The following is a 72,089-nucleotide window of genomic DNA, read 5'->3' as shown; positions in this document are numbered from 1 at the left end:
ACTCAAGTTTGTGTATAGAACTTTTCATATCTTGATTTTTTTTATGTTTAAAAATATGGGGGCCAATAATTATATATATATATATATTTAAATTACGTTGAATTCACCTATTATTGATAATAGTTTTTATAAAACGTAAAATTATCACCACGAAAAAGATAAAAAACTATATTACAATGTGATAATGTGATATATAATATTGGTTATATTGGATAGTAAAATTAAGAATTAAATAATTTAAAAACCAAATACTTTCCAATTTTAAAATTAGATTTTAAATTCATACGGTTTCTATTATGATATAGAATGTGATTTTTTACTTTTATTTTTGTAAGATTTTGTTTATATATAAATTTTATTTTTATTTAATTTAATAGTTTTAGATAATATAATTTTGTAGATTTTGATGTGCGAAATCTAGCTTTAAATTTATAAACACGATTTACCGAAAATATTGACTACTACACACTCACAGGCAGTGTACCTGATCGCATGTAGTATAGTTAAAACTGGTAAGCCGAGATCGTTCGCAAGGACTTAAATAAGCAATTGTAAACATTAAATGATTCAAGTAAAATATGGGGGTTTTGTGGCCGAATTGCCACGTTGCAAGTAGTTAGTTTGAAAAGTCAGTAATCCCAAAGGATTAATCGAAAGAGAAGTTTGTTGTTGAAAACAATAATTTAAAAGTCACCCATCTTGATTTCGCTTGACAAAATGTTAGGAGTGCACTTTTGATGATGTTCAAATTCAATTTTGTGATTAAATGATCGAGACTTAAATTTATTGCCAACCCCGTACCCGTCAAGTTAACAACTTATTTGACTCTCTTGTATAAATTAGTTTCATTATTAAGACCGGTACCCCGAGACGCCTTTTTATAACTTCCCTAGTTGAACAATTGTTTTGGTCATTTCAGATAACAATTTTGCCTATCGATTGTACCCAACCGTCAACCCGCTAATTCTTATCAAATATTGATTACCCTCTACCGTACCCGTCATAGAACCAATTGCTTCTAACTAAGCAATCAAAATAACTTATACCCAAATCCTAGTCGTCACTAAGCAATGAGCACAAATTATCCGCAATCAATAATTGAATAACAAAGAATTAATAGATTAAGTTCACGACAAAACGTTAAATCAAATCACTTGAATTAATAAATATTGTGCAATCCCTACATAATGTCTCACTCCATCAAGATGGATGAAAAGGCGATTAGCCACTCATATTAGATATGAAATAACAAATCAAAACGAAAGAATTCATTGTTACCGAATACAAAGGATTGAAAAACGAATAACGAAATGATTCCGAATGAGTCTTTGATCCTCCACAATGATGAAAAATAAGATAAACCCTAGGAAAAGCTCTTAAAATCGTCTGAAAAGTGAAAGATAGATTTTTGGAATTTTTTGCAGCTATTTATATGATGCAGAAAACTGGACAGATTCGACGCCAGGTGCGCCGCACTTCACTAAGTGTGTCGCACTTTCCTTTTGACTTTTATTGACTTTGACTTCGTTGACTGGCCTCTTGTCGCCTATAGAGAATGTGCGTCGCACTTTGACTGAACTGCGAAGCACTTGTTTCCACGACAAACAAAATGGCGACGCACTCCATGAGGTGCGTCGCACTCTTAGGTTGACCAACATTGACTTTTGACCAGCCTTGACTTTCTTCAATTCTTTACCTACTAGCCACATGAAACATCCGTAAACACCCATTTTGCTCCAGAAACTCTGTTTTCTGCAAAATATCGCTTAGGTACCTGTTTTCCACCTGAAACACTAACAAATACCATAAACACACCAAATGTATACGAAAATGACTCGTAATCCTCACTAATCGACACTTTAAGCTATGGGAAATGGGGATAAAATACGACATATTAGATTTATATATTGTAAAAAAATATAAAGATGCCACATACGATAAAGATCTATGTGGCAATTTTTAAAAATAGCTTTAAATTATAGAAGGCTTTAAAATGCTAGAATAACTATTGTTTTAATATTTATAGATAGATATATATATGACAAAATTAGTATGCAAGGAATTATCACTCAAGCTTAAATGTCTAACAGCCACATACTTACTTTTTTCTAATACTGAGTAAAATATACTTACATTAACTAATAGATATATAAACTAAACTTCATATGCAGAAAGATAATATTGGTAACAAAAATGACTATTAAAAGTTTAGAAATTATTCTGTAGAAGTAAAATTTCAATATTAAAAAAAATAATAAATAGATAACATTACTTTATTATAAAAAGTGCCTGTGAAATTGCATGACAGCTATTCTGTCATTTGATATTCTAAAAGCTTTTGTCATTTCATTTTCACGTAGTCTAACTTTTCTTTCCGTAGCTTCCTTTCTCCCCATTCGATAAGGGGCTTCCTATTGGAACCCTTTTTCTGCTATTGACACCCCCGGATGGGGCGAAAATTTTGATTAGAAGGGGCAAAGTTCACCCCATCTGGCCTAATAATTTAAATCAATTTCTTTTTAGCTTTAAGTCGCCTCAAGCTGACACGTCAGAGTAGAAGGGACGAAATTGGATATCAGAAAGGGCGAAAAAACTTTTACCCATACCCTATCACCTTTATGTCACTTTTACCCATACCATTTTTTACCTATACCATTTTTTACCCATACCGTTTTTACTCATATTGTAAATCACCTTTATGTCACTTTTATCTGAAAATGTCGAGGGCAAAAGGGGCGAATTTCGCCTCATTTGTCATTCGCCCCTTCTGCTCTTGCTAACCTCCTACCTATATATGCATGTACGAATGATTCCATTTATAGTAAACTTCAAAACGGTATCCAAATATAAGGTACGTATGTAATGTTCTATATTTTATAGCTAGATTAGCCATTGCTATTTTGTTGATTTATATATATACATATATAATGTTGTATATTTTAGATGGATAATTCTTACGATAACAACTCAGATGAGGGCGGTAATTTTGACTACGACGCTACTCCCTTTTATACTGATGAGGTATAATTCAACATATCTTTTCTTTAAGTATTTAGTTATTTAATAAAAATATGAGATTTATGTTTTCTATTATAATAGTCGTTCAACTCAGTCGAAGAACTGACGGAATGGGCGTAAGCAACAGCAATGTCGCTAGGTTATGTCCTAGTAAAGGGTAGATCAAACACAAATGCAGCGGATGACGTTTCTAGAGTATTACTCATTTGCGATCGTGGTGGTACATACCGTTAGAGGAGTAAGGGCATCAGAAAGAGTTTTTCAAAAAAATATAATTGTCCCTTCAAATTGCAAGGTTATTATTCGGAATATGGTTGGAGGGTAAATGTGATAGATCATACACATAATCATGACATAGATGATGTGTATGGTCATGCGTTTTTCTCCAGCCGAAGAAGAATGGGTACAGAGGGAGTATTACTTAAACCTGAATGCGCAAGGTATTTTTGATGGATTGAGAAAGGAAATTCCAAACAACCTGTCTTTCATCAAAGATGTACACAACTTACTGGAAAAAAAAATAAGAAACGAAGAGGCCCAGAAGATTGGAAATACTCCAATGCAGGTTAGCTTTTCACTTTTACATATCCTTTGAGTTGAGCATGTAGACATTAGGATTTTTGAATTTTTTTTTTTTACATGTAGGTTTTTTTTGTCAGTGCTACAACAATTCCATTACACTTATGAGTATACAATGAACGTATATTCAAACCGGATGGAAAATCTGTTTTTTATGCACCCAAAATCATTTGAGATTTCCCTAACGTGTTGTTCATAGACTCCACATACAAAACTAACAAATATGGAATGCCATTTGTTGAGATTGTAGGCGTCACTTCAACGGGCAAGACATTTCTTATAGCTTGTGCATTTATAGTAAACGAACAGGAGGCCAACTATGTTTGGGAGTTATAGACTTTAAAACGGACACTTGGTGAAGGCTGGCCCGTGAGTCTTATAATTATTGATAGGGAGCTAGCACTGATGAATGCATGTCGGAATGTGGTGCCGAATGCTGCGTGACAACTCTGTAGAGTTCACATAAGGAGGAATATAATAAAACATTGTGAGCCGGTTTTTAAGAATAAGGGGGCTCTTTATTCTTTTCTTCATCGGTGGAAAGTATTTATTGAATCTCACACGATTGAGGATTACATCACTAGAGATGAAGCACTTCAAGAGTATTTGAAAAGTTATCCGGGTATATTTTTTGGTGTAATCATCAATTTTAAGTTTGGAAAAAGCTTATGTAATTTGTTTCATCATTACCATATTATTTTAATTTTCAGGTGTTTATCGTTATGTAAGCTTAAGTTGGTTGTCGCAATATAAGGAATTTTTGTGTCTTGTTGGGTGGATCTACACCTCATCTTTGGCCAATACAATACGAATAGAGTCGAGTCGGAGCATGCGCTGTTAGAGAGTCACTTGGATGGCCAGATAGCGCGCCCACATAGGCTTGTTGAGTGCATTACTCGTATAGTAGATAGTCAACATATAGCAATCAGAGAAACCTTTTCAAAAAGCAAGATTAAACGCAACACAGATCATGATTTACCATGTTTCAAGCGACTACATGGGTTCGTTTCCCATAATGCTTTGGAAATCATGCTACAAGAGATTAAACGTATCAAAGACGATGATATAGCAGGGGACCCATCTCGTTGTGGTTGTAAGTCGTTTACCAGTTGTGGGCTACCGTGTGCTTGTAGACTTGTATTCTATGTCTACCATGGTTAGTATATCCGATTAAAATAAACTCATTTGTATAATAATGCAAAGTTAAACGTACTCATGATAATTATTGCAGGTCAAAGTATTAATTTGGATCAGATAAATATGTTTTGGAGAAAACTTGATCTTACACCGTCGACACCTATGGAAGGAAATGATGTAGAAAAAGACGAGATCAACCATGTCGTCATCGAGGAAAAAACAAATTCTTTCAAGGAAGCTTGTAAGCTCCAACCCAAATCTGTAGTAAAGAGTTGGCTTAGAAAGTTAGGTGATATTTTTAACCCAAGTAAAACCCAAATCGAGGAACCCGTCGTTCAAAAGAAGACGCGTGGTAGGCCCGCCACACAGAAAAAGACCGGTAAAAAGCTGCCTAGTTTGAACAAGATGCCTTCGAACATGGGACCTTCCAAACTTGCAAAGTCGAGCTCCATGCATTCATATGGATTTGATCGTATGTCAGGCACATCAAACTTCCCGGAATCACACAGAGCACCGCCAAGACAAAGCTGCCACGTGCCATCTGTATCACGTTTCGCCCCTAACACTTACTCTGGCGCGTCATTCTTCCAAGAGACACAAAGTGCTAGACAGAGTTACTCCATGCCAGAAAATTCATATAGTTTCCCAGATCCTACTTACGACACGTCATACTTCCCAGATCCGCCTTTGAGCACGTCATACTTCCCGGATCCGCCTTTGAGCACGTCATACTTCCCGGAGTTGTTTGCACCAACGATGACACCACCCATGGAGGCAACACCCAAATCATTTTTAGAGGTGTCAATTTCCAAGATACCGGAAGTTTTTCAACCGTACGTTCGGAGAATCAGAAATGTGAAAGGTGACGGGAATTATGGGTTTCGAGCACTAGTTGTTGCTCTAGGATTTAATGATAATGATGAAGATGATAATGATGAAAAAACTATGGGTTTTGAATGGGTTAGACGGGAAATGTTAGCAAAGTATGACAGTAAAAAAACTTATTACGATAAAGTCTTTGGTAAAAACACAAATGTGCACAAAGCCGTACAGTTTTCTTATCCAGAAGGTGGTCATCCTAGAGACTACTGGATGTCGATGCCGGAGCATCCTATTTTGCTTGCCAATAGACTCGGTCTTCTCATAAACTGTTTAAGTGTGGGGGAAAGTTCTACCGTGTTCCCTTTTTTCCAGGGTCCAGGTTCAAACATGTATCGCGATGCACCTATTTCCATTACATTAATATGGGGGGGAATTCATTATGTCATGGTGGAACTGGAAGGAATGTACCCGATGGCAAGACCACACCCTTATTGGAAATCGTCAAAGGAAACTACAAAGGGATGGACAGAACACTTCAAAGTCCAATTGGATCTCTACATAGAATTGACTAAAAGCCCAATTAAACGTAGTCATGTAGTCATTGAGTAATCATATTTATGAGTTTTTACTTATTTTGTGTATTGTAATCTTTTTAATGAACTTTACTTATTTGCGTATTGTAAGTGTTGTAATCATTTTTATGAATTTGACTTCTTTTAGTATTATCTATTTATCCATGCAAATAACCATATTAATGAGAAAACTAAGAAAACTTATGTCCAGAGAAAGAACACCAATAATAATAATAATAATAATAATAATAATAATAATAATAATAATAATAATAATAATAATAATAATGAGTGCCTATGACATATAACAATGAGAAAACTAAGAAAACTTATGTCAAAGAGAAATAACAATGAGTGCCTCTGACATGGCTGCCTTAGCGCTTAAAGCCAGTGTCGCTCTTGATTCCAATAATAATGCGACATCTCATAATAATTATGTCAAGAGAAAGAACACCGATAATAATGATCCTCGTATTTCGCCTATGGTGTTGATGGAAGCAAGTCAGATTAATGTTGTTTTGGAAGAAGAAGATGACTACAAGTATAAGCAGCAGTAGCAACGTCGACAGATGAATGGAAATATTGGTGGTTTAAGAGTATCGGGATCAGGATTGTTTGTACACTACTCCGTGATTGGATTAAGGATGGGATGATGGAGGTTTTGTGGTTGTTCGTTGGCGATTCCCCAAAGGTAGGGTTCTAGCCTCTTTACGCCAATCGAACGGTATATGAATGTATATAATTAAGATGAATGATCTTTCTTGTGAGAAATGATCCAGAGTTTTTATGATATTTTGTGTTGATTCTCCATCGGGACCTTGCTTTATATAGGGATATATGCTTGGAGGTGTCGTCTAGGGTTTTTCCTCATTTCGTTGTATCTTTCCAACTTCCCTTTTTGTCCGTCCTTATTGATAGGAACAGATCTCGTATATATAGGAAGTTGATTTTGTGGTTTTATTCTTCTGGGTGCCTTCGCTACGGATGATCCTTCAGGTCATAGGATGGTTCTGCAGGGCAGGTACACCATCAAGCCCCCAGTCCAAAGGGAGGGGCTTGTGCTAAGAGGGCAATCCTTTGGACTTATCTTGCCATTCCTTATTCTTCCGAGGGTTTTTTTTGGAGTTTTTTATATTAGGTTTTGACGAGTATTTAAGTGGGTAGGTGTGCGCGTATCTCGAGGTGAAAAATTAACGGTTGGGGTTTCTTTTCTTGATTGTATAAAACTGTGTCCACCACTTGCTTTTGCCATTAAAAGATCTTTTTCAATTATTTTTTGGTATCCGCTTCTCTCTCTTTCATTTTCTTGGTATATTTCTATTCTGCTACTGCCGCCAAATACTATTCTTTCTTTGTCTTCTTTCCTTCTGGTGTTCATGTTTGTGTGCTTTCTGAATCTACTATTTGTTATTTATTTATTATGAGTATGATTATCATTTATCATTATTATTTTATTATTATTATTATTATTATTATTATTATTATTATTATTATTATTATTATTATTATTATTATTATTATTAGGGTTATAATGTCTTCAAAGAGGAAGGTTGCTGATGTCGGTCCTTCTGCTTCACCGTTTGACCTGATTGATGCTGTTGTAAAGAAGGGGAAGGGTGTTGCAGATGTGTCGCCTATTACTTTTTCTGGCACGGTTGTTTGTGACTTTATGGAGAAGGAACTTTTGTCGAAGAATCTTGTTGATCGGGAAAACTTGTTGATTAGCGGTTTGTGTCGAGAGTATGAATATTCTCAAGATATGTTGAAAGAATCTCAGTTTGTTGTTAGTAATTTGTTTGACAGGATATCAGATCTGAAGAAAAGGTTGTCGGAGCAAGATGTGGTGGTTAGGGCTTTGCGCAGTGGTTTGGCGAAGCGTCATGATGAGTTGTTACAGAGGGATCTTGAGAATCGTGATCTTTTAAAGAAGGTGGATGGTTTGGTGAACCAGGTTATTCCATATGTTTGGTGGTGAATACTTCTAAGGAGAAATGTGTGCTCTCTGCCACCCATTCTGAATATGACCCGGGATATGTGAAGGTGAAGGACTCGTTTGATCAGGCCATCAAAAATTTGGCCGCTTATCAGAGTAACTTTATTCACGATATTACTCATTTGTCTGACCCCGATGTTCATGATTTTCTGGTTGTGAAGCCTCGTTTGGACTAGACTTTATTATGGCTGTATTTTGGACACTTTGTTTCTTATCTATGTATCCTGTTGCATGCTTTTATATTTGTTTTTTATTTATTTTATGAGTAGTGGGGTGCGTTCCGTTGCGTTACTGTTTCAGGCGTCCCTGCCAGCGTGTTCCCTTGTGGACGCTAGGTAGTGTTGAGGTTGCGACCCTCCAGTGTCCTTCGTGGGACTTTAAGAGACAATGAGCCTCTCTTTTATTATTGTGCATGCATGTGTGTTGCTTTTAAAAATGTCATTTCTTGTTTTATTGGGTGACTTAAAACGTCATATTTATTTTTTACAAGAAATGTAGAAAAGCATTTAATAGTAAAATTTTCGCAGATTGGTACTGTTCCATGCTCTGTCGACTGGCTCTCCTTCTGGGGTTTCCAGCTTATATGCTCCGTTTCCGTAGGCTATGACTACCCGATAGAGACCTTCCCATGTGAGCCCTAGCTTTCCTTTGTATTCTTTCTCGCTTGCGCTATTCAGTCGCAACACGTAGTCCCCCACTTTGTATGTCGTTGGGTTGACTCTTTTATTGTAGTACTTTTCTATTTTCTTTTTGTAAGCTGCTTCTCTGATGGCTGCAACTTCTCTTTGTTCTTCGAGTAGTTCTAGGTCGACTCGTAGCTCTTCAGAGTTTCCCTCCGTGTTCATCATCCTGTAGGTCGATACCTGTAATTCTGTGGGTGCCACGACTTCTGTCCCAAAAGCCAAGCTAAAGGGAGTTTCGCCATTGCTCCGTTTCAGAGTCGTCCTGTTTGCCCAGAGGACCAAAGGTAGCTCGTCGACCCAACCCTTGTGGCTTCGTCCCAGTCTTTTCTCTGTTCCTTTGACTATCTCTTTATTGGTTACCTCTACCTGTCCGTTTCCTTGCGGGTGGTATACGGATGCGAAGGATTGTTTTATTTGGAGCTGTTTGCAAAATTCTTGGAAGGTGCCTTTGGCAAATTGCGGCCCGTTGTCTGATATTATTGTATGCGGTATTCCAAATCTGCATATTATGTGTTCCCATACAAATTTCTTCATTTGGTCACCATTGGTAGTAGCGAGTGGTTTTGCCTCTACTCATTTGGTGAAGTAGTCAACGGCTACAACCAGGAATTTCTTTTTTCCTGCGGCTTCGGGGAGGGGACCTACTAGATCAATCCCCCACTGCATGAAGGGCCACGTCGAGGTTACCGAGATCAGGTCAGTTTTGGGTTGCCTTGGCACATTGGATCGCAGCTGGCACGCCTCACAATTCTTTAGTAGTGTGGCTGCGTCCTGGTGCATCGTTGGCCAGAAATATCCTAGCCGCATGGCCTTCGTGGCGACGGATCTGGCGCCTAAATGTGCTCCGCAGATTCCCTCGTGTATCTCTCGGATGATTATTTCGGCTTGTTTTGGCCCAGCGCACCGCAGCCATGGCGTTACAAACCCTTTCTTGTACAGTTTCTTGTCCATAATCTTGTACTGTGGCGCCTTGATCCTGATCTTTCGCGCCTCATCCTTATCTGTGGGTAGTATTCCGCTTATCAAATATTCGTAAATTGGCGTCATCCAATTCTTTTCATCTTCTTCTATTAAGTCGGATATTTGATTTTCTTCAATCGATCTTTCTCTCAACACTTCTACCAACACCTTTTTTCCAAGATGGTCAAAGGTCAGGCAAGCTAGTTTGCTTAGTGCGTCCGATTTTTTGTTCTGGCTTCTCCTGATGTGTTCTATCTCGAAGTGGCTGAAGCATTCTCGTAACTCTTGTACCTTCCGCAGGTATTGCTGTGTCGCTTCCTATTTTGCTTCGTACTCCCCCATTACTTGTCGTGCAACCAGCTGAGAATCTACGTATACTTGTATGTTGCGGATTTTCATGTCTCTCGCCATTCGAAGTCCTGCTAATAATGCTTCATACTCAGCTTCGTTGTTTGTTACTATGAATTCGAACTTTAGCACGTAGGTGAACTCTTTTTCTTCCGGGCTGACTAACATGAGGCCTGCACCACAACCATCGGAACTTGCGGCCCTGTCGGTGTATAATTTCCACGTATCCTGTTCTACAGTCCCTATCACTTCTAAAGATGCCGAATGTGACACAGAGCCTTTGGATTCCTGTACTTCAGTAATAAAATCAGCTAGTATTTGTCCCTTAACCGCGTGTCTGGCCCAAAACTCTATCTCATGCTCTCCCAGCTCGATGGCCCATTTGGCCACCCTTCTTGACTTTTCTGGTTTTATCAATATCTGTTTTATTGGTTTATCCGATAGCACAACAATCGGGTGCGCCTGGAAATAGCGTCTCAGCCTTCATGCCACATGAACGAGGGCTAGAGCCAACTTCTCTAACTCTGGATAATTCGACTCCGCTGCTTGTAACACCCTGCTGACGAAGTAAATCGGTATCTGCTTCTGGTCCTTTTCGGCTACCAGCACGGCGCTGATGCATTCGGCAGAGGCTGCCAAATATACGAATAGTGTTTCCTTGGGTTTGGGCGTCGTGAGGGTTGGTAGACCTCCCACGTATTCCTTCATCTGCTCCAGGGCTATGTTTGCTTCCTCTGTCCATGTGAAATCTTTCTGTCGGACACACCCCTTCAAGGTTTTGAAGAAGGGCAGTTGCCTGTCGGCCCCTCGCAAGAGGAACCTGTTGAGAGCGACGATTTTTCCGTTCAAGCTTTGAACTTCTTTAATTGTCTTTGGCGGCTAAATTTGTTTTAATATATTTACCTTAGAGGGGTGGCGTGGATGCCTTTGTTACTGATATAGTATCCGAGGAACTTTCCTTCTTCTACCCCGAACGAGCACTTTTTTGGGTTGAGCTTCATATTTATCTTCCGTAGGTTCCCGAAGGTTTCACGAATATCGTCGAGGAGTCCTTCCTCGTCTCTGCTCTTAATGACCATATCGTCCACATATGCCTCTAGATTCCTCCCTATTTGTGTGACGAAGGCCTTATCAATCAACCTTTGATACGTGGCCCCTTCATTCTTCAATCCGAAGGGCATCTTTTTGTAGCAATACGTTCCTTTGCTCGTATAAAAGGCCGTTTTGTCCTCGTCTTCTTCGGCCATTTGTATCTGGTGATACGCCTTATAGGCGTCTAAGAAACATTTGAGCTTGTGATCCGCAAGTGATTCTACTTTCCAGTCTATCTCCGGCAAGGGGTAACAGTCTTTCGGGCACGCCTTGTTAATGTTTGTGAAGTCCACGCACATCCGCCATCCTCCGTCTCCTTTCTTTACCATTACCGGGTTTGCAATCCAGATGGGGTAAGGGGATTCACGAATTATTCCCGCCTTCAACAGTTCATCAACTTCTTTTCGGGCAGCCTCATCTATGTCGGCTGAGAGGCTGCGTTCCTTCTGATGGAATGGTTCCATATGCTTTCGTTCATTCAAACGGTGCTCCGTTACGAACGTTTTCCTTCCAGCGTCAGGGTCCTCGGGACCCCCGTCATGTCTCCGTATTCCCACGCGAAGATATCCATGTTTGACTGTAGTAGTTTTCGGAGCTTGTATTTACACACATCTGAGAGTTGTGCCCCTATGGATATCAACTGATCCGGGAACGACGGGTTGACGACCACTTTCGTTTCGTCGGGGGATTCCCTGGTCTTTGTAGCGATGGCCTTCCCTTCATCTTCCTGCCTTTTCACGTCATTGACTTGCTACGTCCGTTCGTAAGACGAACGGATCTCACCCATTCCGGTTTCATATCTGAATTTGACGAGCCTGTGGACCACTGATGGGACCATCTCGAACCGTTGCATCGTCGTCCTTCCCAATAATATGTTATATGGTGATAGGGATCGTATGATGACGAGATCCAACGTTTCGGTCCTTTCATGTGTCCCGTCTCCGATGCTAACGTCTAGATCGACCTCTCCCAGGGGCCAAGAATGCTCTCCTGAAAATCCCACCAGGGGACCGCGAGGATCGGTTTTTCGGGCTCTTATTGCGTCGGGCAATTTAAGGAAGCAGTGCTCATAAATGACATCACACTCGCTTCCGCTATCCAGGTAGACTCTTCGCACTTCAATGTTAAAAATCATTGCCTGAATGATCAAGGGATCATTCGAGGCTTTTCCTTCCAACGGCGGGAAGTAGTAGCCTTCTGGTATTTCTTTGGCCACCGTCGATTCTCCCGTTGTCATTTGGTTGACGGCTAGTGCCGACCTTCTTTCTTTCAGGGGTTTGTGTATATTTTTCTTAACCATTGAATACGGCAGAAATGTACAAATATGCTTGAGGGTTTATGAAATCCTAAACAACGTTTAGGTCCCACGGATGGCGCCAAATGTTTGTACACTACTCCGTGATTGGATTAAGGATGTGATGATGGAGGTTTTGTGGTTGTTCGTTGGCGATTCCCCAAAGGTAGGGTTCTAGCCTCTTTACGCCAATCGAACGGTATATGAATGTATATATTTAAGATGAATGATCTTTCTTGTGAGAAATGATCCAAAGTTTTTATGATATTGTGTGTTGATTCTCCATCGGGACCTTTTCTTGCTTTATATAGGGATTTATGCTTGGAGGATCAGTCTAGGGTTTTTCTTCATTTCGTGGTATCTTTCCAACTTCCCTTTTTGACCGTCCTTATTGATAGGAACAGATCTCGTATATATAGGAAGTTGATTTTGTGGTTTTATTCTTCTGGGTGCCTTCGCTACGGATGATCCTTTGGGTCATAGGATGGTTCTGCAGGGCAGGTACACCATCAAGGATCCATAAGGAAGATTATGCCTTCTTCTTCTTCTTCAAAGAAAAGTCGTCGTCGACTGACTGCTGTTACATCGTTTAGGCTTCGGTTGTCTACCATATACGAAAAGAAGGGTGTATTGATAATAATGATCACTTTCAAGTCATCAACTAGCTACTGATCCATCATCATCATCATGACATGAGTTTAATTTGGACCTGTCGTGATTTATATCACATGTATTCGATCGATCATGTACAGATTAATTTTGAGACTTTTTTTTTTGGAAGATTTTTATTGTTCATGGTATGCTTGATGCTATAATCTGGAAACTTAAATTCGTAGCTTGTACCGTACAAAGATAAATTTTTTTTTTAGATATTGCTACCACATATGAAAGAAACAAGTTAAATTAAGTTCTATCACCTTCAGAATATTATTTTGATACTATTTGGCATTTACCATATAAAAGATCACTACGTCCTTGTTTTTTTTTACTTAATGAACTTAATAGTATTCAGTTAAATTTCATGTTTTTTTTCTGACTATAAACAAAATTAACCGTCAATTACTTTTATTTTACTTAATACATACAGACATCCTTTATACATTCAGCCACTTAATACACTAATGGCCTAAAAAAATACACTAAAAAAAGAAACAGGGCCTATGAATTACTCCGTACTATTACTATACACTAATGCACGAGTAAGTTGAGTTTTTTTTTTCCTTTCTTTAAATATTTCACCAATTGATACATTTAATAGAAAAAAAAATGATACATATAATAATTCTAAATATAATTATGTTAAAAGAATGAACCTTAGAATTTCTTTCCAGATATATAAATCTCTACAAATTGACCTAACCCGGTCATATTTTCATTTATTTTTTAAGTAAATAAAATATCAGCACTAACAATAGATATATATATATATATATATATATAATAATTTACAAAGAAATAGAAGGCAAAAGGCAACAAGTTACGGTCGCCACTTTTTTTTTTAATAACAAAACTAAAACGTTTAAAACTAATATGTCGTGACATGTTTGTTAATTGATAAAGCACTCTACCACTCGGCAATGCGCACTTTTTCAACACCTAAGCGTTGCACCAAGCATATCTAATATTTCTAAATAATATATATGCCAGAGATATTATAGGCATGAGTCTCTATCACTCTATGTAATAGACTAACCTGACTAGTAAGTCTTGAGTGGTAGTATTATATTGATATTCTGGTTGCAAGAAGTTAATATCCACATCGGTGCTTAAGGGATGTAATCTCCCATATGCAAATGTACCAGTCTCTGCCTATGAATTGGGTTGTAAACAAACACAGAATGAACGCGAACGAGACTCTTTTCATGTTCGTTCGTTTAACTTAACAAACATTTCATGAACTGGAAACGAATACAATGTTGTGTTTAAAAACGGATAAACGAACATCACGGGAGGAGCTTTAGGTATTAGCGGTGTTGAATGGACCTCAAATTAAGCATTCTCTATGTTTCGAATTACGGAAATTTTTAGTGTCATATATTATTTAATAATAATCAATGTATTGTGATGTTTTTATTATTAGTACAAGTTTTTATTTAATTTTGCATTTATATGATAGTAGATATAATATGATATTATAGATTGGGGATATTTTTGGGAGAGTCCTTGGAGAAACAAAGAACTCGAAGGTATAAGTATTGGGTAAGAAGTGATATCTTATAGGCATGGCATTATTATTTTTACCGTGCATGATTGAAAAAGATTTAATTCAACCTAGTTAATTACTTAGTGTAAAATTCATATTTATCATTTACAACAAATACAAGCATAAACTGCACAATGTGCAACTGAAGCAAGAAATTGTTGTAAATTGGTCAAATATGGGTTGTGAATACATGAGTTCTCAATTTATAATGTATCTCCTTTTGCCTTGTATATTGTTTATCACTATTACTATTGCTTTTAATTGTTTTTGCCATATAACGATTCACCACGAAAAATTATGTCTTAATTTAAGTTGAATTTATGTAATTTATGTTTCTATATATATACTTAATTCTTTGTAAATTATTGTGCTATCACATTCTTATTTTTTATTTCATAAAATTAATGGGGCTCAAAATATTTCTTTATTTTTCAATAAATTATAAATTATTTGTCTGTCAGGGCTGCCCATCTAAGCTTAAATGACAAACAATCTCATACTCATTTTTCATTTAAATATATATATTTGTACTTCAAAAATTTTTGTGCATCAATTTAATTATAATTTAAGGGTTAATATCTTGTCATATTTGTTTTGCTTTAATAATTGTTTTATAATGACCAATCCGTATATATTATATATAGATATAGATATATTGTATATTTATTTATTTTTTTATTTATATGATCGTCTGGGTTACAGCCTAGTGGTAACATGCCCCTTAAAAAGCGACTTGGTTGGAACATCATCAGGTTTAAATCCCTGTAAAAACATATTAAACCAGTCAAAGTTTCTGAGGTCTCATTATTAAACAGTGTTGTAGGGTCGCTAATTTGAGATGAAAATTCCTCTACGAAACCAAAGTGTTTTTTGGGATTCACTTTTTTTTTTAAGATCGATTTGGCATGGTAAAGAATAGAGAAAATCGCGACAATAGCCAAATTTCATTGCGATTGTACCAAAATAGCCAAATTTTTTCAGATTATCACAAAATAGCCATATAAATTGCAATATTTTAAGAAAATCGCATAAAGAGGCATAAAATCGCATTGTGATTCTTCGAAGTCCCAACGAGAAGTGTATAATTGCAATGAGTCTATAAAATTGCGTGCGATTTTCTTAAATCGCAATGAGAACTTAAGGATTCTCAATACGAGTTTAAGATCGCCACGCGATTTTGCTAGTTATTGCGGTTTTTTTCCCACAATTTAAAAAATTTCTATGAGATGCAATGTATTGTTATATGCTAACTACTCCAGACAATGTTGCATATGAGAATCACGTGGTACGGTGGTAGAATGCAAGAAGTCAAAAAGTAAATGTATCACTATTTATATCCAAAAAAAATCAAGTTTATATATTGAAAGGCAAAGGTGCAAGTGCTTCATCATCAAGACTTTTATTTATCCATAAATATATAGTTAAGTTTCCCTCCAAATATAGTTTAAATTAATTTAATATTTAAGCAAACGAGCATTTATAAACCTACTTAAACTTCCATCTTCTTTCAACGTGGGACAAGTTCGCAGATCAAGGAAATATTAACTTTAGACAAAAAGAAGAACAACCACCTTTGTTCTTGCAAATCTCGTATCATGGATACCACTAGAGAACCACAGTCAAGTTGACAACGAACAACGTCCCATAAGAACAGCAAAGTTGACGACGAACAAAAAGAAGAACAATAAAGTGTAGTGTAAGGAAGAAAAGAAGTGTTGGCAAGAATCACAATCAAGTTTCGCAAAAAAAAAAAAAAAAAAAAAAAAAAAAAAAAATTGCAATGATATGAAAAATTGCATTGCAAACTTATAGAATCTTATTGCGATCTTCCAAAATCGCGTTGCGATCTTGCATTTCGCATTGTGATTTTGCCGGTTCCATTGTGATCTTGCGAGAGAAATATTGCGATTTTGAAGAATCTCGTTGTGATTTTAAGGTTCTTTATGCGATTTTCCAAAAATATTGCGATTTATATGGCTATTTTGTGATAATTCGAAAAAACTTGACTATTTTGGTACCATCGTAATGAAATTTGGCTATTGTCAGATAAAAAACAAAGGAAACTTCGGCATCACTTACTTGGTCTCCAAGCTTAACTTCTCTCTCTTCTTTCCATTAACGCGTCATCGCCTATTAAGCATCCACGGTCGTAGTAGTAGCAGTTCCTATCCAAATTCCACTTTGTATATCTATCCAAATTCCACTTTGTATATCTGATTTGATTTCACTTGTGTAACGATAATTACTCGTATTATTAATTAGTCAATTCATAAAAAAACGACTATTCAGCCTTCACACACCCTTCAAACTTTTGGGTCCCCCACGCACCTGTCATACTCGTTTTCTATATATACCCCCATTCTATATATACACCCCTTCAAAAAAACGACTATTCAGCCTTCACATATTTGGTGTTTGGGGATAGAGTGTGCTAGTCATGTAATTAATCCAGAAATGATTTGCTTAATTAATCATTCAAAACACATTTGACAATTTAAAAGTTTTTACCAAAGGGAATATAGTTCAATTACTTACTAAATATGATTAAATCTATGTGACAAAAGCAATTAAACTATAAGGACAAGCAATCAAAAGTTCAAAAGGTCTCACAATTCACCCGGCGTTTTCCTATTTACCTCTCCCCGCACACTTGAGTTGTACAATGCCCTCAATGTACAATGAACTAAAGACAATCTATGAGAAATAGGTAAAAGCAAAAATAAAAGAAAAGAAAAGATCATGAGAACTTCCCGGGTGTAATGTGCATGCTCCAAATGCACGGTTGATTCCAAAGATAATATAAACTAGTTGCATCTCAACCGCATTAATCCTTAAAGCTCTAAACAAACTCAACAAAAATATTAAATATACCAACATAAAAAGAGAAACTAAAAAAACTAAAAATAAGACTAAAGTTCTAAATACGAAAAATAAACAAACTAATCTAAAAATCAAAAATCTTTTTGGAATTTTTTTATTTTTCAATTTTTGTTTCATGGGGTAAGAATTGCTTGCCTTATTGCTCTATGGACTTCATGAAGATCAGATATAGGTTAAGCAGTCTAAAAAGTCCAGGGATGTTGATGCCTGACAGGATGAACAAATTACGGATGAATTATGGGCTAACCATATATCTTGCAATGGTTCAATAGCTGTGGATGTATGTCAATTAAGTATGAGATTAAATTTCTCAAGATATCTTTTAGTATTTAGTAGAGGTTGTCGGGTCAAGCTAGGATCTAAGAAAGGGTTCTTAGCCATCCACAGATGTGGTTACATTTATTAGTTCGGGTAATCACTTATTTCATATTGATAATAATCTGTGTATCAATTCTAATACAGGCTCTTGCCCAATGTGAGCATACATAAACATGGTTAAGAATAGTCAGAGCAGTCGTTGATGATATTGTTGGTGCTGCAAGCCTACAAGTGTAGTCACATGTTAAGGGTTTCTTTGATTCATTTTGATTTTTAAACAATAGATATATGTAAACTTAGGGAACGGTCTATATTGTATTCTTTATATTCAAAGGATTTAGTAGGACATCTGTCAACTGTATATGGCGAGATGCATACATATAAACAGTTTCATGCAATGGTGGTTGCCATGTTCACGTCTTTATGAATTGAATTTGAGTTAATAAAGAACTTTTCTCAACTTTTACAAAACACCCGTCGGAACATCAGTTATTAAAAAGGATGCATCCTTAGCGTGACTCAATATACAAATTACAAATAATGACTTTGAGATGTCCCTCTTTCATTCCTCTTCCCCCAAATCTTCCTATTCGATTTCTATTTTGATATTGAAAAAAGAATCGAAGGTTCTAATAATTTCTCACAATAACTATGTTCATGCTTACCGTGCTCAGAAAAAGAAACTTAATAATGTAAGTACTCTACATCGTTGTATTTATGGATATACTTTTCCTAGCAGACAATTCCAAGAAACTGTGTTGTTCAACATCAGCTGCAGAACTACAATAAGATCAACCTCTGCTATCGTAGTATCGTTATTTACTGTTTGACGCTGGCCTTTCTTTAAGTAATACAAAACATCCATAACAGCGGCAACAACACCCAACGCTCCATATTATACTAATTAAACCAACATTAATAATAGAGATACCATACTAATAAAACCAACATCGACAATAAAGATACCACCATTATTCACATGCTATATGCATATTTATTACAATTATAATTATCTATAACCAACATATAAGTTTTAACTTCCATAACCATATATTTTAATGTCCTTTGCATTGGCATTACAGACACGTTCGTAACCAAACACAAGTGCATTTTTGAAAACATATCCCTTTTTATACTTCTTTTAGAAAAAACAAATGTTTTCTTCTCCTCCATCAACCAACAAAATACTTATCAAAATACTTTTATAATACGTCTACTACACGCAATCAATTTCAATTCATCCACGGCGTGCAACGCACACGCCGGCGTGCAACGCACACGCCTTAAGCCCTCGTATAAAAAATAATGTTATTACTCCATCACGTACTTTCATCACTCTTTAAATAGCATTCATCCATTTTAATACTTTTTCGCCCAAACAACTGAATCCAATATATTAATGCCGGTATGACTGACCTATTGATATATGTATCTCGAGATGGACAATCAAGATATCAAGTGAGAGTGATGTTTTAGGTTCGAGTCTTATTGTAGAGATATTTGTGGTGGTCACCGTTATTTAACTTTTAAATATGGTGGACCTCAGTAAGTTATCTACCGATATCTTTTGGAAAGGGGCTTTCTAGCATAAACCTGGTTAAAACAATGTATGCTAAACCTACCATATTTGTAAGTACTTCTTGTCTTTTTACTTTTTAGTAAAAGCATGAAAATCTAAAGTGATGTCGTACAATATAATTATACTAGTGTTCAAACCAGTACAATGGACGGATAGTCTCAAAATATATTAAGCATAAGCTAAAAAAAATTACACCCGTAGGTTAAAGTGCTTGTAACATAAGGCCTTATTGTATAAAATGAATCATCGCTAAACTTGAGCATTCCATCATTGTCCAAATCCTCGACCTAAGCTGTCCCTAAACTGTGTATAGATTAAAGCACCACCACTAACATACCTACTCAACGACTTCTTAAAATGTGATGACTACATGCACTCTTCGATTAAGAAAAAAAAAAAAAGAAAAAGGAAAGGATCGAGTGGCTAAAAAAATAAGAAAAATGCTAAATGTCGTCTGCACTTAACGTGTATAAAAAATCTGTGTCTTCCATATTAAAAGTCGGTCCACCCCTGAATTTTATGTTAAATGTACAACTATTTAATGCATCTTAATTACAGCCCTAAAGGCTTTATTCAACAAAACCCAAAAAATGATAAAGAGCCATCACAGTATTCCCTCGTAGCGATATACACTTTCTCAATCTGTCGAATAAGCGGTAATTCTGAAAGACAATTCAAAAGAATTTGTGTCGCTTTTGGCGAATAGGTGATTCAGTTATCAAATGATGGGTTAGCAAGCAAGTCCCTTCTAGTCAATCTTGAAGCATCTATAAAAGGTCAGTCGAGCTTACATTTACGAAAGCATTTAACCAGCAGTAATATCCCCATATACAGAACTCCTATCTGCACAACTATCAGCATTAAAAACAAAAAACAAACACAAGTAAAACATCAAAATTTGAGAATCTTATGTTAACTTTAAACATTAAATAATCAAATTTGCGGTGACAAGTAGGTTGTGAAGAAACATACCAGCTACAAAGAAGAACAGGAGGATAGCTAAGCGATGTCTGACAAGCCATGGTAAGTCAGCTTCAAGAGAGCAGTGTTTGCCTCTGACGTGGGGATCCAAACCGCCTTTTTTGTGTTGAAGCTCCACCAATGAAGTATTGACACTATTAACTGTCTCTCCATTTACACCTCTCACGTCAAACCTTATGCTAACTGGCTTTGCATCCCAATTTACTTCTATAACTCCAAAATTGGGTTGCCCTATGCGGCAAACACATCATAAAAAACTTATTATAACAATGTCTAATCATATTAACACAAAGAAAACAGAAACGGCAGAGGTGAAAACATACCATATGTGCATGATTTATGCTTGCACTTGCCGTTCATAACTCTCATAGTGGTAGGTGTCAGCCATGCCAAAAATCTCAGCACACAATGTAAAAATGAAGGAATTACCTTCTCAACAGCTTGGGTAAGACCACTCGAGGTGATGTCATACAGAGGATACCCGGTGGCACAATCAAATCGTGTTATTTCTCCAAAATGTACATCCCCGCTTATGAAGAAAACCCCATCTCTCTGAACACGGAAACATCACAACATCACATGGCAAATTGGTTTATGATGCATCAGCACCTGGTTCTGAACTTTAAACCTTATGGCTTCAGCTTAACGGCAGCTGTGGTTATGACAACCACAATAACTGACAGATTTGGTTTTCATAACCACAATAATAAACGGATAATTTACCTTGCTGTTTGATATCAAGTCAAAAAGACGTTTTCTTTCGCTTGGGAAACGTCCCCAACTTTCCATATAGAATAAGGGACCCGTACATGCAGAAATATTTGATAGAACCTGAATGACACAGCAGAAGTTTAGAGTTTTAGAAGATTGTCAATTGAATCAGTGATAATTAACAGAGCACTAACACTCTATAAAACTATAGTCCTGTAAAGGCAGGTAATTGTATTAATTATGAATGCACAATGAAAAATGAGATAAAACATGAACATTAACAGACGATGCAAACCAAACAGAATAAAGCTCTCCTTGTGGCCTATTAGAATGTGTGTTCAACTTACTAATCAATACCAACTGAGATCCAATCATAAACGCGGGATCCAACTGGTTACTAGTTTCTAGAAGTCCAAGTGATTAATTTGAGCTTCAGTAGCTAAAGGTCTAGGGCTGCAGGCATATTGTCTAGTCCAAAACAAATATTTTTTGGGTACTGTACGTTCAAAAGAAGATTTTCTCTACCAAGGCAGACTATTGGAATAAAACAAACTGTTGACATGGGAAAAGCAGAATAAAGATTGACGATCATTAAGGGGACCAAATTATATACTAATAAATTATGCTTAGATTTGAATCCTAGACCCCAACACTAAGAAACTTACTATATGTCATACTAGTTGTGACTGTAATGACATGACAATGTACTTGGTTAAATCAACATGACTATTAGTTGAAAATGAAAATCTCCCCTCTAGTCACAAAATTACATTATGGAGTTCTACACATCATTTCAAAGACTGGGGAAGATCATGAATATACAATAAACATATCGGGCCTTATTTAAAAGAACACAGAAGGATAGTCAAAAAATGAATCGTAAGAAACACGAGGTCAGAGTTAAAAAGTAACTATGACTTAAAATGATTGTTTGAGGAATAAGAAAATGTATATCTATATACCTGAATAGATGAACCAATTACGGTTATTTCTGATGGTCGACTATTCAACTCCTTTTTTAACCATCTCCACTGTTCATTTCCCAAAATGGTTCCATCACTGCGGAGGGGGTCTCTATGGTATCTCGTATCCAAAAGAATGACCTAAAAGAAAGGGCCGTCTCAATGTCAGAGAGGAAAAAAACTCCAAATAAGTAAAAAACTGTCTTCAGGTCATGATATATCTTGAGGGCAGTTTCCGCTTTCCTTCTTGCAAACGGAGGTTGTTGTTTGCCTTCTTTTAAAAGAAATATAAATCAGAGCATTAAAACAAACAATACCTTGATCTGCTTACCCTCAGGACCAAATGTATAAGATGCATAAACACCAGCCTGCTTTCGCCTAAAGAAAGCATCATCATTAGTAACATTCTAAATCAGCAACTTGAATACAGGGGAAGCTAAGCTTCACATAAAGGAAATGTGTGACAACATCAATCGTACTACTTTGCACAGTTGGTTTTCCATTGAGGAGACAAATCTTGAAGTAAATATTACATCATACCGTGGACTATCATGGGGTTCATCCAAGAAATCCAACATAAGCTTTTGGTTGATATCTTTGGACTTAAGTTCTTTGCCAGCATCATTCAATCCATAGTCATGATCATCCCAAGTGCCAACCACCTATGTCAATGCCATGAGCAGGGGAAGTGGATGCGCAATCAAGTAGTAGTGATGTGATAAAAGAAAGAAAGAAGACCTTGGCAGTTTGACGGAGGCGAGAATAACTAGGATTGGTCTTTGCAATGTTGTACTTGGATTGCATTTCATCAGTTGATGAAGGAACAAACCTAGGAACATTCTTCCACGGGCCGATGGTTCTTTCATTACCAAATAGTTTAAAGGGGCGTCTGATATCTCCATATATATTATCCCCAAGCCATATGAAAACATGTGGTCCGAAATCTACTATAGCATCCCAAATTGACTGCAACGTACCAACAAAATAAGAGATTTCAAAATCTGGATTTTTTAGAAACATATCATGTATATTCTGTTTTGAAATCCCATACAACCAATTCAATTGAATAGATAGTGTCTGCATAACACATGCACCACTAATGGGTAGTTATATAAAACTAAAAGTGCTTTAGAGAATATTTTTCAAAGAAATCATGAAAAACAAGAAAACATGTTTAAATGCGAGTTTTCTAAAAAAAAATTCATTGAAAACGGAAACATTGTAACTAAAGGGCAAGGGGGTGGCTCGTGTCACCTTTCTTTCTTTTTATTGTTATCTATCGATCAAACTTAAAAAAATCTTAAGAATGCATTTTATAATTTTTCACTGTCTTTCTTCTTTCCTTTCCGCCCTTAAATAAACTAAACAATAATAGTGGCAATAGCAAGTATAAAATAAACAAAACAGAATCTTACATATATACATAATGAAAAGCATACACACACACAGAAAGCAAACTCTTTGCGATGTTAGTAATTATTAATATACAGTAATAATATATGATTTGGATGGACTTTGGATATGAATTTGAAAATTAATTTAATTATTGAACCTGAGTTGCTGGAGAGGATTGATTATTGCAAGACCCAAATGCGATTCGAGATATGATGATTGAATCATCACCATCACCTTTCAGTGCATCGACACTGAAACAGTTACTACTACTAAATGCTACCGCGGCTAATATTACAATTGCTATCATTCTTATTCCCATTTCTTTCTTCCTTTCTTTATTTCTTAGTATCTTATTATTGATAGATATATATTTGATATATTGATATTGATATTGATTGATCCCTAATGATATACGAGTAGTATTTTGTTCATTCAGTCAGTGGGATTTGAAGAGATACATCAATGGAAAAAACAAGTTTCAATGATCGACGTGTGTCTCTTTCTTTTTATACGAATAATAATAATAATATTTCTTATTATTATTATTATTATTATTATTATTATTATTATTATTATTATTTTGACTAGCCAAATACCAACCACATTTTACGGGTGAGGATGATAGATCATAAAGTGTTATAGGTTATAAGAAGTGATCGATCATAAGGGTGATAGGTCATAAGGATGATCAGGGATGGGATAATCTATCTGACGGGCTCCGCCCTTAGCCCGTATGTGATCCACCTTCGGATTTAAAAATTCGTTAGAAGTATATCAAATGACCCTTTGTATGAAAGACCATGAACTTTTAAGAACACCCATATAATTTTTATAATTTATCGATGTATGGTTTTTGATATATAAGATTTTAAATAAATTAGAGGAATAAAAAGCTTTATGGAGGAGAGTGAAAAAAAATTACTGATTGAGATTCGAGAAGAGAGGGGAATTCATTAAGGGTATTATAAGTATATTAGGTGAAGATATTTAAATTGATAAATAAATCAGAGGGGTATTTTGGGGTTTTCAACTACTTAAAGTTAAAAATTTTGGAAGAAGAAAATGCATTATAATGTAGTGTATCTATATAATTATTAAAACAGTAGTAATCCGAACGATCTTAAAGCCTCCTTAACTAAAAACTACTTTCTAACATCGCCACGTAGGATTGTATCTTACGTGGCATCTTTAGATTTTTTTAAAGAATTTATGAGGTAAAAATAACACAAAACTTATAACGCGGACCTTTACCCTCCCGCTTATTCGTAACCACCTGCGAGCTTATTACCCTATATCTCAATTTTTACAATATTCCTAATCATAATGTCCTTCTCATCTCAAAATCATCTTGTATTCAAAATTGAGTTTCTTCTCATCTTCCTTCTGAAAATTTAATACAGTTTGAAGGTTTCTATTGTGAGTTACGTCATGGAGGAGCTCGTCTATCGCAATGTGGTTAGTTTTCTTGTATTTACTTTAAGTTACTTATATTGCATTGCACGGAGATTCTGAGATGGACGTTTGGTTATTAATATTTTGATACCACGATACTTAATAATATGCTAACGGTTCATTAACGCATTTCCGCTGTCTTTACTCTGATTATAAAATTTTGATTTGCACCAAACCGGGTCAGTCACACGACTCATTTTATGTTATTCGGTTAATGAAATCCCAACAAAGACAACTTTTACATTTGAACCGGTCAATGGGTCACTGATGAGTGATTTATTTGTGACTTTTTCCATTCGTTTGACACGTATTTAAGGTAGAAATGAACATCTAGTATGAACTTTATGGTAATGAATGGCATTAGGTTTGTAAACAGGTTTGATGTGAGAGATTACAGTTTGTGAGAATAGAAATGAGTGAAGGAGATCAAGAATGAAGTTCGAGAGATTTACATAGGAAGAATTGAAGCTGAAACAAGAAAACACGAACGAAGCGGAGCTGCCAGCGCCGCTGAATCCTACAGGAAGCAGGCCAGCGCCGCTGGGGCTAGGTCGGCATAACTAGGGTTTTTCGTATTTTGCCTATAAATACCTCATTATAAACCCTAAAAACATAACCAGGGGCACAAAGTTCGAAAGTGACGGTTGGGGTCGAAGAATAGGGTTTCTTGAGCACTCCAGAGCAGATTTAGCATCATCAGACATCAAAGAACAACCTTGTGATTTATAATCACTCAGTTTCAGTTATTTCTCTTTTTCCAGTTTCCCTAGATTTCTATGTTATTTTATTTTATCAAATTGTTCATGGCTGCTCAATCTATGAGTAACTAAGTACTAGACATTCGTTTGGACGTGATGTAAACATGACTTGATTGTTGATTATGGTTGATTGTTGAACAGTTTCTATGCTAAATCGCAGATCCATATTTATGTGAGTCTGATTTGTTATTGGTTTTCATATACAAACTGTTTGGGTCTAATTGGTACCAAGGCTCTAGAGTTATTTAATCTGTTTGTGAAACATTGATCGGTCTGTAATCAGTGTAATCATTTGATCTATAACTGGACATTTGATTGGGAATTAATAATTGGTTCAAACGAATATGTGTTAATCTAGTTGATCTGGCGAACAGAAACCGGATCCTGATGATTAGGGTAATCAGTGTCTTTTGACTTTAACAAGAATTCAGACCTACATAAAAGATTTCAGTCATAGTTACAAGCTTAGTTTTTAAAGCTCAGTGAGACCTTAACAGGAACTCATTGAAGGGTTTGACCAGTCGAAAGGCAGTCAAACTAAATAATTTAGTGAATCTAATGAGAATCTGAATGTGAAAGGAGTCATTCAACAACTTCAATCATAACCACTTTTAAGCATGTCAATCAAGACCAAACGAATGTCAGCTTTTATATCTATTGCTGTTTTCATTTCTTATGCATTTTAGTTAGCTAGGAAACTCCCAAAAAGTTGTACTTTCATTTTTAATATCTTAATTCCTTAAATCAGTCCCTGTGAACGAACTTGGGCTTACCTAGGCTATACTATTACTAGAGAGGGTACACTGTCCTTAATTGTGTAATAATATAGAATAAGTAGCTCCTTGAATTATAAATTAAAAACTTAGATAAATAAATCACGCATCAGTCACCCTCAAGTACCATTTGTATACAAATGTGAAATTTTGTTGGGTATGTAGACTAATACAAAGTTTTATAATACAAGTATCTACATGAAGAAAATTGAAACATGCTTTATTTCTTTATTTATATATGTTTCTCGACCCCCGACTTTAAAGAGGTGACCTATCTTTTATTCAAAGGTTTTTAGCTTCTTTTATTTTGGTTTTGTTTAACAAAACAAGTTACTAGTGTTTCTTTTAGCATTTTTAGCTTATGCTCATAAGCTTTTATAAGTCAATTTTAAGAAACCAAAAGACAAAGTTTTTATAACAAAAGTTAAAAGATTTTATTTTTCTAAAGCTAAAAGCTATTGTAAACACTAGAATAAGAGTTTATAAACTTAATAAAAAAAAAAAAGCTACTTATAAAATACATGCATAAAAAAATTACTTTTGAACATTTGATTTGTGCCTGGACATGCAAAAGAGCCAACCAAAGAATTCGAGAAAACAAGCCTACAAACTTGTAAATCCAAGAAGTCGGACTAAAACATGCAGGTAAAATCCAAGGTATACTTAATTATGAACTAGCACGTTACCTGCGTAATGCTACGACGGTGGTAGCAACCACAATGACGACACATAGTGTAAGTAGAGATGGATAAATGGATATCCGTTGGATGTCTTTAAATATTTTCGTAACAAAACAACAGCTTGAAATATGTAGTAAATATCGTTGTCATCAATAAATATGTTATACCAACTTTATACAATCAAAATTCATGATTTGTTCTATATCATGCAATCAAACTCACTAGTTTCCTAGCTTTTTAACCAAAATACATAATGTGTTCTACACTTTTTTCAATCTAGTAGTCTAAAATATTGAAATATACAATGACAAAAGTACTTAGATATTACTATGAGCTTAATTCCGTTTGCACACTTTTTGGTTGCAACATCGAGGTTCAGGAACACATTAACTCAAAAATTACAGTCATATATACATTTAACAAAAATGTAAAATATGTTAAACACATATACATTTAAATATGTAATATTATAAATAAAAATAACAAATTTAATTAATTTCGGGTTAATGGATGATATCCATGGATTATAAACTTTCATTCATATCTACTCCATTAAACATCCATATCCACTCCACATCGAATATTCATCTACTTAACATCATCCATATCCACCAACAGTGGATTAGATTGGGTGGATGTTCATTGGATCAGATTACCATTGCCATCCCTAACAGTAATTGAAGTAAAATGGGTAATGTATGTATTTTAAAAGTTAAAGGATAAATAATATAAATAGGTGCAGAGAGGATATTGGCCATTTTTTATATCTGAAAAGGTATTTTTTTTTTTAATATACGATATATAATTTTCATAAGTATATGATAGGTCCCAAATGAGATAAAAGGATGGCTTAAAATGTTTCAAAGAGAATACTTTTAATGCGGAATGTAAGTTATCATGAAGTATTTAGAAAGATTCAGTTTGAGACAAACATTTTTAATGAAACAGTAAGTAAATGAATAGAATATAAAGACAATAAAGTAAAGTGCAATCCAATAAATAAGTGCAAGTTGATTTTCAACTAATTTTTTTATTGATTAATAAAAAGAATTACAAGTAGTTGTGGAACAGATTAGCCTACAAATCTAACTACTTGGCTGAATAGCAAGTTACAACTTTGTTTCATTACTCTACTGGCTCAAGCTGAGTACAACACGGATCCAAGCTGATAAGCTTTAATCGTTGTAAGAGTTAATGAATGGATGCACACATTCTTGAGACACAAAGACTGGTTTACATAGGCATCAATACTAGCTTGGATGCGTCCATTTCTTTTCACGCGTCTTGATCTAATGGTTACTGCTTGATCAGTACCCGGTGATAGTGACATTGTCCTTTTTGTTCCCTATGTGCTCAACCAAGGTTCATCGTGCAGCAACAACTAAATGGACACCTTATAGAATGTTTACAATCAACAACTATCACTTCTAGTATGTCCTTACTGATACTTATCCAGTTGATTGATGATATATACAAAGTTGTAACAACACTGGAGCACTTGCAAGACTCCAGGCTGAGAATGTACCTTCCAAGCTGACTGCAAGACTCAAGCTGATTTCCACCCATCAGCTTGATCTTTTATCCTTGTTCCTCATCTTCGATTTAGACCAAGTGCTTGTTCTTCTTTGATGCAACTTGAAAGATACTATCTTCTTATATGAAGATATTCAGCCTGACTCAGCTCCAGAACCAAGAGCTTAAGTATTTCTTAAACTGTTTGTCATATTCAAATCTTTAAACGAATGAATGAGAAACTTGACTCCAACAGTATAAATAAAACTAGTTATTATACTCTGCGCTTTGTTGTGGATCTTGATATGTTAATACTTGCATCTGGAAATATAGGATAAAGGTTCCTTCCTCATGCCTTATAAGACCGAATGTCCTAGTCTATTGTAGATATAACTCTATGTACCTTAGGTAAGGGTAAGATTGCGACTTAAAGGGATAAAGTTAAAGAAGATGAAAGTTTGTGCCAGAAGTAAAAATTGAAAAGTTATGCGGTATGACTATGAAGTCAAAAAAAGTTACCGTATTAGAGAGCAAAATTTATAAAAGATGAAAGTTTTGTGATAGATGTAAAAATTAAAAAACTTATGTGGTAGAAATAAAAAAGTTTGTTGCGGGTCTCAACGTGTTAACACCCTTGCAACTAGAGATAGAGATTAAAAGTTCGATCATGCCTTACATGACTAGATGTCTTAGTTTATTGTAGATATAAGCCTCTCTACCTTAAGTCGGGGATAAGACTCTCGGTTAAAAAGCAAAAATTAAAGAAAATGAAAGTTTGTGGCCCAATTAAAAAGTTGAAAGTTAGGTGGTAAAATTAAAAAGTAAAAACGGTTTTCGTATTTAAAGGTAAAATTTTAAAAGATGAAAGTTTTGTAGCAAAAGTACAATTTTAAAAGTTATGTGATAAAATGAAAAGGTCAAAAAAATCACTATAGTTAAGCATATACTTGAAAATTCTGGCCAAAATCAAAAGATGAATAAGTATGTGGTTAAACTTAAAAGAAGCCAAAGTTTACTATAGCTAAGACTTCATAAATTTTTATATACCAGTTTTTTGTTCCGGGCGTTACTCCGAGAGACATTACGTAACATATGCATATGTGGCAAAAGTTATATAAAATGAAACTTGCGTGGTAAAAGTGAAAAGTTATGTGGTAAAAAGTAAAAAAAAAAAAAAAACCTTGGTGGTTGAAGTTGAAAAACTTAAAGTTATGTGGTAAAAAGTTAAGAATATGAAACTTTGTTGACAAAGGGAAAAAATCTAAACATTATGTGGCGAAAAGTAAGAAAAATGAAACGTTCGTAAGAAAAGTTACAAAATTGAAAGTTGTGTTGCGAGAACTCAAAGTTATATGGTAAAAAAAGTAAAGAAAATGAAACTTTGGTGACTGAACTTGAAATACTTAAAGCTATATGGTAAAAGGTTAAGAAAATAAAACTTTGTTGACAAAAGTTAGAACTCTAAAAGTTATTTGGTAAAAAGTAAAGAAAGTAAAACATTCGTGTCGAAAGAAAAATCGCGTGCCAAAAGTAAAAGAATTAAAAGTTATGTGACAAAAAGTAAAAGGTTAAAAGTTTATGTGATAAAAAGTAAAAAAAATGAGAATTTTGTGACAAAAGTTAGAAAAATAAAAGTTTAAAAAGTAAATTAAAAAAAACTTTCGTGCCAAAAGTAAAAGGAGTTAAAGTTATGTGACAAAAAAATTAAAAGGTTAAAAGTTTATGTGATAGAAAGTAAAGAGAATGAAACTTTCGTGACAAAATTTAGAAAGACGAAAGTTTAAAAACTAAATAAAACAAAACTTTCATCTCAAAAGTAAAAAGGCTAAAACTTTCGTGACGAATCTGTGAAACAATCCAAGTCTCCACTAAGGAGACTTTGATTCTGATACATAATTCACTTATCATTGCAACCATGGTCCAACTTTCGGCTTTTGGTTTCACTCTCAATCCAAAAAGTTATGATTGTCTATTTTTCACCGTCAGTTTGGTCCAAGCCGACAACCTCTTCTTAAGCCGTCAAATCCACATCCACGACTCTCTCGATCGAGCAATGGACAATGTTTCTTTACTTTTTTCCTTTCATTTTCCTTTTTGAAAAACTGAAAATATATTCATGATGGGGTTTCCATGAGTGACATGAGATATATAGATTTAAAAAAAAAAAAAGCAACAATAAAGGTGTTTATTTTCCCACAAAAATCTCACAAATGATCCTCCAGAATCCGTAATTTTCAGGTGATACGATTCATGTTTGACTTTATACATGTTTTCGTTATAAGGTTAATTATTTGTATTTTATTTATTTGAAAGAAACGGTTAATGACACGGTGTGGTGGTTTTGAGTTGTTAGTGTTTGAATAAATGAAAGATGACACATATAAAACAGACTTATGTGTAAGAGAGAGACATTATGAGTTAATATACATGGTAATAATGATGATGAAAATGACATACTTGTGTGAAAATGACATATCAATCCCACATCCCTCCAAATGAACAAACTTTTTTTTTGAAAGGTCAACAGACAATTTTATTAATCTTCTAGCAAGATGCTAGATAATGCAAAAAATAGTTGCAATAGTATAACATGGTGATACTAAGACCATCTTTAACCCACCACACTGAATTTCAGTTTATTGGTTCCACGTCAGCAATACACTGACTCGTAACACTGAACTAATTTTACCATTAACCCTCACACTGAAATTTCAGTTTATTCGTGCCACATCAACAATTATTTTAATATTAAAAAGTCATAACATATTAATTTATTCAATACATTTTTCTATCAAATTAAAAAAAAAAAAAAACATTTTTAAACTAAATATTAAATATTAAATATTTTTATTTATCTATCAGATTTTCATATATAAAAAAAGTTAGATCCCATTTGTAAACAATATAGTACTTTAGGGAGTAAATTAAAAATAGCTATAACTTATTCCAATATAGAAAGCAAAAGGACAAAACCATATCCTATAATCTTCATTGAACTTGCTCTCTGGAGAAACCACGCATCCAAATGCAGGTAAACTTTAATTTTTAACAAAATTATATGAGTAAATAACTGATTACAAGTTAAAAAAAAATAAAAATAAGTATGGAACCAACCCAACACGCCCAAATAACTGCGCGATGGACAATGCGCTGGGGTAATACGCCGATAGATACATCGTTCCCTTTAACCCACTGCGCTGCATTTTCGGTGTATTGAGCTGGATGCGCCGAGGAAAACGCCTGCGTTAAAGATGGTCTAAATAAGAGAAAAAAAACCATTAAACACCAAAACTTGCATAGCAAAACTCACTCCACATGTTCCAAGTAATCGAAAGTTTCCTTGCTCTATGTTGCAACCACAAGAAAATCATTAGTTTAATTTCCCCAAACAAAGACTCTAAGGGTGGTGGTGCTGAAAACAATATCATTTCTTTTCCTCCATATGCACCATATTGTGGTTAAAACTACCAAGTGTATCATTTTCTTCTATTGCATGGACACCGAAAAGTGTACATGGAGGGACAATAAATCCTTTATACTGAAAGCAAATATATCTCTGATCTTGCACCATACCGAGACCCTTTCCCAAACCGATTGTGCAAATCTGCAAGAAATGAGACTAGACGTAAGCGACTCAACGCCTGCACGAACAAAATATCAAGTGTTCACGAATCCAAATGAACAAAGTAACAGTAAAAAATAGATGACCATTATTTTCTGAAGTAAAAGTACAACCAAAAGCTGAAAACTAGACCACGGATGCGACTATAAGTGAATTTGGATTGTGCCTGCAAAGTGGGCGATAACAAGGACCAAAAATGCAACTTACTCTATATATAATATAATAAAATCAAGTATTTTTTTTATATTTTTTTGACAGCAAATGAAAATTTATATATATACTAAAAACCTATGTAAATGTACAAGTACTTTATGCATTAAATGTACAAGCTTTTAAAGCACATATTACTTTTAACCAAATTTTGTTTTAACCCCATAAAAATTAACCAAATCCCATTTACCCCATAAAATTTCAATTTTTTAAAACTTTTACCCTACATCAAAGTTTTCGTTTTTTATTTTCGTGACAGTAATCTTTTAGGTTCTCATGTTTTCATCAAACAACTTTCACACAATTACGGGTTTACTTTTAAACGTTTGGTCTTTGATTATTTTCATTAAAAATACTTTATGTGTGGAATGTACAAGCTTTAACGTTATGCGTAGAATGTACAAGTTCTTATAGCACATAATAACTTTTACCATTTTCCATTTTAACCTCCTAAACTTTCTATCTTTTAACTTTTGCCACGTATTAAAGTTTTCGTTTTTACTTTTTGACACTAAATTTTTGGGTTCTCATGTTTTCATCAAATAACTTTCATCATTTGGTTTTAACTATTTTTATTCGTCTTTTTATATACATAACGTTTTTAAATTTGCCCCACATCAAAGTTTTCGTTTTTATTTTCTTGACACTGAATTTTTGGATTCTCATGTTTTCATCAAATAACTTTCACATGGTTATGACTTTACTTTTTAAACATTTGGTTTTGACTATTTTCATCCTTTTATATATATATATAATGTTTGGATTCTCATTTATAATATACTAAAAAGCTATATGAATGTACAAGCACGTTATGCGTGGAATGTACAAGTTTTCTGTCTTTTAACTTTTGCCATACATTAAAGTTTCGATTTTATTTTCTTGACATTAAAATTTTTGGTTCTCATGTTTTCATCAAATAACTTTCACCTGGTTACGATATTACTTTTAAACATTTGGTTTTGACTATTTTTATTCGTCTTTTTATATACATAGCGTTTTAAATTTGCCCCACATCAAACTTTTCGTTTTTATTTTCTTGACACTGAGTCTTTTGGTTCTCATGTTTTCATTAAGGGCTAATTACTTGGAAAGTCCTTTAACTTGTTAATCAAACCTTTTCTGGGGCTCAAACAAAAAAAAGTTCTATTTGAATCAAAGAAAACGGCTAAAATAACTATTGTGGAGATTCGAGTAAGTAACCGGTAAAAAAAATATTTTTAAAGTTATTTTTATTTCAGTTTTTAATGACATGTTATTTCCATGTCATTTTCATTAAAGTTATTTCAGTTTTTCATTTTTAAAATTATTTTGATTGTCACTGATTTACAGTTAAAAAAAGAAGATGAAAAACAACACAATATTTCATGAACTTCATTCTTCGATTACGTAACCGTTCTTTATCGATCTGATCTAAAAATCGTCAGGTTTTGTTCATAAGTGAATTCTGATCCGAATCGTCTTTTCAGTTTTCAAATTGACTGAGTTTTGGAGTCGGTCCGTTTTTCCGGCGAGCTTTAAATTAGAAAACCGTTGGTCAGGATTTGTGCGGGATAGTTTTCTAAGTATTTTGGTGAAAGTTTCGAGTCTTAATTCGAGGAATAACAAAGTTATGGTGATTTTAATTTTTCCGGCGAGTTGTTGAATTTTCCGGCGAGTGTTGAAATTGAGATTTGTTGGATAGGTTTGTTTGCGGTTCATTTCTGAGTATTTTGGTGTTAATCTCGTGGTGTAATTCGAAGAAACGAAGAAGTAATCGAGATTTGAAGTTTCCCGGCGATCTTCTTCTTCAATTTACCAGTTTATGGCCACCGTGTTCATCTTGAACTCATTGTTGATCTGCAAATCGAATTTTCTAGTTGCCATAGTTGTTGGGAAAACATTTTCCTTTGACCAACCCTTTTCATTACATTTTCCGACTTTACAGATCAACCGAAACAAGCATTTACAGACTTTGATTTACAAACTAAAAGCATTTACTAAACTGGTGTAAAATTCATTTTTCTGCTTTGAAATACAAAATAAAAGCCCACAAACATAACCAACTACTACATTACGTGTCCATACCCTATCATATTTTGAAGGTTAGCTTTTTGATTTAAGCCATTTACTCGCATTTACAGCTTTAGATCTTGTTAGATTAGAGATTTCTTGGTTTTTGGATCTTGAGATACAATTTGTAATATGATATATAGATCGATATTTTATTGTTTGGGATATATAAAGCCTATAAATATAGATACAAAGGGAAGATTTGTAGTTGTGTGGTGTGGATATTGATTTTGGGGGTTGGTGGTGGTAATTGGGGGCTTGGGGTTCAGGGGTTGTATCAGGGTTTAGATATAGACTAAAAATAGATATTGATACAGATATTGAAGATAGAAGATGATATGTGGCCTCCAAGGTGGCACAAGTGTGTTGAATAAAAAAGGTATAACCGGCTAATTACTGTCCACATCAGCTAAAGCAGGTCATGGCCCCAATAAAGATGTTTTAACCGTTTTCTTTACCTCAAATACAACTTTTTTTTTTGTTTGAGCCCCAGAAAAGGTTTTAGTGACAAGTTGAGAGACTTTCCAAGTAATTAGCCTTTTCATTAAATAACTTTCACATGGTTACGATTTTACCTTTTTTCATGTAGAAAGCGTATCCCAGGGCAATGTGTGGGTCGTATAACTAGTTATTACTAAAGAAAAGATGGACCAGGAAAAATAGTTTAAAAATAATATTAATACTCCCTCCGTCCCTTAAATTTTGTCATAGTTTGAAAAACACAGATTTTAAGATTGACCGAATGATTGCTTTTTTTCCTTATAAATTTACATTAATATCCTTGGCATACATAAAGATATCAATTATGTGGAAATTGTAAACAATTGTGTGTTGGTCCTACACAACTTGTATCGTGACAACTTTTGTTCATAGAAACCTTTTGAGTTTCTTTGGAGCCATATACTCTTCTTTTCAATATACCGCCAAAACACATTATCTGAGCCATATACTCTTCTTTTCAATATACCGCAAAAACACATTATCTGAGATTAACCATTGAATTTTTAGAGTCACTCTCATCTTAAGTTGGACTCCTATCTACCGCCAAACTAAAACTCAAAATTTACGTATGTATCATTTCATTTGTGAACCGCCAAATTATAACTCCAAATTTACCGCCACTTTTTCTTTCATTGATAACTAGCCATTTCAATTATATACATTCTCATTTGCCTCATTAAAGTTAAGTACGTACTTCTTTAAGTTTGCCTTTCATTTTCTTCATATCTAATGGATAATCTTACCAACTCAAACACTAAACCCAACTTGACAAATTCCCAACGCCGAACCATATATGAAGCCATATTGCAACAAAATAATGACGGGAATCTAAAATATGGGTCTATAAGCAACGTCACATCACATTTCTCTGTGTCTACCCGCACCGTAAGTCGCATTTGGCATCAAGCTAGATTTCAAGTCCAACATGGATATATGGTTGATATGTCAAGGAAACCATATATAGTTAAACAAAAAAGGATACAAATCAATTACGATCAAATTGCACAAATACCACTACGCCATCGAACCAATATTCGATCAATTGCAAAAGCAATAAATGTTTCAAAATCAACGGTCCATAGAAGAATAAAGGAAGGTGAACTTCGACCGCATACGAACGCTATAAAGCCAAATTTGACCGAGGAGAACAAAAAAGAAAGGTTAGAATTTTGTTTATCTATGATTACCCATCTTTGTCTAATCCTTCGTTTTATGATATGTTTAACGTCGTTCACATTGATGAAAAATGGTTTTACATGTCAAAACCATCTAAACGTTACTACCTTGTACCCGGTGAGGATGAGCCATTAAGAACATGTAAATCCAAAAAGTTTATCACAAAGGTCATGTTTCTAGCCGCAATTGCACGACCAAGATTTGACACGTCAGGTAATGAAATTTTCTCAGGAAAGATAGGTATCTTTCCTTTCACAAAACTTGAACCCGCTAAACGTTAAGTAAAAATCGTGTTGCGGGGACTATGGAGACTAAGCCTATCTTATCGGTGACTAAAAAAGTAACGCGGTCATGGTTAATTGATAAAGTATTACCGGCTATTAGAGAGAAATGGCCACAAGATCATACCGGTCCAATATTCATTCAACAAGACAACGCGAAGCCACATATTAGTATCGACGACGAACAATTCGTTCAAGAAGCATCTCGAAATGGGTTTGATATTCGACTTCGATTTCAACCTCCAAATGGCCCAGATTTAAATGTGTTAGATCTCGGGTTTTTTCGCGCTATTCAGTCACTTCAAGAACAAGAGGTTTTAGGATCAATCGATGAATTGGTTCATGCGGTCGAAACTTCTTTTCACCGAATGTCATCACATGAGCTTAACAATGTTTTTTTGACTCTACAAACATGCATGAAAGAAATCATGAAGGTACATGGGAGCAACAACTATCAAACGCCACATATCGGTAAACATAGATTAGAACGTCAAGGAAGGTTACCGTTGCAAATCGAGTGTGATAGTAATTTGATTGATGAAGCGATTTCATGTTTAAATCACTAGGAAACGATGTAAAAAAATGATGAAGCAAGGAGCAAAGTTTTCTGGGTGCATGCATGTTCACGTTTACAATGAATTGAAGTAGAAAAATATTTTTGTCTTATTTATCTTTTGTCTGTAGTTCATGTTAATGTATGAAACCTCAAGTTACACGAAAATGTGTATGCACTTGTTTTTTTTTTAAGAATTAAAAGAAGGAATCTTTGTCTTATTTTGTGTGTTTGTCAAGGTTTTTTTTATTAATGTTAGTTATGTGAGTTTAAGGGTAAAACTGGAAATTGACTAGTAAAATATAAAAGTGGACATTTTTAATGGGACATATAAAAAAGGGAATGTGGACACTTCTAATGGGACGGAATAATTAACATTAATTAATAAATAAAAGTATAAGTGTGTGTGGAAGAAAGAGAGTAAAAAAAAAAAAAAGGGGAAAATGCAATCTTTATCATCATCCGTTTCGTATGTATCGTCGGCTGCGTTACCGTTAACAAAAGCAAAAGCAAAAGGGAATAAGAAGTTTCAGGTGGTGTCTTGTGTGTATACGCCGGAGAAAAGTAGTAGCATGGCTGCCGCTGCTGCCAGTGGTCCGAAATGGGCTCAAAAGACGATCACACTCCCTCCTCACAACCGTGGTTGTCATCTTATAACTCCCAAGGTCCATAACCTAATCTTATAATTACTTTACATGTCTATATATATGTATATGTATATTTCTTTTATCATCTTCTTCATCAAATGAGCTAATTACTTTTTAGTTGTTACACATCCATCAGCTTCGAATCCTAGCCACTTATGCGTTTAGTTGTGGAAAATGTTTTCTAGTTATCCATTTCTAATTTTTTATAAAATGGAAGAGTTTTCTATCTCTAGAAAACAAATGAAATTTTGAAAGCGCGTTTGATAGAATCTGGATTACAAACAAAGATAACTGAATAAATTTATTGGATGATAGAAAACTAAAACATAAGTGCTATATATAATGCATAAATTTAATAATAACTCTTGGAATTTGGATGGTGAGGGACTCCTCAAATTCCTACTGCCATGTTACTTGGTTGACCAAGTGGGTCTATCCAATTACCAAAAACTGTATTCAATTGGACCCGAACCCGCAACAGCACGTTTCTTCTTCCAGGTATAAATTTTGAGCGGAATTGTATCATTACATCTCTCCCCGTAAAACGCCTTGTCCTCAAGGCGAAAATTAGGGAATTGTTCAGCCAAGAGGTCATAAGATTCCCATGTAGCTTCTTCAGTAGGGCGATGATGCCAAGAAATTAACAGTTCCAAGACTTGTTTTCCTGCCTCCGCCACCCATCAATATGATACCACAGAATCGGGTTCTAAATCAATTTCCCAATCTTTTGTAATAGGAAGAGGTGGGATAGGACCTGCAGTAAGTGCTCCCTGAGCTGGTTTGAGCATTGAAACATGGAATACAGGATGAATTTTGGCATCTGCAGGTAACTCAAGCTCGTAAGCAACCGCACCCACCACTCGTTTAATACGGTATGGGCCAAAGAACCTGGGAGATAACTTTTCAAATCATCGTTGTTTTGCCAAGCTACGCTGACAGTATGGTTGGATCTTCAAGAAGACATGGTCACCCACCTGAAACGATAGTTCCCTGCGTTTAGAGTTGGCTTGGGACACATACGAGTTTGAGCTTTACTAAGGTTAAAACGAAGCAACTTAAGCATCTCATCCCTATCAGTCAGTTGTTGTTCCAGTTCCTCATTTTTTGTCTCCCCTTTAAGATAACGATGGAGGTTCTCTCCCATAAACCACAGAAAAGGGTGTAGTGCCTGTAGAGGTGTGATAGCCGGTATTGTAAGAGAATTCAGCCCAAGATAAATAGGCACTCCATTTGGTTGGCTGTTCATGGGCAAAACATCGGAGGTAAGCTTTGAGACAATGATTGACAACCTCTGTTTGCCCATCCGTCTGTGGGTGATAACTAGTGCTCAACTGCAGGTTTGTTTGACTCAAACGAAACAATTCTTGCCAAAAGTTGCTGATGAATATCACAAACGATCAGAGACAATTGCACGTGGGAAACAATGTAGTCGTACAATCTCTTTACAGAACACAGCAGCCACACCTTTAGCAGTAAATGGGTGAGACAAACATAGAAAATGAGCATATTTGCTGAAGCGATCCACAACCACTGTGATAATCTCATATCGACTCGAAGGGGGTAAACCCACTATGAATTCCATGGATAAATCTTCCCAAATCTGTTCCGGAATTGGCAAAGGCTGAAGTAAACCTGCCGGAGACAACGTTTGGTATTTTTGCTGTTGACAAATTGCACATTGCTGCACATATATATGAACTTCATGATTCATTTTTGGCCAGAAATAGTTGGCTGACAGATGTTTGATTGTTTTCAAAAACCCCCCGTTGCCCCCATAGGGGCGTCGTGTGCTTCCTGTAGTAATGTGAGCATGATCTTGGGCACGTTGGGGATCACCAAACGCTTCTTATAAAAGAGAAGCTGATCTACCAAATTGAAATCAGGAACGGATGCTGGACCAGAAGGCAATCCCTGGATGACATTACTCGTGTAGGGATCAGTTTGAAGCCCCTCTTTAAACTGTGCAATTTCTACACAAAAAGGAACGGTTAAAGTTAATAAGTCTCCAGAATGGGGCATCCGAGACAAAGCATCTGCCCCGCGATTCTCTTTCCCAGCTCTATGACAAATAGAAAAGTCATAAGGCATAAGCTTAAGTAGCAATCACTGCTGTTCAGTGGTTGTTATACGCTGCTCAAGTAAGAACTTCAAAGTGTAGTGATCTGTACGGATGATAAAATGGCGACCCATTAAATAGTGGTTCCATTTTTGTACCGTGAGAACCAAAGCTAATAACTCTCGATCATAAGCTGATTTCATCCGGTTAGAAGGTGAAAAACCCTTGCTAAAATAGGCCACCGGGTGTTCATCTTGTGACAAGATAGCTCCCACTCCATCAGATGAAGCATCCCATTCAACCACAAAAGTTGTGGAGAAGTCTGGTAAACGTAGGACAGGGGCAGATACTAGGGCTTGTTTTAGGGCCTTAAACGCCTCTAAAGCTAGACCAAACAAATCCATCTTTCTTAGTAAGAGCTGTGAGAGGCCTCGTAGTTTAACCATAATTTCGCACAAACCGTCGATAATAACCTGGTAAGTCTATAAATCCTCGAACCTGCTTAACATTAGTCGGAATCGGCAATGATTGAACTGCCAAAACCTTATCTTGTTCCACCTGAACCCTTTCCGGTGTAACCACATGTCCAAGAAAAACCACTTTAGATTGGCTAAAACAACATTTAGTTAATTTGGCAAAAAAAAAAAAATAGTTATCATGCAACAACTTCAGAGTTTGTTCAAGATGGCCTACATGTTGTGCCATGCCTGGGCTATATATCAAGATATCAAAGAAAACCACAGTATAAAACAATGTAAAAAAGGGCGAAACAGGTCGTTCATAACGGCTTGGAAGGTTGATGGGGCATTTGTCAGCCCAAAGGGCATGACCTTAAACTCATAATGCACTGAATGAGTGTGAAATGCTGTCTTCGGCACATTCGGGCAACAACTCTAATCTGATAGTAACCTGACCGTAAATCCAATTTCGAGAATATTTTAGCCCCATGTAACTCGTCGAACACCTCATCCATATTTGGGATAGGATACTTGTTAGCAATAGTGATATTGTTAAGTGCCCGATAATATACACAGATACGCCAAGAATTATCCTTTTTTGTAACCAATAGGACAGGGCTTGAGAAACGGTGGTACTTGATTGGATGAACCCGACTGTTAAGAGTTGCTCCACTTGCTTCTCTATTTTAGTTTTTTGAGAGTGGGGATATTGGTAAGGGTGAATGTTTGGTGGAGCGGAATTTGGGATTAAGGTGATTGCGTGAGTTCGGGTACGGGTAGGTGGCAAATCTTTTGGTTCGTCAAAAACAGTGTGGTATTTAGTAATAATAGGTTGTAAAAGGGTGGCATTTTGGGGTTAGCTTCAGGATCGATAGCTAAATGCTGAAAACTAGATGATTTTTGAGGCCCAGAAGGAACACCTTGCAATTTGTATTTCTTCCCATCCACCGTAAAAAACATAAACATCTCTTTCGAGCTTGTACCGTATTCAAGGTAGCAAGCCATCGTACATCTAGCACCAAATCAGTCCCACCAAGAGAAAAAGGATGAAATTTTTGGGTAATGTGGATGTCAATTATCTGCACAGAAAGATTTTTGCAAATACTACCACAATGAATCACATCCCAGTTACCAATTTCAACACCAAATGGAGCTACCAATTGGGTAACAAGTTTTAACTCATTTACCAAAATTTCAAAAATAAAATTGTGGGCAGAACCCAGAATTAATACCTTTATGGTTTTTGATTGATATTGAATGATAAGAACTTTGTTCTTGAACCTTTATGGTTTATTTAGTCTTTGATTTAATCATTTAGCATCGAGCCATTTGATTGCGTGTGAAACTGCATCAAGTTGGTATCAAAGTTATGGTTTATCAAATGGCTCGTTGTTGAAGTGGGTATCTTTATCATAGAATCGCCGATAGAGGCAATGATGGAGGTGCTTCGGATCTGTTTGATCGTGAGGTTGACCAGCCCCAACGACTCGTATGGCTTATCCCTAGATTGGGAGCGGTTGAGCGAGCCGATCGACTACAACACCTAGTCCCTGGATTGGGATTAGCATCATCGTCGACATGGAAGGAAACAGAACCGGTTAAAACTGCCTGGGACGACGAGTTAACTGGGGATGAGGAGCATCCTCCTAATGGCGACATTATCTATAATTCTTCTCCCGTGTATGATGAATATGCGGACGAGGAATGGTATTCTTTATTTATATACGGAGTTAATTTCAAAAATCGTCCTTGTGGTTTTACTAGAAAATCACGTTTCATCCTTTAAACTTCAAAATGACACCGGTAGTCCTTTATACGCGGATAATGGTTACGTTTCGTCCTTTAGTCGACCGTATAAAGGACAAAACGTGACCATCATCCGTTAGATTAAAGGACGAAACATGATCATCATCCGTTAGATTAAAGGACGAAACGTGACCATTAGTATAAAGGACTGCCAGTGTCATTTTGAAGTTTAAAGGATAAAACGTGATGTTTTGGTAAAACCACAAGGACGATTTGTGAACTTAACTCTTTATTCATGGGATCGGAACTTATCGGGTAAAAGGCTCGTTAAAAGTGTTGATGGATTGGGTGGAGACGACATTGAGATGGCTAATCTTGGTGATATATCATGTTTGGATGGTGGTTGTACGATAACCATAAATGGGGATTTGGATGCCATTGGGGATGGGAATTTTCTTGGTGTCAATGAGTTTGTCGAAAATAATGAATCGGTGTTGGAAGTGCCAATTTTTGGGCCTATAATCACGAGGAAATTGACCATGGGATTTTTTTCAAGTTTGAGTTTTGAAAATAAAGAGGAAATTCGAGTTGCAAAAGTTAGAGATGATCTTCGTGATAATTATGGGTTTTCATATATTTGAAAAATTTCAAATGAAAGGTCAATGACACGAAATATGGATTTATACAAATATAGAGGCATGATAGTTAAGCATGAGCAAGGATATAAATTAATTAATCTGGGTGGTGGAAATATATGTGGGTATGAATCTTTTAACATGGGCAATACACTTAAATCAAGAATAAAAGTTGGGTCAGTGAAGTTCATGTATCAACTCAAAAGGTGTTTCGTGTCATTGTGCCGTAATATTACTATGGAAATAGTTGTGAATGGGTCAATAAAATTTCAATCAGTTTCAAAAAAGCAACACCAATTTCAAATGAATTGGAGGTGCTATGATGTTCCGTTCGACCCCGGTGGCTTTTCGACTCAAGTGGTTGTCATCCGAAGGGAAAACTCCAGGTTGAGTTTTTTAAACGGCGGGGAGAATGATGCGGGGGCATCCGGGTTCGGATTTGGATCACGAAAATGTTGACGGGTTTCTCTTAATAGTTCGATCCTAGTTTATCTATTATTTTAGTTTATCTCTTTTTATTTCGTTTCTATCTTTTAGTTTGTTTCCTAATTTATAAAGTCTTTATAAGTTGTAATATTCCAGGCTTATTTTCTTAGTTTTTGATTGATATCGAATGATAAGAACTTTGTTCTTGAACCTTTATGGTTTATTTAGTCTTTGATTTAATCATTTAGCATCGAGCCATTTGATTGCGTGTGAAACTGCATCACTCCGGTCTCTACGACGGGCCTTAAATTATAGAAAAGTCAGTTCTCGGTCCGGATTTCGACTGATCCACTTGAAAAGGGAATACCCAAGTAACCCGATATATGTGTATTTCTGTTACATATTATACGTACATTATGTAAATATATAATCCCAAAGCGCAATCACAGTTATATGTATGTACAGTACATCTATGATCTTTAAACTGCAATCACTTTCTGTTTTAGTACATTATAACAACGATACGTGGCATGCCAAGCATTTCATGAACATATATGTAATTCTGTACAAATCAGCCTGCAACTCAAGCTTGAGAGTTGCAAAAGAATGATAGACACCCACCTAATAGTGTACACGTAGCATTTGGTTGCAAGGGTTCATGTGACATAAGAATCCACTTCTATTTTTGCAACCGTTTTCATTATTATTAGACACAATGTTAGATAGGTTGACACCCCAAATATGATTCTTCAAAGTATTGCTAAATTAAAATGATTTGAGTAACAAATTTATTTGCATTTAGAATGCATCACCGATACTAATTTGTATGCTTCCCATTATTAGAAATTAGTTTATGTAATTAAGTATTATTATTCTTAGAGGTTTAGAGTGTATATATTCACTCTATATATGTAACCCTTATTCTCTCATTATCAATAATAACAACGATTATTCCTATAAACCTGTTTCTTAGCTACTGCCACATCTAATCAACATAACACAAACACCTCTATGGCTTCCCCTGATCACAGCCTTGCAACAACTTCTGTCACAATTTGGTCTTCAAGTTCAATCACATAATGGAGCACCAACCACTGCTTACTATGCCAACCGAGGTAGAGGTCGAGGTGGTAGAGGAAATCAGAACTATGGTCGAAGGAGTTCTAATTCTAACCGTTCACAACTCAACGGAGGTAACCGCAATCGTTTTGCTTGGGCTTCTAATCAGAACACTGTGTTTGGTACTTGTAACAGGTGTGGCATTGGACATATTCCAATTTTGTGTCCAAATCGTGATCCATCCACCTATAGACGGTCGACACCACCACAAGCAAACTATGCTGACTGTAGCTCACAAGAAAACTATGCTGACTATCGCTCACAAGCAAACTATGCTGACCATCGCTCACAAGCTTCAACCTCATGGCTTACGGATACGGGGTGCAATCATCATGTTGGGGTTCTGATCTTTCAAGTTTTGAATACTCGGAACCATATTATGGCGATGACCGATTTCATGTTGGTAATGGTAAGGGTCTTCCTATACTCCATGTAGGTTCTTCAAAACTTTATTCTCCTAATCGTGCTTTATCATTATCTAGTATTCTTCATGTACCTCAGATTAAACGTAACTTACTTTCTGTCCAACAATTTTGTCACGATAATAATGTTTATTTTGAGTTTCATTTTACCTTTTTTGCTGTGAAGGACAAGTCTACCCATCATATCTTTCTCACTGGTCCAAGTCTTAATGGGCTCTACTCCATTAATTTACCCAGCCTCAAGTCACTTCCCAAAGTTGTCTTCTCTGCTGTTCGTGCGTCTCCTCAACTGTGGCATCAACGTCTTGGTCATCCACACTCTGAACTTTTGAAGTCTATGTTATCTAGATATAGGTTATCTATTACAAATAAATGTTCTAGTTTAGTATGTGATTCATGTCTCATTGGAAAATCTTCAAAATTGCATTTGTCTTCTAGTAATAATAAAAGTTCTCGTGTTTTAGATCCTGTATTTTGTGATGTTTGGGGACCTCCACCCATCCCTTCGTCCGATGGACACCGTTATTTCTTATTATGTGTGGATCATTTTTCTAGTTTTATGTGGATCTATCCTTTGAAACAAAAATCAGATGTTTTTCTTACTTTTAAACAATTCTTCTTAATGGTCGAACGCCAATTCCAAACCAAACTTAAATTTGTACAAACCGATTGGGGTGGCGAATTTCGCAATATCCGTTCCTTCTTTGCGTCTGTCGGTATTATTCACCGCCTTTCTTGTCCACATACTAGTGAACAAAACGGTACCGTCGAGCAACGACACCTTCATGTTGTTGAAACCGGACTCACTCTTCTTGCTCAATCTCATGTCCCTACTAAGTATTGGCACTTTGCTTACGACACTGCAATTTATCTGATTAACCGTATGCCATCCCGTACAAATCACATCATCTCTCCTTTTGAACAACTCTTCCACACCACGCCTCATTTTTCCTTTCTTCGAGTCTTTGGTTGTCGGTGTTATCCTCATCTTCGTCCATATCACACACACAAGATGGATTTTCGTTCCACCCCATCCGTCTTTTTAGGCTATAGTACTTCTCATCATGGATATAGATGCCTCGAACTCTCTACGGATCGCATATACATATGTCGTCATGTTCGATTTGATGAGTTGTCTTTTCCTTTTACACTGGCTCCTCATCCACCAACTACATCGTTATCTGAACCATATGTCTCATATCCTAATCCTGTACTACCATTTACAACTATTGATATCAATCCTTCATGACCACCTATTCTTCAAACTTACACACGTAAGCCTAAACCTCCTACCTCTAAGTCCGTTGTTGCTTGAGAGTCATCTCCAACTACAGTCACTGTTCCTAATCAACAGCATACATCTAGACCATCTTCACCTGTTCTGCCTACTGAGAATCACTGGTTGGCTGTGAAACGGATTTTAAGATATTTGCAGGGTACCATGTCTTTGGGACTTCAAATCCGTTGTGATTCTGATATTCGTCTTCATGCATACACTGATGCTACTTTTCGTTCTCTCACGGCATTTTCTGACTCAGACTGGGCTGGTTGTCCAGATGATTGTCGATCCACCGGTGGATATGCTATTTATCTTGGGTCAAATCTGGTTTCATGGGCTGCTCGCAAACAGAGGACTGTATCTCGATCATTTACAGAATCTGAGTACAAAGCCTTAGCTGATACTCTTGCAGAAGTAACCTGGCTATTAGGTGAACTCCATGTCTCTATAAAGACCGTTCCTACTTTATGGTGTGACAATTTGGGAGCTACATATTTGTTAGCAAATCCAGTGTTTCATGCGAGAACCAAGCATGTAGAAGTTGATTTTCACTTTGTTCGTGAAAAGGTGGGACAAGGGAAGCTTGCAGTAAAGTTTATTTCCACGAATGTCTTTACAAAGCCATTACCATAATCACGCTTTATGTTATTACGGTCCAAACTAAGGCTTGCACCCCGGCCTTAGTTTGCGGGGGAATATTAGAAAATTAGTTTATGTATTTAAGTATTATTATTCTTAGAGGTTTAGAGTGTAAATATTCACTCTAATATATGTAACCCTTATTCTCTCATTATCAATAATAGCAACGATTATTCCTATAAACCTGTTTCTTACCCATACACCAAAAATGGTGCAGGAAGATGAATAGATTTAGTTTCTCATAAGAAGGAAATGTTATAGATGATACGATGCCATCATGATTATTTTATTCACATTTATGTTTTCATTCTTTCTTTGTGGCTGTATTCAAATTGTTTTCATTCCTTTTATATTAAATTTTTCGGGGCTACATGGAGTTGCTGCTAATGAGATTGGTTTTCAATCTGAAAAGGTAATCCATATTGCCATTCTGATGAGGGTTGTTGCAAATGAGATTGGTCATCAAACTTGATAGAATGAATGGCAAAATTACACCTTAAATATTACTTTTTGTGGCAAATAGATCTTTACAAAAAGGAGTGGCAAATTTACTCTTTACATGCAGTTTGAGCAGCAAATTTGCTCTTATAACAAAACACTTCCCCCTTCGCATGCTTCGCAGGTTAAGACACTTCCTACCATAAGCTCCCCTATACATATATATATATATATATGTATGTATGTATGTAGGGGAAAGATAATTTGAGACCAACTAAAAAAAGTCCAAAAAAGGACCATTGATTTTCGTAACTTACACACCACCATCATCATCTACTACGATATACAAGACTTTTTTGTTCCTAGTTGGTCCTAAAATAAGAGGTGGTCTCAAAATATCTCACCCCTATGTATGTATATATATAAAACATATATATATATAATTTACTCTTTACATGCAGTTTGAGCAGCAAATTTGCTCTTATAACAAAACACTTCGCATGCTTCGCAGGTTAAGACACTTCCTACCATAAGCTCCCCTATACATATATAAAACATATATATATATATATATATAAAACATAAAGAGTAGAAATAGTAATCATGGTGGGTCACTTTTTGCAAAATGACTATTTATCCCTATTTTATACTTTATTGTTTATGTACAACCAAAATGGAGAAGTGAACATTTACAATGGTACCCGGGAATATTATATATACCTCTTATATCAATTAGTTGGTCGATCAGTGTTAATATTTCAACATTTACTACCATCAAGTCTTTGACGCCTCATATCATACTAAATGGTGTTAGACACAACATTTAGTATAAACGATTCATGGATTGTAACAACTGCTAATTAATGCTTTATATATTTGTATGCTTTGTTATCGTAAATATTAATTCATATGCTGTACCAGATCATGAGGGAAATTGGACAAGATCTGTCGGGTTTTAAATGTGGTATTGCAAATTTATTTCGTAAGTTTCTTTTTTCCTCTTGGTCTTTGAGTTTTTGAAAACCCATCATTTAACTTTTGAATAATGCATCCTTATGTAACAGTGCAACATACCAGTGCCTCCTTGACTATCAATGAAAATTATGACTCTGATGTTCGAGCTGACACCGAGACTTTTCTTAATAAGATTGTTCCCGAGGTTTGTTACTTTTCCGTTTTCTTTAATACAGCGTTTCATATCTTCAACACAGGGTCTAATACTATTCTTACAGGGAGGATCTGCACCATGGAGACATACACTAGAAGGTTGGTTAGTTTTAGGAACATACTTTTATCTATTCAAATAGCTTTAGGTTGATTTTTTTCTCATGGGTGGAATTCTTGTTTCATATGCAGGTCCAGATGATATGCCAGCACATATAAAGTCGTCAATGTTTGGCTGTGCTCTCACGTAGGGATATCTCTGTTTGTAACTTTATATATATATATATTCATTTATGAATCCATTCAGTCATACTGACAGTGGTGCTTACAAATGTTTTCATACTTTTAGGATACCAATTACGGATGGGAAGCTTAACATGGGTACTTGGCAGGTATGTATTAGTAATATTTTTACATTATCGAAGAAATATGATTTTCTGATGTTATTATAATTGGCGGTCTAATGGACTATATTAAATTTGGTTCTGGTGTAAAATTGTGTCAATACGGAGGGAGCTTTCAGCCTTTGTGGACATGAGGGTCTGGTTAAATAATACGGAGTATTAAGTGTATGAGTTATTGCCTTAGCAGGTAAGGTTAGCTTAGTAATCTTTTTGATTGGTGGTATCTGGCGAGTTTTTTTATGTTCAGTTTTCACTTTGGATAGGCTCCAACATGTGTATTTATCAAAAGAAATTTAAATCTGGACTATGCCATTAATATGTGTCACTATAATAGCGTCTCCATTGTTGATGTTGATAAAAGAGAACACGTATCACTTTTGGATAACCAGCACCACAAAAGAACATGTGATAATCATTAACCTATGCTTATACAGACTACTTGAATGGGTGGTGATCCGTACACCACCAAATTTTGACCGTACACCACAAAAGTATTTTTCTTGACCTTTTTGTCCTTTCACAAATTAGTCCCTTAAATTTACATATGTTTTATTTATCTCTCCCTCATTCCTTCTTCTATCTAATTATCCCCTATTAGTTCCTAAATTTGACTTAGTGCATGGTTGCTGCTGTCTCTTTTTCTTTGATAATTTAAACGATGGACACAATGCTATGTCACTTCCAATAAACGAAGATTACATCAAGTGTGTAGCCTAATAAAGAAGCTGCAACTTGCATATAAGCAACCAAAAGAAAAAAAAGACCATACAAGCATTGACTGAAAGGATTTCCAACAAGTATGTAATTTTTCAGACTAAAGGATTTCCAACTCTAATTAATATGAAGCATTGACTGAAAGTATGGGAATTGTGGTTCATTTACATGACGAAGAGTTTCTTGATGTTAGGGCCATTATATTTAAGGGATGACAATCATTAAGGCTTCATACTTTTTTGGCTTGAAATTTTTGTAAAACCAGGTGTTGCTTTTTTTATTTGTTTTTATATGGTGTCCATTTTCTTCCTGGATGACCTTGTTCTGTTCTTTTCCTTGATGTTGTATATCCTCATAAATATAGGTATACGTCACCTATCCAAGGGTAATTTACAAGCGTAAGATTCATATGATACAGGCTAGGTAGTCTTAGATGGAGTGTTGGCTACAATTATTATGACCCTTCCATATATAATTGGATCCATACGGAATGTGTATCCAAACGAAATAGTTTGGCTTATTTGTAATAGGTGGTTGAATGGCAGGGGTTCTCTGGTTTTGTATAATAGTTGGCTTTGGAGTGGAAGGATGGAACCATAAAATCATCAGCTTTAGGACAATAGGACGAGAAACCGGAGCCTCGGGTGGCGTATGAAATTAGGGGAAAACATGGAACCGGTGGTAATAAAGTATGGGTAAGACAGAGAAATATGACACTTGTTCAAGGCAAGTACCCGGATAATCTTGGAATATAATATCTGTACCCCTTATGAAACTAATAGTAACTTATGATGACCCAATTCATAGATTTGGAGTCGCTTAGCTCCACTTGGATATATGTCGTCGATGTAACACAAAGATCATATCTCTTTGTCGACCCATGGAACAACGATGGACATGTGTTTCAATCAGATTAAAGTATTCTCAGTCAGTAACTGAAATTGGCATTCTATATATTAGACTTGCTTGTTAGCAAATATTTCTTTAGTTGTAACATTCGGACTTTTAGTTTTTTCACAAACATCTGAATGCTTATTTCCTATGGCTTCCTGCAGGGGATATGGTTGTGTGAGCATCGTGATGAGCCCACTGCACGTAAAGTTGTGGTTACCCTTAATGGAATTTAAGGTAAGTTGTAAGCATTGTGATATGGATTGTACCTACTTTACTTTTTTTTTTTTTAAATTTTGTTTTGTAGTTTCATGAGTCCTGCGGGTTTGTGATCCTTCCTCACATTTATTGCAATGGTCAAATGCTGTAGTTAGTATGTAACTTTGGACATCAGCGTAACTCTTATATTGGTGCCGTGGGTGTGGCTTTTAAATAAAAGCTTTAATACAAACCAGTTGCTCGTAACAATATAAAATCAATGATAAGATAGATAATCGATATTCGCGAGATCAATCAACTCTCCAACTACTTTTTAGATGTGTAACTTTTTTATTGATAACCAAATCACTTTAATATTCAACATAATTAGGAGGGTACATTAGAGTTTTAGTCCCTAAAATTGCATTTTGCACTTTTAGTCACTGAACTCAAAGAATTACCAAAAAATATCTTAAACTGCCACTTTTTTTTCACTTTTGATCACTGCGTTCAACTTCATTAGTTTTTCTCTGTTGACTTGCCCACGTTCTTTGTTTTTGTTTTTTTTTTGGTCACTCTTCGTCCTTCCCATTGATTCCAAGATTAAAAGTGATGGCCCAACTTAAGGTGTTAGATATTGTTTTGGCCGATTAGTGAAAATACATATTTATTTATTGTGTTTTGGAACAACCTTTTTTAAGTTTACGATAACTATTTTATTGGTTATAAAGTAGTTTGGATTTGGTTGATAAGTGTTGTTGTACATTTCTTTTTCATTTTAGTTATTTTTAATAATAATATTCTAAAGATATTTTTTCATATTTGGTTTGTTCTTGATACTTTAAGAAAAGTTTGAATATGATCTTAGTGATAATATTATGAAGTTTTGATTTGAGGAAATAATTGATAGTTGAAAGCTTTATTTGTAAAGTTAGATCTTTTTGGTCATTGTGTTTTTGAATTGTATAGAGAAATTTGGTTGATCTCTTTTGTTATTAAAAGATGTGGTATGAAGTTGATGTTGATGAAAGCAACGATAATGATGATAGATACAAAATGTATATGCATATATCATTTTTCCTACTCCCACTGTCTCATTTTAAATGTCTAAGTTTGACTTTTTGAGTCTTCTTCTATTAACTTTTATCGTAAATATTTTTGTTTGTGTTATATAAACTTGTTATAAAATGTATGAATGGTTGGGTTTTAAATATATTTTTCATTGATATAATTTACACAAACTACTATACAATACAAACAAAAAATTTTACGGTCAAAGTTAAAAGTAAAATGCTAGAAAAATTAAAATATGACATTTGAAATGTGACAGATAAAGTATTTATATAGAAAAAATTGGGTAAGTTATACTTCTCGTCCCTGAAGTTGGACCGATTATCACTTTTAATTATGTAATAAATGGGAAGGACGAAAAATGAATCAAACTAACGAACGTGGAATAGTCAACGGAGAAAAACTATCGAAATTGGACGTGGTGACCAAAACCGAAGAAAAGTGGCAAGTTTAAGATATTTTTAGTAATTTTTTGAGTCTAGTGACTAAAGTACAAAATGTGCCAACTTCAAAGTGTAATTTACCTTGATTAGAATTACAACTCTAATGCCCTATTTATAATACAAGACGTCTTAATAACTCAAAACCAACAACTAATTAAAAATAAGATAAATTAATAATAAAAATGACACTTAACCCACCTTGACTTTCTGAAGCTTCGTGCCTTTTCCAAATAAAAAATAATACAATACCAACTTTACTTTCAAGTTCATTTGCCATCAAATGCCTACACTTTTTCACTTTGTTTTTTGTAAATGTTTGGTGATATATTTATATAATATATCTAACATTTCTTATTGGAGTTCATCTATTGTTGACTCGTTACTGTGGTAGTACAAAGGTTTTATGATATGCTCATATGTTGTACTTGGAACATGAACGTCCCAACTAGGGCTGTCAATACTCGACCCAACTCGAAACCTGACCTGAAACCGATTTGAAAATAAAAAACAGGTTAGGTTCTGTATTTTCGACCTGCCAACCTACCTACCCGCCAACCCCTATTTTCTTGGGTCGTGTTCGGGTTGGGATTTTCGACCTTGAGGTCGACCCACCAACTCGATACTTTGTTAAATTAAGTTTTCTAAATGATATTACAAGAAATATTACGTAAGTTTATCGTTAGTTACCTTATATTCCTTATTTTTATAAGCTATAATATTAAAACCCGCTTGAGCCAAAGCTAACACATTTGACCCGACAAACTGTCAACTCATATACTAATTGGTTGACCTAGGTCGACCCGAGTTAACCCGGGTCGGGTCCGGGGTGAGATTTCTGACCTGAAACTTTTAGTTGGTCTATTTTTCCAAAAATAAAAGGCAAGTTTCTCCATGACATGCACTTTTAAATTTCCTATTTTCTGTTTTTCAATTGGCTATATTATTATAATAAACTCTTTCATTAGAAATTCGCAAGATTTACAAGAAATTAGTGGAAGTCGAGATACTTCTAGGCCCCATCCCTATAGCAATAGCATAACTAATTCTTATAAATACATGAGTAGAAGCACGTGCACCAATGTCTTGGGCCACAGAGAACCTCTAGATTTGCTTTAGTAAGGTCATTGCATTCTTCTCAAGTTCTCCAAAGGAAGAGAATGAAAAGGGGGAGAAACCCATATCCAATATCCGCTCACTTAGCCTCGTACTTGACACATTTCGTTGTGCAGACTCAATCACCGCATGGCCAGACACAAAATCGACCTAACCTGTTTGTGTCAAAGGCGATGAGCGTACCAAGTCGACACATATGTCAAGCCCCATGTCCCACAAGTTAAGCAACATATTAGCCGGTATGGTAGGAAATAAAACGCACACACACAATACAGAATTAACAGAAAGAAGCAACAAGAACATAAATGATTTAGCGTGGTATCTCACACTAATCTGTGTGAACTAATCCACAGGGGGCAACTGGGTTTTTCTTTATTGATTCCCTCCAAAAAAAAAAATACATGTTAAAGGCTACACAATTAAGGTTTAATTCTTGTTTCCTAAGTAACTAATAAAATGGGGCCTAATTTAATTAAGGCAAGTCCATCTAAGGACAGCTGCCTTCAGATGATCCTGATTTATGTAGCCCTTAAGTGGGCCTAAGACAACATACACCAACAATCTCCCATTTGGTGTCTTTGGGCCTAGAACTACACCATTATCCATCTCTTCTACACATATGTAACAAGAACCCATCCGTGTTTTTTGATGCTTTCTGATTATCCCCGACCTTCACTGAGCTTCAACCCGTCAGTCACAAACATTGACTCGTTCTCTGTCCCTGCCGGCTTCAAAAGAATCGAACTGCCGATACCTGGAAGATGCTAAGAACAAACACTCCGAATAAAGCAGATAATCAATTGGAGAGACTTTAACATCTGGAATAGTGGTTCTCTTAACCCACTGTCTCGAAGCACCGACTCAACAACATCCATGCTCCCACCGTCATTAAAACCCCTGACCGGTTTCTTTGGATTTTTTAGCACGTTCAACTTGAATCCGACCTGTAGCTCTGGTTTGCCAAGGTAGGTCCTAACCAAATTTTTACATAGGTCCTCGAAAAAACTTATCACTTAACCTCTAATTAGAAACTAAGGACCTACCTTCTTATACTCTAGATCCGCCCTTGTTCCCATTTCTATTTCCAAAACATATTACCACCAATCATACCTCTTTCTTACCTCTTTTACCAGTTCTTCAAATATTTTATATTATATTATATTGTAAAAAACAATCGAGAAAACACTACGTGATGAAATTTGAGAAAAACACCTGCGCAACTATTTGATGGACCAAGTAGTCAATAACAAAGGCATGGCCCCACCTCAACCCCACTTTCCTACTTTCTCAATGAACCCCGGAAAATGCGCCCCAAAAGTTCCCATGCCAACCATTTTCTCCAGAAAATGCTCAAAATATGGTGAGAATTCTGCATTGGAAGAGGCCTCAGTTTTAAATGTTGTTGCATTTTCTTTTAAGTGAAGGATGTACAGGATGTATTGATTTTGTTTTCTTAAGGTTGAAAGGTAGAGAACCCATGAAACGAAAATACCCTATCTCTGTCTTTTTCCTTCCGATTGCACCTATCATTTTTATTCATTTCTGCATCTCATTATGCTCATATACCAACAGCCATGACGTCCAACTTGTTTCAGGGTTCTATTTAGACCAACATATGCTCATCTTAGTGAAGCCGCTTTACTCATATGATCTTGGGTCTCCAGAATCAAAAGAACCCGTTCAACCCTGGGCCCGCACCTGGCATCAACTTACCAAAACACAATGATTTTTTCTTTTTTACAGTCTGTAGCCAATTACTGTATTTACTTTTAACTGTCACCCATTGAGATGCGTATAAATGAAAATTTGTAAGAATTAGCACATACCTACAGCCCTTGTATGATTGTTATATTTGAGTGTCTAATAGTCTGTATACTTGTACTGGATTGGAGGCTGCATCAGTTTTAGTGATCAGGTAAAAATTTCGGCAAGAATGGTTACTATGCTGATGCAAGGCAAATTAGAGATTTGTCCTGCTTTTTTTTTTTTTGTTTATTTCCATTCCAATTCAACGGCTTTTAATTATACTTTGTTTCTGCTTGCAGATGTGTGCGAAGGTCAGAGCAGTATACACTCTGACCAATACCTGGTAGTATTGGTGGGCTTGGGTTCATTTAAATAATGTGGATGAAGTCTAAAGATGTTTAAGATTTGTAAGGTTGGAATGACATTAGTGAGTATGTAAGTTGTGTACTTTCTCTATTAGTGTCTTCTAAACTACCAAATATTGAATCAAGTATATGCAGTATTGGCCGTTTTAGCTAGAAAAACATTGAAGCTCAAACCTTTTGTACCGTCATATGCTTATTTCAATCGACTTTTGTCTTGCTCTCACAATGACTAGTCGTTCATTATACCAGAGAAATGTATAGTTCTACTACGCTAATAAAACCTGTATTCTTTTCGATCATTACAGAGGAAAACAAGTTGCTCTCACTGACATTTACCCTCCCTCTTCATTATTAAAATGTACATGTCTTGCCCTTTGTGAACACACCACACTCTTTTTATAAGTAAATAATTAATAAAACCAAACCATCTTTGCTTTTGCAACTAGTTGCGAGGACTGCTCAAAAAAATGAAGTTATCGTAGTTTCAGCAGCACCATGAGGGATTTGATTTTCTGCAAAAAATATGTTCAACTAATCTTATTATCGAGTCGTTTTAAGGAAATACCCAGATACGAAAATATATGCTGTTAAAACTTACAGTTGATCCGTGGTTTCTTTAAACCGGCGATCTTTGGAACTCTTTGATAAACCCCTTTGAAATTTGGGTGTTTTCCTTGTCGTGTCATCTCCACCTTTGTTGAAGTTTGCATATGTTACATCTTGACTGTAAGGTTCTACACTTGCATCACTTTGCGGGATTGAAGATAAAGACAACCATCTATGCTTAGGCTTGTTGGCTTTCATATAATGTGTTGCATGTTTAGAGTCTCCTGCTTGTATCAAATTTGTTGATTGGGGATCTTTTGCATCTGAAGTCGATTTTTCAAACACGCTTGTCAAGTTTTGAACCTGAACTGTGTTCAAATCCCTTCCTTTTGGTTGGTGAGCTGTTGAGCAGGATTTTGATTTTGTGAGTCTTAAGCCCTCCCACGATTCACCGTCCCGGTGTGTGTTTTGTTGTTGAGAATACACAGAACGACTTCCACTCAAGGTTATGCTTTTACCATTATGTCCTAAGATTGGTTGCTCAAGGCTCATATGGAGAGTAACTGGACATCCAATTGCAAACTCAAGTGACTTGGCTAAGCTTGCTTCTGAAATTTCTGCAGCCATCTTGTCTTCTGGTCTTGTAAAAGTCAAATGTACAACGGCCTTGGCTGTCATTGATATATAAAAAAATCATGTCAGCAGAATGTGGAATAAGGTATATTTGAAATGCGGATATGTTTATGACGAAATATTATATATAGAGAAGATCTGTATTACTCCTAGAGATAGACAATAGTGCAAGTTTTGCTTGGTCTCGAAGGAATTTTTGTATGTGGGAGCTTTCCACTCTTTTGAGCAGATCTTTCCATAGTTCTTCAGTGTCGCTTAAGCTTCCCCTCTTTGTATCTATTATTTGGTGTCTTTGGTGTTCATCTATACATCAGAGAGTATTATTAGATAATTATTTTAGCATATGCGTTCTTGAACCATTGACGGGACTTACCTGAATGTAATGCTATTTCGCTCAAAGATGATGAACGTTGACTTTTTGGCAAGACGATTTTGGTGCTTGAGGGTTTCACGGAAGTCATGTCTAGTAAAGCTGCAATTATGTTTGGAGTCTTGACAGATGAGGACCGGAGTTGCCTTTCCGTTCCGACTAGTAACTTCAATATGTAGCACAATCTTCTTGTGTGGGTTTTGCCTGCAAAGAACAATCATTGAAGATGATTGTTATAAGTTGTAATCAGCATTTTATATATTGCGTGATAAAATAATGTCATGTTTTTTTTTGTGAAGTTGTCCATAAGTTATAAACTAAAGCAAAAATAAGTTTGTACCGATATCTGCAATAATATGTGTAAAAGTCATAATTATCTAGTGCCTATAATAAGATAAAGAATCTTGCCCGCTATGCAAAAACATGACGGATTAATTTTGGTGTGCCATTCAGGTAAATATACATAAGATATATAGAATATTTGTGGTAGTATATAGATATGTAGTAAGATAGTAGTACTTGTCTTACTGAGTCGTGATCTACTTTTGAGTAGCTTTTGGTTTGCTGAAGATGATGAATCCGGATATCCACTTTCAGAGAGTACATTTGTGATAAGATTTGTTAATTGAGATACAAAGGATGCCGGTTCAATACTTTCAATCAACTTTTTAGCATGTCTAATTGTGTTGATAGTGTCACCCGAGAGTGCCATTGCCAGCAAGTCCAGTAGTTTGTTTTGTGGAACGAGACCTACCTGTATTCATGATATGTTTAAATAATTCACAAAATTACTAATTGAACTAGCTTCTAATGGGATCGAGATAGAGATGATGTACTTACTAGCTGTTGGGTCATTGAGGTAGTGATCATGGTTGATGCTAACAGAGTCAACTGATCCAATATATTCTCAGCATTTCTGAGCGATCCTTCCGACTTGGCAACTATGAGTTTCAATGCGTCTTTTTCGATCTCCATACGTTCATGGACAAGAATTGTTGAAAGTTTTTTGGTGACATCCTCATCATTCAGCTTTGTGAAGTAAAATTTCTGACATCTTGATGCGATATCACCATTGATCAAGCTCACGTATGTAGTAATAAGTACAAATACAAGGTTTGAACCATATGGTCCTTCCAACAAACTCATAAGCTCATCCCATGCTTCCGAACTCAACAAATGACATTCCTCAATAACAAAAACCTTCACTCCCGGAATCACCTGAGCAAAAGAAGTGTTCTGGAGTAAGGATTTGATTTTTTCAAAGCCGGAACTTCTATACCCAGAGCATAGTTCCATCGCGTAGAGGCTTCTGGTACAGCCTTTGCAGCAGCCGCAAGGTTCATTATGAAAGGGGTACAATTCGCAGTTTAAAGCCAAAGCAAACACTCTGGCAGTGGAAGTCTTACCTGTCCCGTTTGGCCCATGGAACAGATAAAGAGGAGCAATCTTTTTCTGCTGGACCGCGTTAGATAGTGTTCTAATTACAATATTTTGGCCCACAATATCTTGGAACAACTTTGGCTGATACTTGTTACTGAGACTTGTATTAATGGATGATGATTCCACTTCATTTCTATTAGCTTGCAGCGGCCAGATGGTTTTGTTCTCATTTGTTTGCTGCGTGTGTTTGCTTTTCGTCTTTCGTCTGCCCATAACATAGATGGGTCTTCGTTTATTTTTGGATTTCATACTTTGCATTTTGAATCCTCCCTTGGTATAGTTTGAACTTGTATTGTTGGTGACATTGATATCCTGTCGATCAAAGATAAATATATACATGAGAAAAATAGAAAATAATATGGCCCTTATTTTAGCCGGCTGTGGCTAAAATACAAAATTAATGATGATAAATAATGTGGTTTGATGACTTTAAAACACTGAACTAAGTATTCGGAATCAAATATTGAGATTGTTCCATATGGAGGCTGTTCGCCTGTTCCTGTCTTTGTGCTAGTTTGTCGGATATGTAAACTTAATTTAAATATCAACTATCGTAGTGGAAGATGATGATTTGATGTTGATAAGTGTATTAAATAACTATATTCAATAATTAGTCATATGTCCGCGTAATGTGGTGTCGATGATGGTAATGGCGTGGGGTGATGGTGGCGGCGATGGTGGCGGCAACGGGTGGTGGGGCCGACGGTGGGGTAAATGTTAAGTAATTGATGTTAAAGGAAGTAATGTAGTTATTTAAAGGATTTAGTGATTTATGTTGTAAATTATATAATTAAGGGCATTATAGGTATATTAGGTAATGGTGTTTAAATTAATAAATAAAGGAGAAATGTATTTTAGGTAGTTTAATTTCTTAGTTGAGATTTTAAAAAGTTTAATAAGGTACTAGACTATTTTCTCGCATGACACGAGATATAAACATACTAATTTTTCACGATAACATAATTAATAGTTATATATAAAACATAATGAAATTGAAATATGATAATATTATTATTAAAAAAAAGTTTATGTGTCGAAGTTGTTTAGTAGGATACATGTTGGTTCTGATGGTTCGGGTTCCTGTTCTACCCTCTGATGAAAAATATCATGATCATCCGTGTTGGCATAGAGTTTATAGTGGAATGAATTATCCCTCTAGATCGTTCATTCCTCTATCAAAGTCTTGAATTTCTGCCATGAATGCATGATTCTGATCATCGGTACTAGGCGGACCCCAATTATATGTACCATCATTTTGAACTACCAAAGCTCCCGAGTTGTCCGTTTCTCCTGAGTTTCGGTTCCTAGTATTAGCATATTGACGCCTTGAATTCTGACTTGCAATAGAACCACTCTAATTGAAGTTCTGACGGCATGTAGCTGAATTGTTACCCTCTCTTGGCCTCTGACATTCACATGCAAAATGTCCAAAACCATCACAATTAAAACACTTCACTTTAGTCTTATAAAATCCCACTTTGCCGACTATAACCTCCTTTTGGTTCTATCAGTGAATCGTTGAACTCTCAAAGTTAACATTGCTAATTGCCAGTTCAGATCCAACTCTTCCAGGTCATCTGGATCAACTTGCTTGTACTCCTCCCTAACCATATCAGGATCAGTCAGTTTTCCTCCAATTAACTTCTCATGAGCAGACACAAACGAAGCTAGCATGCCCAAATGTCCCTTAGCAGATCTTATGCTCATCAGCATTCCTGATAAACCTGAGCTTGGAGGACTACTTTTCTGATTCCCATTATGAACAACCATAGTTGATTCCGGAGAAGTTACATACATCAAGTTGTTGTTAGAATCCATTGTCATCTTCAATTTTTCATCATCTCCACTGTAGAAGGTTGTAAACAGGCACTTGAAGATTTTACAGAAGCAACACTAGGTTTGCTATGATAAAGTTCCGGACATAGAACAAAATCACTGCTACCTGCTTCTTTAGACTTACGCTTCATATCCCAACCTCTTAGTTTTCGTATGATCTGATCCAGAGTCCATGTATTGAATTTAGGATTTTGTTGGATTGAAGTCACAAACCCTTCCCACTTACCTGGAAGATATTCCAACAACTTCTCGAGCAAATGACTTTAACGAATCAATGTCTCATCAAGAGATTTATCTTTGAAACTTGTGCATACATAGTATTGTTTTTTCAACAAGTCCTTCCTCCTCTTCTTGAGATCTTCATCACCTTTACAATGATGCTTGAGTACATCCCATAAGCCCTTTTGCACTTAGATACTTTCAAACAAGTGCAAGAATTCCCCTTGAGATCCATTCGTAGTGATCCTAAAGCCTTACTTCAGCTTCTTAGTCCTTCTTTTGATCAACATTCATTTGGTCATACGTAGCCACTTTCCCACCACTCAAACTAGTATCCTTGTCATTTGCCACAATAGGATGAACATAACCATTGACAGTACAAATCCACATCCTAATGGTCCATAACTCTGCAATATGACTCGAATCTGTGATTGGCATCTTAATTGACCCTGCAATTACGAGGTCGAATTTGTTCCTATGAATTGTGAGGTGACAATTCATACTTAAGCAGATTTACACATTCAATACTTAAACTTAATCTAGTATTCTATGCATAATACGAAGTTCATTAAAGATAATCATGTAACAAAGACATATTACAATATAAGACCAAACAATTTAGACTGCTATTGACATAAATGTAACACCCCGACTAAGGCGGAAACACGAAGTGCCATAGAACGACATGGTACAAAGATTTAAAGATAAAACATCAACATTAAGTTTCATATATCATTCGAGATCAAAAGACAATAAGTTCACGATGACGTTAGAATCCATTACATAATCATAATCTATAAATGAAAGACAAATTGTTCGCATTACAAGTCCACCGACTAACAAGCAAACAAGGTCCAAGGCGGTCCAAGCTACGAACCTAATGCTCTAAACCTGAAAAGCATGAAGAAAAAGTGTCAACTACGAGAATTGAGTGAGTTCATAGGTTTTTAACTAACAACATATGTTTATTCCAATATAATTAGAGGTAATGAGTCATAAAACTTCCTAGTATTCTTCCAAAATATTCATTTCCAAAAACGTATGTTCAATTCGTTTAGCCACGAGGGCATATTTCAAGTAAATCTTGATGAATAAATGCTTGAGCCACTACTACTACCATTTTCATGTCTAAATAATATATTATTTCATTTCATAGCACAAACTGTCAATCAAGTGTTTTATTTATAAGTAGGGTCGCGCCATGGAGACGACCATTTAATTTAAGGTAGCTAGAACACCGCTCCGGTCGGACTGGAAGAGAAGGTCGTCACAAAGGCAACCAACCTTTTACCGTTACGCTCCGGGTGGGTGGACGAAACCTAGTTGCGCAACTATCTAACTACAGGCCTCTACTATCGGAGTAAATAGTAGTGTACCGAAAGAAAACGGGTTGACAGAACTCAAGCTCATCATAAAAAATTTATCACATTGAACATACAAGACAATTTCATTTCATATTCATATTATCAAGAATCATTTCATATGTACATATATATATATAATGCTTTTCACCCTGATAGTTAAACACATAAAACAGTTTGAAAGGGGGCTATGACTCACTTGATTGGAGTATGAAAAGGGTCTGATCAAAAGCGAGATCTTCGGCTAGTGGTGTCGTCCCTCAAGCAAGCCTAAACCATGGTATTTAAAATGTACACAACGTAAGTGTGTGTTGCATGAACTAGTAAGCTAGATCATGAGACGTATGCTAGTAGGCTTGCCCATCTTTGGTTGTTGTTTAATTATGGAATTCAAGTGCATTATATTGTTCACATCATTTGTTGGAAGATATTTGGTGGTGATGATCATTTATACAATTTTGTACGTTTATTGAAATTTCGGTAGTTTGGCTTTGTTTTATATATAATTTCTTTTGCATACTTTGTTTAATAATCATATTTGACATTTGTGATCTTATAATATAAACGTTAATATATAATTCTGATTTTTATTTAATTATTTATTTATTTAATATTATTTAATTATTTATTTATTCATTTTATTGATTTATTAATTAAATAATTCCTTGTAATTGCTTTTAAGTTCTTAAATCATCTTTAAAATTCATGGATAAATATACTTTGATTATTTACAGGTTTTTATGCTTGTTGATTTATAATATTATGATTTATACATTTATTTGTGCATTATTCCTTTTAATTTTAATAATAGTGATTAATTAGTGATTTTTACTTAATAAATTACCTTTAAGTTGTATGAAACTTGGTTCTTCACTTGTAACTATTTTTCTACGGTAGGTTTTAGTTACTTTTACCATTGGTGATGTAAATTTAGTCATGTTCAACGGTTTATATAATTTATTTATTAATTTATATATCCTTTAATTACCATGTTAATTCATCAAATCACAAAAAAATACTTAGAAATCACCATACAAGCTTTTGTCCAAAAATCCCAGGCCTTTCTAGGCAACTTTTAACATGTCAAATTTATATAATTTCAACCTCTCTTGTATCTTGCTTATTTGAGGACTTTATAATCAAAAATCGTTTACTGAAAACCTGTTTTAAGCCTCATTTCTTAAGCAATTTAGGTACTTCAAGATGGATTTTTGTCCTTGTTTCAATATTTCCAGAAAGTTCTTCATATTTTGATAGTCCAAGTCGTGATAGTGGTGGTGGTGTCATATGTGCAATTTTGTGCTTTCGGTCAGTGATTAATAAACCCGAAAAGGTGATTTTTGAGCTTAATCTTGCCATGCATCAAGTGACTTGAGTTTTATAAATATGAAATAACTTATTTCCAGTAGGTTTGTCATGGTTTCATGTTCAAAAGATTGTGATGCATGTGTGTGCTCAAAATGCGTTTTTGCAAGCTTTCGGTTTACGATTTCAAGCATATTTTAACAAGTTTTGATTCAAGCTTTATGTCCTTGACATTTTACAAATTTTTCCAGAATATTAACATAACTTTTAACCTATTTTAACATCACTTCCAATCTTTTTAAATCTAACAAGCCTGCAATTATCTCAACTTTTAAACAATAAATCTTCATCCATCTATAACCCATCAACATAATAACATACTTTCATGAAAATTTCCAGAAAATATATGCATAAAAATTGTATAAAACATATTCATCCTTTCATGCAAAATGTTATTTTAGAACTATTAATATATATCAACACTTTTTGATGCAAGCTTTCATAGATCCAACATTACAACAACAAAAGTCTTCCTTTTAATAAAATTTCCAGAAAATCAACCTTCAAAATATATAAAAATATAACCATCTTTCAAAATAAAAACTACTTTAAAAGCTATATAATCTATAACTACACTTTTGGGTCTTAAACTAGTTGAATCCTTGGATTTTTCTTCATAGATTCAACATGCATGAGCATGGGAAGAAAGATCCTATCAACTTTTCCCTCATCAAGTGTAAATTTGAAAGAAAACATAAAGAAAATATAATCTTTTGACAATACCTTTCAATATACAACAAGAACAAAATTAATCTAGTAAAAATGATGAAGATTATACCCTCTTGAATTCGGTTTTGATGGTGAATATGAGCAGAAAATTTCATGACCTTGAAGCTCCAAATAACCCTTAATCTAAGCTTAAAACAATCCTTAATCCTTCCTTGAATTAACCCTTAATCTACCTAGTATAACCCTTATTATTAGTATAGTTTAAATATGATTTTTGCTTCCTTTTTCCTTGCCTTTTCTTTGAGCCGTGAATTACCAAGAAAAGATGGAGGAGAAAAGTTTTTGGAGAGAAAAGAGGTATGTGTGTGTGTATGGGAAAGAGTGGAGGAGTGAGGAGTGAAAGGGATGTTGGAGTGTAAGAGTATTCAAGTTTGTCTTGGAAGTATAAGACATAAGATGCTGTAGTTATGAGTTGATTGGTCAATTGGTTCTTGGGAGGGAAAAGTGGCCGTAAGTTTTGAAGGTAAATTCAAAAGAGTGTTTAGTTTTAGTTAGTTGTTTTATGTATATGTATATTATATGTGTCTAGGTGCATTCATGGGTATTCATTACTAGTTGTAGTGTTTTCAAAATGCAAGCATATACTTCTTATGTGCACCCATATGTATATGGCTGAAAATTTACATGTATGTATACATATATGTGTCTTAAAATTTGTTACATACTCCCGTTAGTTGTGTACATGTATTTATTTTAGACATATATATATATATACACTTATTATAAATCAAGTACTTTCAAGTACATATTAGCTTTTGAATATACTTGGGGATAGAAATTTTATTCTCATGTCATATTTACTTAAATTGGCTTGGTAATTAAGTTGTTGGACATTAGTATGAATTTTTTATTGTTATCTCAACTTGTGCGACTCACTTTATTATTTATATAACTTGATTGATCAACAAATAAATTTTGTTCAATGATATTTTATTAAATTGAATTTAGAACTAAATAATAGCTTTAGATTACTAATTTAGGGGCATTATCTACTAGCTTCAAGTATAACTATGGCTTGCGGGATCATAGACAACCTAACTAGCACGTAGGTAATATTTAAAAAGTAGAGTTGTTACAATAAACGTGCACTTACAAATCCTAACCCTTCATTCATCCCATAATGCGATGTTCCAAATCCTGATCTTGGGCATCATTAGGATTTATTCTCTTTGGACATATCGATCAGGAATTTCGGGTCTGATACAAAATGATGCAAACGGAAACGAAAATGAACAAGATAACTAATTGAATTTGTTGATTCAAAGAATACCAAGAATAATTCTTTTAAAATGGTACATGGGATGGGGGATTCCCATCCAATTTAGGTAAACTTTAGATAATAAAGGGATTATTAAGTGATTGGGATTGGGAGTTTACATCTAGTTACCTTTTTTCTTCAAACAGACATGTGTATAGAGAAAATTGATTTTTTGATATATTGAAAACTAATCATTTCCAGTTGTTTACATACATATAAATAGATAAGCAAAATTCAAACAAGCCTAAAAACATAAGCAGGTCGGAAGATATTACAAAAGGAAAGTCCAATATAACCCGAAAAACATAGAAAAAGGCTCATAACTCATAGAAAATGGCATTTCTAGGCACGAAGACTAACCCGAACTGGCGGTTTGCAACTTGAAGCTCCTCGTTCCGGCGGTCGTTTTGACTGGTGGCCCGTCGAAAACTGAGCCCGTTAGCTCAAGTTATGGCCGTTTAGGTGAAGGCGTCCTTACACCCATATCCAAGGGCCTTCTAAATACACCGGTGCTTGTTCTTGTAAACTTGGGCCTACACTAAAAGCTATTTTGTAGACACCGACTGAATGGTTGCGGGAGCGGCGTTCATGAAAGTCGGGCAACGGGCCTGGGAGGAACATTCGTGTAAAAAGGGAAAGAGGGAAGCTCATACAGTAAAGGGTAAAACAATAAAAAGGAGGATGTATTTCGGTTGCGATCATACCAGCACTAATGCACCGGATCTCATCAGAACTCCACAGTTAAACGTTTTTGGGCGAGAGTAGTACTAGATAGGGTGACCCTCTTAGAAGTCCTCGTGTTGCAACCCCTTTTTACGTTTTTGCAGCTCGTCTTTTAGAAATGGGTTGCTCTTCAGTCCAATTTGTTGTTTTTCCCCATCGATGTTACTATTATGAACGTGATTACAAACATTTTGTAGGGTGCGGGAAACAGACGGGTGTTCTTATTTTCAATTTTTTTACCATCATAGATGGAAGCTCCTCGTTCCGGCGATCGTTTTGACTGGTGGCCCGTCAAAAACGGAGCCCGTTAGCTCAAGTTATGGCCGTTTAGGTGAAGGCGTCTTTACACCCGTATCCAAGGGCCTTCTAAATACACCGGTGCTTGTTCTTGTAAACTTAAGCCTACACTAAAAGCTATTTTGTAGACACCGACCAAATGGTTGCGGGAGCGGCGTTCGCGAAAGTCGGGCAACGGGCCTGGGAGGCAACATTCGTGTAAAAAGGGAAGGAGGGAAGCTCATGCAGTAAAGGGTAAAACAATAAAAAGGAGGATGTATTTCGGTTACGATCATACCAGCACTAATGCACTAGATTCCATGAGAACTTCGCAGTTAAACGTGTTTGGGCGAGAGTTGTACTAGAATGGGTGACCCTTTGGGAAGTCCTTGTGTTGCAACCCTTTTTTACGTTTTTGCAGCTCATTTTCCAATTTGTTTGGGGTTTAGGGTTAGGGGTTTAAGGTTTTTAGGGTCTTTTTTGGATAAAGGAAAACGTATTATAAATGTAATAAACATTTACAAAGTAATGCCCCCTTAGACCCCCCAGAATAAGATAAAGGGGACCCATGGTGCAGGAAATGAACCAACTGAGTAACTGGACAGGCCCAGAAACCCAATAAATAATCAAACTAGCAATCTAAACAATAAGAGTATAACACAGTGCTAGTATAACTATCAGTGCTGGTCGTCCAACTTCATGAAACGACCAAATCCATCATCCGACTCAACATCTTCTTTAGCATACATATCATCATCATCCCCAGCAGCATGTGTAGCTTGAAAAGAAGGCTCAACCGAGGGAATACTAACATCATCACTGTTAATCTGGCATAGTACATCATACTAGTTCCTAGTTGTAACACTCCACCGTTGGCGGAAACATGAGGTGTCATGAAAAGTACAGCACGACATTGAATTACATAGATACTGCTAAATGAAATAGAATATAATAAATATATTCCCAAAACATGAGTTCAAAGTCATAATTATGCTGGAACAACTTAATACAATAACTCCATAAATGGTATAGTCCAAGGCATGTAGCCTTAAAGTCTGACAATAAGCAATGGAGCTTAAATATCCAAAGTCCAGTCCTAGCATAGAAGTCTTTATCCCTGATTAGCCTGAGTACCTGAAAAGTATACTAAAACGTGTCAACACAAAGGTTGGTGAGTTCGTAGGTTTTTGTCAAAAAGTCTAGTCAAGAAGGAAGTCCTTTTGTCGATTCTTTTAAGTCAAAATAAGTATTTGTTCAATACATAAAGAGCAGAGCTACAATATATAAGTCAAAGTACACAAGTCTCAAGTCCAAGTCTCAAAGTCCAAGGTACTCAATGTAACCGAAATACTCAAAGTCTCAATGTCTGAAAGTCTGGCCTTACGGTACCTGCCTTAGTCCATAGTCTCAAAGTCTCAAGTCTCCATATAAAGCACGTCAAATAAGCACGTCATCAAGCACAACAACAAACACATAATCACACATATACAACAAGACAAAAGCACTTCAAATGGCATAAGTAACTCTATACACACAGGCTCAATATTGAATATTAACAGAAATCGACAAAACTGTTTAAAAAGAACAAGTATACTTTTCACCCCAAAAACTTATAAAAAGAGGGGCTACGAAACTCACCTGAAAGTAGCACAAGTATAAGTACCCTAGATCACTGAACAAGAACACGAACAATCAGATACACCTGAAATAAACTCATTATCTGTCCAAAAGTCACCCAGTAAGTACTTACTTAATTGCACAAGTCCATATCCTATACTATTGTCTTAGGAAATGCCATTATATCTCGTCAACGTCATAATATTTCATAATAGTCTCATTCGTTCTTATAAATTATCCAAAAGAAATACTTCTTTTAATAAAATCATATTTAATATCAATGTCATCGATTACTATTATACCAATGTATATATATATATATGTTCTTACTAAAATAGTCCTTCTATATATATTTATATGTATATATATATAAACCTGTCCATTTTAATTAATCCGTATATATATACTTAAGTCCAATGTCCATATTAACTCCGATGTCACGTTTTATTGTTTATATCCCTTCAAGTCTTCGCATGAAACGTCATTATAAAATATATATTAAGATGGAATATCGTATAACTTATATAGTCTTTACCAAGTATATTTATATATATAGTTATTTTAGTCATATGCCCATATCATTAATATTTCGACAACTTTGAATGGATTATAAAATGACTCTAATTGACAAATATCCAAATCTGATTTTGACCAACAAAATCCCAATTTTGACTATCCTTAATTAATTTTGACTACAAAGTCCAAATTGAATCAAACCCTAATTTAATTTTAACTCTAAAAGTCCAAATAAGATCCAAAAATACAGATCTGCCCCTTTGACCACGGTTGACCGGTGTTGACCGGCCGTTGACTGAACCAAATATCAAGAACAAGTCTAGATCGAAACATGATGCACAATCCAAATCACTTTTATTACCCGGATTTAAGCTAGATCTAATCAAAATCAACCAAACCAACTCGAAAATTATAAAAATAGTCATGAATTTAATACATATTTTCGGTTTATAACACATATCAACCCGAAATCATAAGATGACACAACAATTCTTACCCAAGGTGGTGGATTTCGGATATCTCGGTTTTGAAGCTTTTCGGACCAAGGATTTCGGTTTCAAGGATTTTCGGCTTGAAGATTTTGGATTAAACATATATTTATAAATATATAACCGATATAAGTATGGAAATGTATAAACTTTTCGGATCTAAAGAGATTTCGCATGTATATATGTACATATACTCATAAATAACCAAAATATACATATATTTTAGTAACACTTTTCGGATTCAAATCTAAGTTTTTATTTTTTTTTTAGTAAAACCTATTTATATGTTCAAAGATGGCATCTTTTCGGATCTATACATATATATGTAAGAAAAGTAGGTCGGATCCATATATATATACACAGCCGATTATATATATAAAAGAAAATCACGATTTTGATGAAGAAAAACCGATCTAATGCATGGATTTATGTAAATCTTACCATAACTCAAAGAAAATAATAAAAGAAGGATAAATTCGTGGTGGTTTGTGGTGGTTGAGCGGCGGCCGTTCAGTGGTTAGTGGTGGCCGGATTGGAGGAAGAGTGGGAGAGGGAGGATGAGAGTGTGTTATGTGAGAAAGAGATGGAGGAAGTGGGAGGCTAGGGTTAGACAATTAGGGTTTTCTTTTTCTTTTCCTTTTTATTTTTATGTTTTTTATTTAATTATTTATTATTCTTAGCTCCCTTCCTTTGACTTCCCTTTAAAAGAGTTTGACCCGACAATTCAAGAGCACTCGAGATCTGTTAAATTATTTTGTCGACATTTTTTAGTGTAACTTTTCAATAGCTTTCCAACAAATATAAATATGACTATATTTATTTATAAAATCTTTAATGGATTAAGTTTTAAGTATTTCATTTTATTTGGCATTTCCACAAGACAACTAATATTCCTCCTGTCCTCGAGTCCACGCATAATTTTTCTAATTTCTAAATGCTCATAAAGCCCGAATAAAACATAAGTCCACCTATTCCGTCGAAAAAGTCTTAAAGTCTAATGACGTACATAAACAAACGAACTAAAATGACCGGAAAAAGTATTTCGGAGAACACGCTCAGATGACGACAGTTGTCACAGCATTACCCCGTTAAAAGAATTTCGTCCCGAAATTCAACTCGCACTAGTCCCATTAAACAATTGGGGTAATTTTATCTTAAATCGATCTTTCCGTTCCCAAGTATACTCAGACCCTCGCTTTAAATTCTAATGACCCTTGACCAGTGTATACTTGGTTTTCTTTAATTTCCGCACTTTGTGGTCCAAAATTTCTAAAGGCTCTTCAACAAAATTCAACTTATCGTCAATCCGGATTTCGTCCATAGGCACATGATGATCTTCTTCAGGTAGACATTTTCGAAGATGCGACACATGAAATACGTCGTGAACTCCCTTAAGCTCTTCCGAAAGTCTCAATCGATAAGCTACCTCGCCAACTCTTTCTAATATCTCAAAAGGTCCAATAAATCTAGGTCCAAGTTTTCCACTCTTGACAAATCTAACCACTCCTTTCCAAGGGGAAACCTTAAGAAGTACACGGTCTCCAACACTAAATTCTAAAGGTCTACGTCTCACATCAACATACTTCTTTTGACGTTCACGTGCTAATCTAAGTCGCTCTTTAATCTGAATTACTTTCTCAATAGTCCCTTCAATTAGTTCTGGCCTAACCAACCGACTATTACCAAATTTGGCCCACGCGACAGGCAATCTACATTTCCGTCCATACAATGCCTTGAAAAGTGCCATATAAATACTCACATAATAACAATTATCGTAAGAACATTCTATCAAATGTAGATGGTCATCCTGGTTACCTCCAAAGTCTAGGACACAGGCTTTCAACATGTCTTTTAAAGTCTGAACTGTACATTCACTCTGATCATCGGATTGAGGATGTACACCGTACTCATATCTATTTTAGTCCCATAGGCCTTCTGAAACCCTCGCCAGAATTGAGAATTAAAGCGAGTATCTTTGTCCGAAATAATCGAAACCGGTACGCCATGCTTCAACACGACTTCCTTTGCATACTTTCTCACCAATTTCTTGGTGGGATCTTTTTCACGAATGGCCAAGAAATGGGCAGACTTTGTCAGTCTATCGACAATCACTCAAATCATATCATGACCATCCTTCATTATGGGTAATTATCTAATAAAATCCATAGTCACTCACTCTCATTTTACGTTCAGGAAAATCTGGTTGCTTGAGTAATCCAGCAGGCTTCTGTTGTTATGCTTTCACCTGTGAACACGTCATGCATGGACTTACAAACTCAACAACATTCATCTTCATGCCAGGTCACCAATACAACTCATTTAAGTCGTAGTACATCTTGTCAGCACCCGAGGTACCGAATACATTGAATTATGAGCTTCGTTCATGATCATGTCTCAACGCACCAGTGAAAGATTTCCATAGTCTGTCCACAAAATACATCCACCATCATCCCTTTTATCTAGATGTTGTTCCATACCTTGCAATTCCTTTTTGAGAAGTTCTTCACTGCCAACAACCACTGTCTGTGCTTCTGTGATCTCATCTCTAACACTTCTTTGCACTTTAATGTTCATCACACGTACTCGTTTAGGATTAACCCTTTCCTTACGACTCAGAGTGTCAGCCACTATATTAGCTTTTCTCGGGTGATCACGAATGTCACATTATAATCACTAAGTGACTCAAGCCATCCCTTTGCCTCATATTCAAATCTTGTTGCGTGAAGATATGTTATAGAATTTTGTGATCCGTATAGATTAACACACTTGGTTCCTTACAATTAACGCCTTCAACGCTTTAATGCAAATACTACTACTCCTAACTCCAAGTCATGAGTTGTGTAATTCTTTTCATGAACCTTTAGTTGTCGCGAAACATACACGATGACTTCGCTCCATTGCACGAGTACACAACCTAATCCTTGACAAGATGCATCGCAGTACACTATCAAAATCATCTGATCCTTTAGACATACTTAAAATCGGCGTATTGCACAACCTATCCTTCAAAATCAGAAACGCTTTTTCTTGTTTCACGTCTTAAACATACGGCCTATCTTTCTACGTCAATTGCGCTAACGGCAATGTAATCTTAGAAAATTTTTCAATGAACCTTTTATAATAACCCGCCAGACCAAGGAACTGTTTAACCTTAGTCGGCGCCTCTGGCGTTCTCTAAATCTTAACTGAATCAACTTTGCTGGGATTTACATGTATTCCATCCTTGCTCACATCATGTCTCAAACAGTGTACCTTGTTCAGCCAGAATTCACATTTAGAGTACTTTCAATACGGTTTTTCCTTCCATCAACAATTCCAGTACCTTTCTTAAGTGTTCAGTATGTTCCTCTTTTGTCTTTGAATAATTCGAAATGTCGTGAGTAAACACGATAATAAACTTGTCTTATACGGTCGGCACACTCTATTCATCAATTTCATGAACACTGTCAAAACGTTTGTTAATCCAATGGGCATCATTGTGAATTGAATCATCTGTGTCTTGTCCTAAAAGTGGATCATCAGTCCTAGGAAGGGGATAACGGTCCTTCAACGCTTAGGGCTTAGGGGTTTAGGGGTTAGGGCTTAGGGCTTAGGGGTTCGGGGTTCGGGGTTCGGGGTTCGGGGTTCGGGGTTCGGGGTTCGGG

At 35.5% G+C, this 72,089-nt stretch overlaps 4 protein-coding genes, 1 long non-coding RNA gene, 1 other non-coding gene and 1 pseudogene across 10 annotated transcripts; 4 read left to right on the top strand and 3 right to left on the bottom strand.

Annotated features, from left to right (window-relative positions):
- Positions 1 to 20,020: 20,020 nt before the first annotated feature.
- LOC122603820 lies at positions 20,021 to 23,985 on the bottom strand. Of its 2 annotated transcripts, none has more exons than XM_043776641.1 (9): positions 23,685 to 23,985; positions 22,871 to 23,098; positions 22,673 to 22,794; positions 22,450 to 22,510; positions 22,133 to 22,273; positions 21,183 to 21,290; positions 20,783 to 21,011; positions 20,451 to 20,690; positions 20,021 to 20,329 (listed from the first exon to the last, which is right to left on the bottom strand). In XM_043776641.1, exons 1-9 carry the CDS (start codon positions 23,844 to 23,846, stop codon positions 20,256 to 20,258), a joined length of 1,365 nt encoding a protein of 454 aa, XP_043632576.1. In that variant the 5' UTR covers positions 23,847 to 23,985; the 3' UTR covers positions 20,021 to 20,255. The 2 variants fall into 2 exon arrangements, with proteins under 2 accessions (XP_043632576.1, XP_043632577.1); XM_043776642.1 differs by having other exon boundaries at positions 20,021 to 20,321.
- A 12,579-nt stretch (positions 23,986 to 36,564) lies between these two features.
- Positions 36,565 to 37,107, top strand: LOC122602920. The gene has a single exon (XM_043775533.1). It carries the CDS (start codon positions 36,565 to 36,567, stop codon positions 37,105 to 37,107), a length of 543 nt encoding a protein of 180 aa, XP_043631468.1.
- A 402-nt stretch (positions 37,108 to 37,509) lies between these two features.
- On the top strand, positions 37,510 to 55,291 carry LOC122602692 (UPF0047 protein C4A8.02c). 4 transcript variants are annotated; one of them, XM_043775280.1, is made up of 9 exons: positions 37,604 to 37,759; positions 44,094 to 44,590; positions 47,881 to 47,923; positions 48,024 to 48,118; positions 48,192 to 48,225; positions 48,316 to 48,370; positions 48,473 to 48,515; positions 50,297 to 50,369; positions 55,003 to 55,291. In XM_043775280.1, the coding sequence occupies exons 1-8, from the start codon at positions 37,696 to 37,698 to the stop codon at positions 50,366 to 50,368; spliced, it is 903 nt and encodes a 300-aa protein (XP_043631215.1). In that variant the 5' UTR covers positions 37,604 to 37,695; the 3' UTR covers position 50,369; positions 55,003 to 55,291. The 4 variants fall into 4 exon arrangements, with proteins under 4 accessions (XP_043631216.1, XP_043631215.1, XP_043631214.1 ...); XM_043775279.1 differs by having other exon boundaries at positions 47,881 to 47,941; XM_043775281.1 differs by lacking the exon at positions 44,094 to 44,590 and having other exon boundaries at positions 37,510 to 37,759; positions 47,881 to 47,941.
- A 93-nt stretch (positions 55,292 to 55,384) lies between these two features.
- Positions 55,385 to 57,361, bottom strand: LOC122602693 (protein STICHEL-like 4). The gene is made up of 5 exons (XM_043775282.1): positions 57,137 to 57,361; positions 56,621 to 56,821; positions 56,395 to 56,550; positions 55,667 to 56,285; positions 55,385 to 55,580 (listed from the first exon to the last, which is right to left on the bottom strand). The coding sequence occupies exons 1-5, from the start codon at positions 57,327 to 57,329 to the stop codon at positions 55,553 to 55,555; spliced, it is 1,197 nt and encodes a 398-aa protein (XP_043631217.1). The 5' UTR covers positions 57,330 to 57,361; the 3' UTR covers positions 55,385 to 55,552.
- Positions 57,362 to 60,765: 3,404 nt separating this feature from the next.
- LOC122602632 lies at positions 60,766 to 63,833 on the bottom strand. The gene is made up of 3 exons (XR_006324344.1): positions 63,617 to 63,833; positions 61,673 to 61,743; positions 60,766 to 61,003 (listed from the first exon to the last, which is right to left on the bottom strand). It is a non-coding gene; the product is annotated as an uncharacterized LOC122602632 (long non-coding RNA).
- Positions 63,834 to 65,515: 1,682 nt separating this feature from the next.
- Positions 65,516 to 65,634, top strand: LOC122606343. Its single transcript, XR_006324862.1, has one exon. It is a non-coding gene; the product is annotated as a 5S ribosomal RNA (ribosomal RNA).
- A 474-nt stretch (positions 65,635 to 66,108) lies between these two features.
- On the top strand, positions 66,109 to 66,227 carry LOC122606352 (annotated as a pseudogene).
- Positions 66,228 to 72,089: the final 5,862 nt, after the last annotated feature.

The sequence above is a fragment of the Erigeron canadensis genome, chromosome 6 (assembly GCF_010389155.1).
Source record: "Erigeron canadensis isolate Cc75 chromosome 6, C_canadensis_v1, whole genome shotgun sequence".
NCBI classification, from domain to species: Eukaryota; Viridiplantae; Streptophyta; class Magnoliopsida; order Asterales; family Asteraceae; genus Erigeron; species Erigeron canadensis.
This window is presented reverse-complemented; position numbering and strand designations above follow the sequence as displayed.

Coding starts and splice junctions, on each gene's coding strand:
- LOC122602920 (XM_043775533.1), top strand. CDS start 36,565: ATGGAGACTAAGCCTATCTTATCGGTGACTAAAAAAGTAACGCGGTCA.
- LOC122602693 (XM_043775282.1), bottom strand. CDS start 57,329: ATGGCACTCTCGGGTGACACTATCAACACAATTAGACATGCTAAAAAG. Junction 56,822..57,136: donor ATCACGACTCAGTAAGACAA/GTACTACTATCT, acceptor TGTTCTTTGCAG/GCAAAACCCACACAAGAAGA. Junction 56,551..56,620: donor CGAAATAGCATTACATTCAG/GTAAGTCCCGTC, acceptor TCTGATGTATAG/ATGAACACCAAAGACACCAA.
- LOC122603820 (XM_043776641.1), bottom strand. CDS start 23,846: ATGGGAATAAGAATGATAGCAATTGTAATATTAGCCGCGGTAGCATTT. Junction 22,511..22,672: donor GAACCCCATGATAGTCCACG/GTATGATGTAAT, acceptor TGCTTTCTTTAG/GCGAAAGCAGGCTGGTGTTT. Junction 20,691..20,782: donor GCATAAATCATGCACATATG/GTATGTTTTCAC, acceptor TTTGCCGCATAG/GGCAACCCAATTTTGGAGTT.
- LOC122602692 (XM_043775278.1), top strand. CDS start 37,696: ATGGGCTCAAAAGACGATCACACTCCCTCCTCACAACCGTGGTTGTCA. Junction 37,760..44,093: donor GTCATCTTATAACTCCCAAG/GTCCATAACCTA, acceptor CCCTGATCACAG/CCTTGCAACAACTTCTGTCA. Junction 44,591..44,769: donor CCGATTTCATGTTGGTAATG/GTAAGGGTCTTC, acceptor TTTGCTGTGAAG/GACAAGTCTACCCATCATAT.